Source organism: Pleurodeles waltl, chromosome 5 (genome assembly GCF_031143425.1).
Source record: "Pleurodeles waltl isolate 20211129_DDA chromosome 5, aPleWal1.hap1.20221129, whole genome shotgun sequence".
Taxonomy (NCBI): Eukaryota; Metazoa; Chordata; class Amphibia; order Caudata; family Salamandridae; genus Pleurodeles; species Pleurodeles waltl.
The window spans coordinates 136,247,415-136,319,503 of NC_090444.1; the positions used below are offsets into that span (position 1 = coordinate 136,247,415).

The window sequence follows — 72,089 nt, forward strand, 5'->3', positions numbered from 1 at the left end:
TGTGGGCACCACTGCGTGACCTCTGCTTTGTTTGCCCATGGACTACAGCTGTGTGACAGTGGTATGTTGTCATCACAATGTAACTGAACATTTTTGCACCGTTATGTCTAATACATTTGTTCAAAATACAAGCAGACTCCAGATTTTTTAAGTGCAATAAGTGATTTTATTAAAGTGCTACATTTAGGAACATGATTGTAAAACGGTGATGGGTGATGGTGGAGTAATGTCCATGGCAGAGTCCAGTTTTCAGTCTCACAGGTGCATTGTCCATATGCCTGTGGAAGGATGGAGCAGGGGCAGTTCAAGGTTGGACAGGGTGACAATGTGGGACAGTGGGATGACATCAGGGGGTATCCTTTGCTGGCGGGGGTCTTGGCATCCTACTCTGTCTTCTTGTGAGATCTCAGGGACCGCTTGCGGGGTGGTTCTTCTTCTGCAGGAGGTGGGGTTCTGGTGGCCTGTCGTTGTGTGGGGGCCTCCTGTCCACTAGCGCCGGCGGAGGTGGTAGGCTGTTCCTGGTCCATGCTAGTGACAGGGGCCCTTTGTGGTGCCACATGGTCCCGCAATGTGGTGACTATCTGGTTAAGGGCCACGACGATGGTCCCCATTGCGGAACTAATGTTTCTCAGTTCCTCTCTGAACCCCATGTACTGTTCCTCCTGCAGTACCTGGATCTCCTGGAACCTGGCCAGTACCGTAGCCATCGTCTCCTGGGAGCGGTGGTATGCTCCCATGATGGAGGAGAGGGCCTCTTGGAGAGTCGGTTCCCTGGGCCTGTCCCCCCCCTGTCGCACAGCAGCCCTCCCAGTTCCCCTGTTTCCCTGGGCCTCTGTCCCCTGGACGGTGTGCCCACTACCACTGCCCCCAGGTCCCTGTTGTTGTTGGGGTGGTGGGTCAACCTGGGTGCCCTGTAGTGGTGGACACACCGCTGATTGACGTGTCCTGGAGACAGAGGCATGGGCCCGCTGGGTGGGAGCTGTGCTGGTGTTCCCAGAGGGGGTTAGGTCTGGTGTAGCCTGTGGCTGTCTGTGGGGAACCGACTGTCCTGAGGTCCCCGATGGGCCGGGCTGGTCATCTGGGTCCAGGGAGACAGAGCTGCTGTCATCACTGGGGGCCTCTTCTGGGGGTGGGATGGACATCTCTGGACCCTCTGTGGCGGTGTGGTGGCGTTCGGGTCCTGCAGGGGTATAAGAGTATGGTTCTTGCTTCTGTGTGTGGCATTTCGTGTAATGGGTGGGTGGCCGTGTACCCCAGTGCTGGCATTCCCTTGTGGGGGCTTTTGTGACGGTGGCTTGTGGGAGTGATGGGTGTGTGCAGTGGGCATGCTTTGGTGATGGGTGTCCATGCTTTGGGGACGCATGCAGGGCTAGGTTTTGGGATGGGTGGGTTGTGATGGTGAGCCATTTGCAAGGAGTTGGTGTGATGGGGGTGGGGGTGAGGGTGAGGGTGGGGGTATGATTTGGCATGCAGGTGGGGTGGGGGGAATGAAGTAGTGGAGATTTGACTTACCAGAGTCCATTCCTCCGCCTACTCCTGCGAGGCCCTCAGGATGCAGGATGTGCAAGACTTCCTCCTCCCATGCTGTGAATTCTGGGGGAGTTTGTGGGGGTCCGCCGCAGGTCCGCTGTACCGCGATGTTGTGCCTTGATACCATGGAACGCACGTTCCCCCGTAGGTCGTTCCACCGCTTCCTGATGTCGTCCCGATTGCGTGGATGCTGTCCCACAGCGTTGACCCTGTCCATTATTCTGCTCCATAGCTCCATCTTCCTGGCAATGGTGGTGAGCTGCACCTGTGCCCCGAAGAGCTGGGGCTCTACACAAACTATTTCCTCCACCATGACCCTGAGTTCTGCGTCAGAGAACCTGGGGTGTCTTTGGGGTGCCATGGGGTGGTGTGGATGAGGTGAGGGGTGGTGTATGTGTTGTAGAGTGTGGTGAGTGTGGTGGTGTATGGTGTTTTGTGCGTGGAAATTGTGTGGGTGATGTTTTGATTTGCCTCTGTGTGATGGTCTACTCTATGCTGTGCTGTCTCTCTCTGTCCTTCAGTCGCAATTGCGGTCGTAAGTGTTTGTGAGTGATGTGGGTGGGTGTTTTATATTTAATTGGGTGTGTGGGAGTGGTGTGTGTATGTGTCTCAGATGTGTGTATTTTGATTTGTCCAATGTGGTAGTGTTTTGTAAAGGTGTGTGTATTTTGACAGCGGCGGTATGTACCGCCAATGGAATACCGCGGTTGAAAGACCGCTGCGGGGATTTGTGGGTCGGAATGGCATGGGCGTATTTCTGTTGGCGTGACGGTGGAGGTTTGGTCATCGCCAGTTTTGCGCTGGCCGTTGCTGTGGCGGACTTTTGTTGATGTCGGGTTTTTGGCAGTTTGCCAGTTGCGGGTCAGAATTACCGTGGCGGTTTACCGCGACCGCGGCGGTGTTATGGCAGTCTTCTGACCGGCGATAAGCGCCTTTTACCGCCGAGGTCAGAATGACCCCCTATATGTCCTACCTTAACCATACACTGCACCCTGCCCTTGGGGCTACCTAGGGCCTACCTTAGGGGTGTCTGACATGTAAGAAAAGGTAAGGTTTAGGCCTGGCAAATGGGTACACTTGCCAAGTCGAATCTGCAGTTAAACTGCACACACAGACACTACAGTGGCAGGTCTGAGACAAGATTACAGAGCTACTTATGTGGGTGGCAAAACCAGTGCTGCAGGCCCACTAGTAGCATTTGATTTCTAGGCCCTGGGCACCTCTAGTGCACTGTACTAGGGACTTACTAATAAATCAAATATGCCAATCATGGATAAGCCAATTACATAAAATTTTGTAAAGGAGCACTTGCACTTTAGCACTGGTTAGCAGTGGTAAAGTGCCCAGAGTAACAAAAACAGTAAAATCAGAGTCCAGCACACATCAACAACCTGGGGAACAGAGGCAAAAAGTTAAGGGAGACTACGCCAAGGATGAAAAGTCTAACAGTAACCAAAATATATATCTCAACTTTCCTGATACATATACAGGCCCTCATTACAACTCTGGAAGTTGGTGTTAAAGCGGCGATAATACCACCAACAGGCCGGCGGTAAAAAAAAAAGGGATTTCGACCATGGCGTTTACTGCCATCCAAAATTGCCACTTTAACACACCGACCACCAGGATGATAATGGCCGCTGGGCCCGGTGGCCACCACAATCCCACCCCCGGGATTACGACCCGGCCTACCGCCATGGTTTTCGTGCCAAACTTACTGTCATGAAAACCATGGCGGTAGGCACTATCAGATAGGGGTCTGCCCCGGCCCCCTCCCCCTCCCCAGATCCCTCACCCACCCACCCCTCCTGCCCCCGCACATATACACACCCACACGTGCAGCCATATACACACATGCACACACGCATACCCACCACCAATGCATGCACACATACATACCCACACACCGCAACACACACCAACATACCTTGTCACACACACATTCACAACACACAACACTCACAATCACTCATTCATGCATGCATCCTACGCGACTCACACCCACATGCATGCATACCAATACATACACCCCCCCCCCCACATACACACAACATCCCCCTACCCCCTCTCTGGTTGGAGAACCCGACTTACCTGCTTGCAGGGGGTCCTCGGCAGGAGACGGTCCGTGGCGCTGCTGTCAGCACCATCCGTCAGAAAAACACCGCCATGCCGTATCATTGCTCCTGACACGGTCGGCGGTGTTTTGCTGGAGTGGCGGTGCTGATGTCTGCAGCGCCGCCTTACCGCCGTTCTCCGCCATGACCGTCGGTGGTGTTCCGCCAGCATTCTGGTGGAATACCGTCACGGTCATGATACCGCGTTCCGCCAGCATTCTGGCGGAATACCGTCACGGTCATGATACCGGTAGACGCCTGGTAACCACAGCAGCGGTATGTTGGTGCCCGTCGCCGTGGTGGTAGGCGGTCAATACCACCAATATTGAAATGAGGGCCATTGTATTTCTTTGCTAAGCCCCTGTGCGGCACAGGGGTTACACTCGTAATAATGGAGCACACTGCTGAGCCATATCTACAAAGCAATGAAAAGCCAAACAAAGTGACTTTGCATGGCCTTGTAGCTATGGGTCTGTAGAGTACAATGCTGGTGCATCACAAACGGTGATGGAACAGCAGCACAAGCCACTTGTAAATAAGTGCCTAGAGCTCCAAATCCAACATATTATGAGCATTCCTGATGTTTCCCATTGACACGGGGCTGCACAGCATAATTGCTTGCAGCGCTGCCCTGCAACAAAAAAATTGCGTATACTCCTAAAGTCTACACATGTTTCGTACAAGCGTGCAGCTACTATATCAGGCAATTAATGAACTTACTGGTTCGATCCCCAGGTGATCAAGGAGACCCCCCTCTCGGATGATGATGCCTACCCAGCGATGTTTTAGTTGATGGATGCTCTGCTGTATGTTGAAGATCAAGGCTATCTGGAACTGGGCCTTGGTCCAATGCTGCTGCCTCTCCTGAGTTGGGTATCCTTTGCTGACCCAGCCTACAGTGCTTATCATGTTAGGCAAGTAGTGGACCGGTAACCACATCAGGCAACCAAACTCCTCCTCTGACATATTTTTGGCTCTGCCCCTTCCCAACATGTCCAAAAATATAAAACCCACCCTAAACCCAGAAGTAACTTAACCTTCCCCCTATTCCAACAAATACAAAACCCTAAATGGACAGACACCAACAATACAATGAACAATACTGGATAATATACAATTACAAGGCACAATTGTCAGTAGATGTAGACAACAAGGTCAGCAGAAAGCACAATTGGACCAAAAAACACCTTTTTCACAGAGCACACTCTACACACTTCAACAGCCAGCACAGAGGCAAAGACTGTAAAGTCAAAATTAAATGGACTTCATACTCTGGAAGTGTCACTATTACTGCTGAAGTGTCACGTTTTTTAAAGAATGGGCACTTTTTATTTTTATTGCAAGCATTGGAAGCGTCAGGCTTTAGTCACAAATGTCACTTTTCCTCCTTAAACATCAAGGGCATCATGTTTAATGCTAAAGCCTCACATTTCGTCATCTGGCATCAAAAGCATCACTTCCTAGCCGAATGTGTCACTTTTCCTACTAAAGCTTTGAATTTCAAATACATTGCTTGGAAATAGGCCTATGCATTAGTTACACTTTCCTTTTTTCTTTTTGCACTATATCTCTTTACTGACAAGTTTTTAGAATTGGCCTGTGCTGTATGCGTAGCTTGAGTTTGGGCATATGTGTGACTCCTTGCATTCGTGGGGCATTATTTACAAACATTTTGAGTAGGGCAGCTCCACAAGTCTTTTAGCTTCCTGGCCCTGTGCCTTATGGAAAGGGCAGATATGCACTGTATCTACAAGATACAATGCATTCCTGTCCTTTCAGCCGGCACCGGTGCAGAAATTGCATCCAAGCGCCAATGCTTGCACCCTTGCACCATGCTGCAAAGGTGTCTGTGTTGTTGGCAAAATTGTTTTCATGCAAGGAGGGGCACCTTCCTGCACAACAACAATAATGACAGGCATTTTCCAATTTCTATGAATGCTGCAGAAGGCAGCACACGTGGAAAGAGTGAAAAACAAGAAGAAATGAAAACATTTCTCCTTGTCATGCCTGCTAAGGGGAGGCATAGGTTTTTGCTGCTGTTCCAGATTTACACTGTCATAAATCTGTGACAGTGTCAAAAACAAGGGTATTGAGTGGGAACATCCAACGCAATGCCCCTGGCACACCTCCCCAATGCGGTGTGAGGCAACACAACACTTTGTGCTGCATTGCTTTACTCCATATATACAAGGCCACGTAAAGCCACGCATGGTGGCTTTACATGGCCATGGCCTTGTAAATAGGGGTCTGCATTGTGCACCACCAGAGTGTAACAATAAAATGACATACTAGTGGTGCAAAGCCCCTGTAAATAAGCCCCATGGTGCCGGCACTAGGACAAGCAATATATTGCTTTGACATACACAGATTTGATGTATTCTTAGCATATCATGACAATATATTGCATATTTTCTAGATGGATTATGCTTGCCTTGACGTGGTCTCTGCATCTAATGCATTTATTAGTTCACATATAGTCCACCTCTGAAAATGGTCTCCTTATTGTCATAATTGAATGCAGCCATATTAAGAGTTTCTACTTTCTGTCTGAATTACAGACAATGGACCACATTTACATGCTTTTTGCACAGATCACCACCAAAATGATTGTTACTGCACTGCAGCAAATGGTCTGAAATGCACCTATGCAGACACAATTTCACCATGGTGCAAGGCTGTCTGCATAGCAAGGATGCTATACAACACACATACTACTAGGCAACACAAAGATGAATCGGGGTATTCATCTGTGTTGCACCTCCCTTACACCTTACCTGGGCCAGCATAGGCCTTTGACACATTTCCAGGTTTGGAAATCTTGTATATCTGGGAATGTGTCAAATGTGTGCACACTCGCCGTAACCCTCATGCCTCATGGCACACCTCCCTATTGCAGTGTGAGGCAACACAGTGACTTGTGCTACGTTGCCTCAGTCCGTATCTACAAGGCCATGAATAGCCACACAGGGTGGCGTTATGTGGCCTTGTAGATATAGCCCTACAGTCTGTGCTGCCAGACCGTCACTAAAGGTGATGTTCAGGCAGTGCACAGGGGCTTTTACATAAGCCCCACTGTCTGTAAACAGCGCTGCCATGTCCATTTCATCTGGATTGTGATGGAGTAGAAAAGTCAGTGCACATTTACATGACACATACTCGGGACCTGTGCACAATATTGCACATTGTCACCTTTGTTTATTGTGTTTCTTCAACCAAAATGCATTTGGCACATGTTGCTGATAGGCACACATGTTGTGACCACATGACTTTGATCTGTTATGTGACATACACATGAGTACCTAAATTCATGATTGTCTAATTTCACCTAGGTGTGATATCGATGTATGGAATGTTTACAGTACCTTGCCATTCACATGTGTTCTCTATAATGTTTATTTACATATTTGCAAAGTAAGTTGCCTATGAATTTCGAAATCGTATATGTTTCCATCGCACATGACTAGTCTGAAAAGAAATTGTGGATTATGTTGTTCCTTCTCTGTGTTCCATCTACAGTTCTGACATTTTCAGCTCTGTCTTCTCATCTGTATCCTCCTCCTCCACTGGTTCATGCACATCCTGGCCTTGGTCCCAGGGGACATTTGTCCGAACACAAATATCACGCAGGTTACAGCACACCAGTATTATTTTACAAACTGTTTGTGGTGAGTAAAGCAGCCGCCCCAGGACATATCAAGGCACCTGAAACATAACTTCAGCAGGCCAAATGTCCTTTCAAACATGCCCCTGGTCTTGGTCAGCACTCAGTTGTATTTTTGACGTGCTTCAGTCAGTGGATTTGCAAAACGGGGTCATTAGCCACACCTGCAGACCATATCCTTGGTCACCTGAAAAGAAAGGGCAAACTGACACAGTGGCTTTGAATGTCTTGTGACATGAAAATTTGGTGGCACATTTAGAAATGGCTTGCGCCGCAGCTGTGTCACTTTTTGTGCCACACTGGTGGGGCGGGCCCATACCTTCAAGGCCATGCAAAGCCACTTTGCAAGGCTTTTGATGACCTTGTAGATATGGAGTAACGCAACACAGTGCAAGTTGATGTGTTGCCTTACTTTGTGTTTTAGAGGCGTTTTCTGGGTGTTGTGGTGGGTGTTCCATAGATGACCCATAGATTTTGAGGCATTTCCAGATTTACAGGATTTTGTTAACCTGGAAATGCAGAAAGGCCTATGCCTCCCCAGGGGAGGCATAAGTGAGGCGCTGCGAGGAGAAATACCTTTATTTCTCAATTTTTTTCCTTTTTATATATGCTGCATTCTGCAAAAGACATAGGAAGAAGCGGACATTACCATTAAATGCTTTTGTTCAGGAAGGTGCCCCTTCCTGCATGAAGACAATTGTGGCAAAAACACAGGCACCTTTGCACCATGGTGCACAGATGGCTGGGTTGGCACTAGGCACCAATTTGTGCATCATCACAGGCAGAAAGGGCAGGAATGTGCTGTATCTCATTGATGCAGCACATTCCTTCCCCTTGTTTTGCACCCAGGATAGTGCAACAAAAGGCCCTGCAGCGATGCCCTACTAAAAAATGTCAGAAATGAGGTGTGAGTTAGCACACACAGATGTGTCCATTGGGTTATTCAACCTTTGTTGTTGTTGGGTCAGTCCTGTAGTTCATATATACTCACCAACCAGTTGGCCATTCCCATATTGGCCATTCTGGAATCTCTCATTGATGAGGGAGTGGTGATAGATGCATTATTCATGCACACTTCCATGTGTAAAAAGACCACAATGATTCAGGATTGCGTATCTTGTTCCGATATATGTGTGCCGCAGCTGCTGGAGGAAAAGTTGCACATGTGTACAGTCCAATGCACCCAGCACATATGAGAAGCCAGCAATGGCTTAGAATCCTTGTTTTGTCTACAGCTGCATTTTTTGTGTTTTGGGGAAGAGGAGGTACTGCGGTTTTAAGGAGAAGATGGCATCCTGGACATTTTTGAGGAAAGTCAAGAATGATTGCTGGGCGATATCAGCCTGACTGTGGTGTTCTGAAATGACCCTGACACCAACATGTGGAGCACAGCCATGAGCTTCACCTGTGGCGGGATGTTGGTGACCCAGCCAGTTGTTGTTTTGAGCCTAAGTGCTATTTGATGCAGCAATTGGATGATTGATTGCCTCCGTAGCCAGTAGTGAGTGATTACCTCTTCCTCCCTTAGGTCAAGGAGGCTAACCCGCTGCCAATATACACACCACATTCTCCTTGGCGGCCTTTGGGGTGAGAGGGTGGGTAGTGGTGCTGGTGGTTGGGGTGGCAGGAGTTGTGGCCTTCTCTGTGTCACTCCCAGCTGCAGTATGAGGAGCTCCATGATGTTGTTGAGCTTACCAGACTGTTCTGTCTGTGTTCTCTTTATGTTACAATGCCAATGCATCATTTTCTACACCTGGGTTACCGTGCACAGGAATTTTGACGCATTTGTACACTTGCGATGAATGTCCATCCGATGTGTCACTTTTCATTTTCCTTGTGAATATCCATGTGTCAGTTTTGCAGTAAAACTTGCACAATAATGCCTACCTTGCATACATCAAAACTTACCTGATGCAGCAGGAACAGGCACAGGAAACTTTCGATGCAGGATGACTAAAAGTGACACACTGGTCTAGATGCGTCACCTTGTAAATATAGAGTACTGACTGCACCGCCTATGCCTCACAAATTTTGACGCATTGGCAGAACAAGCTTCTTGTAATTAGGACCCCCTGTTTCAGGATGTGTTAGGAGGAATATACTTTGACACTATCGGAGGGTCCAGGATCTGGGGGACATCACTTGAGGATCAAGACTCACATCAGCAGAGGGCAGGATAAGTGTCTAGGGCATGTCCAGTTGGAGATGGTCAGCAGAGAGTGCAAGGGAAAACCTCTGGAAGCTTGTTGTGTCCCTGTCACCCAAACAGGAGGGCAGCCTTATGGAACTTGGAGTCTGCTTCTTTGTCCTGGGTACAATAGGGAGAGTAGGTCCAGTCTTCTTGGCTTTTCTCTGGTAACTGACAGCAGATCCAGCCTCTTCTGCTCCCCCATGGGTCCAGAGAGTATTTTAAAGAGGGTACTGGGGATGTCTATTTGATGCCCAGTGTCAGCCTATGGGTGGAGGAAACTATAGACTTCTCTGTAGCCAAGGCTGTAATAGTTCAGTGAGGGAACTTTTATAGCATTCTCCCACTGGGATTGGTTCCAGACAGATTAGTAGGACAATAAAGGGTGCAGGTCCAGGTGTGAACCACATTTGCAAGTTTCAGGGGAGCCCTCTTAGAAACTATTCAAGGGACTGAGCACAGCCCCCAGCTATCCTGTCAATAAAGGGTGCAGGTCCAGGTGTGAACTACATTTGCAAGTTTCAGGGGAGCCCTCTTAGAAACTATTCAAGGGACTGAGCACAGCCCCCAGCTATCCTGTCAAGGGAAGGACAACACCTCCCCGCACCCAATATCCTTTGTCCTTGTTCTGTGAGTAATTCACACCTCACCACAGGAGAGCCACCAGCCCAATGGTGACAGTTGGAAGGCACAGAAAGGCTTTAGACACTTTAGGTAAATGTCTAAAATTATCTGTACTAAAATATGTATTACAAATCCAACTTTGCTAATAAATTGGGCTTGTAATAGACATGTTAACAAGTCCACAAATTAACTCTGGAGTTGCTTACTAGTTGGAGATACATTACTATTTTTTATATTGTATTTCAGTGCTTTCCTACAGGACAGTCAATCCTGTTACAGTGAAAATAGCTTTGAGGGCTTTTTCACTGTAAGGACATGTTTAACATTACAATTTTACATATCCTACTTTAAAAAAAAAAAACATGTGTCCTACATTTCTTGTCAGTAAGGCCTAGTTAGGGGTGACACATTCATATTAGAAATAAAGGTTTAGGTCTGTCAAAAGGGGTTATTTTTGATAGGTCGAATTTACAGTTAAAAACTGCACAGTGGTGCTACACCAGGCAGGCCTGCAGCCATGTTTGCATTGTGACTGCAGCCTACTGGTGGCATTTAACTCACAGGTCCTGGGTACACTTTGGGAACCATTTACTATGGACTTCTATGCATGTTAAATATGACAATTAGGTGAGTGCCAATCTCATCATGTTGCAATGGGGAGCACAGACACTTTACCAGTGTTTAGTTCTACTACCTGCAAAAACAATTAAGGCAAACTCTGGGGGTACACTTTGTAACATATGGTCATAGCCAACACAGGTATAACTGAAAGACCTGTCATGGCTCCACTCCTCTTCATTGCCCAACTCTGCCCATTACCAGGTCTTTTCAAATCCTTCAATTGGAAGAACTAGCCACCCATAAGAAATGTAGGCCCTGATTTGGAACTTGACAGACAAGTAAGTCCGTCACAACGATGACGGATTTCCCATCCACCAAAATATAAATCCAGTTATATCCATTGGGATTGATATTTTGGTGGATGGGATATCCATCACCATTGTGATGAAGTAACTTGTCCACCAAGTTCTAAAACAGGCCCTTAGTGTACTACAAAAGATCAACAGAAGCCTTCACAATATACCTAAAGTAAATCAAATGTCAAAAAGTGTCTTATACACCATACATGCCGACAACAAGTTTTCCCACAACTCCTTGCTTTGTGCCTTCCCCTGCATCGGTTCCTGGTTCCAGCACCGTAACCCACCACACCCTCATCAACAGGCTCAACAGCATCAGCATTGAGGGCAATGCCCTGAAGTGGATATCCTTCTTCCTTACAGGACAACCACAGAGGATCCACCTACCACTCTTTACCTCAGAACCAAGGAGCATCATCTGCGGAGTACTCCAAGAATCTTCCTTCAGCTCTACACTATTCAACACATACAGGACCCCCCCATGTGGACATCATCAGATCCCATGACTCACCATAATATCTCACTCGCAAAAGACTCCTCAACTACCGTAACAAACTTCTGCAACAACCGAAGTCCCCGATTGGATGTTAACAAACTGCCTAAAGCTCAACTCGGAGAAAACACAAGTGCTGATCTTTGGGAAAAAACACCTCCATATGGGACAACAGCTGCTGGCCTTCCGAACTCAGCCCTATACCCACTTCCACAGACCACGCACACAACCTCAGCATCATTTTCAACAGTAAACTTAAGATAAAACACCAAATAAATGCTGTTGCCTTGTTTCCACACCCTCTACATGCTCTGCCGAATCTTCTGATGTATCCTCGTCGACACCAGGAAGACCGTCACCCAGGCCCTAACTAGGAGCCGACCAACCGACTACGGCAATGCACTCTACGATGGCATCTCTGACCAACTCCTCAAGAGGCTCCAGACCATTTAGAACGCAGCAGCCAGAATCATCCTGGACCTCCCCAAATGTGTCCACATCTCCCCTCACCTCAGGAACATCCACGGGCTCCCCATTCAGAACAGATGCCAGTTCAACATTCTCACAAATGCCTACAAAGCTCTACACACCCGGGCACCGGACTACATCAAACACTGAGTGAACTTCCAAAAACCCACTAGAAATCTACACTCCAACGCCCTGGCCCTTGCACACATTCCGTGCATCTGAGTCAACCACAGAAGAAGATGCTCTTTTTCCCACTGAGCCTCCAAGACCTGGAACAACCTGCCCTCTATCTATGGACATCTCCCTCCTTAGCCAACTTCACACAAAAACTCAAGACCTGGCTCTTCGACTAAGACCCGGATACCCCCAGGGTTGAGAGAGCTGCGCTTTACAAATACTGATTGATTGATTGATTGCAGGGAAGGCTTGGGCAGGTAGCAGACACGCCACTGTGTGGATAAGGGAAATGTCAGGTTATACGCTTACCTCATGCTGGTAGACTCCAGTTGTTCAGAGTTTACACATGGGAGAGGAAGATTTAAATGTGTGCGCACACATGCGCTTGCAGAAAATTTTTCTCAAACGTAATTTCACCTCAGGCAATGTCAATAATTAGCTTCATAACAGCCTTAGCGCGCATTTCGTCCAAACAGGTTAAAAACACTTTTGCCAGTCTCTCGATATGTTTACTATACATTTTATTGTGAATGGAATATTTATCCCTAACCCAACAAAGCACTTTCTGACTGTCCGCAGGCATTGAGTCGAGTGTTCTTTAAAGCCACAGAGGGGTTGCGTGGCGGAATGAGGAATGAGGAATCAATACTAGACGAGATCTCTCTCGACCAGAGCAGAGCAATGTCAGCAACACAAATACAAGGAGAATTTCTTAGAAATGGAAGAGTGTTTGGTATCAGGAAGGACATGCGGTCTTGCATGGCTGAGCTAGAACAAGCTGATAGTTTAGTAGCTGACACTTTTCACTATTAAACAACACAATCTATGGACAGACATTTAACAGAACAAGAAGAGTTTTTAACAGACGCCCAAATGAACAAAACCGTGATTGATTTTTTTGCAGCCTGAAAATGCATTCACTTGGCAGCTGGCCTGCTCCTCCTGCATAACTGCTCTCAAATGCAAGCAGCATTTGACATCATATGAATCCACGGCGGTTTCCCCAAGCATCAAATGAAAAATAAAGAGAATTATGGAAATTGCGTGTAAACCATTTATTGAACAATACTAATTACACTATCCCATTTGTACAGGCCTTTTATCCCTACTTCGTAGTACAGTCTGAAGAAATAATTACATCACACAGTTGCAAGACCTCCGCAGCCGCTGCAAACTATTAGTTGATGAGAATACAGACTACAGTTCATAATACCCATAATTTGTAGCACACTCTGCCCTAAAGAGGATGCTGCCAAAATGCCTCTGAGTCAAACACCCGCTGCTGACATCTGTGTGTGACCAGATAGTTTCAACTTCTAACACCACCAATATCAATTCAGCATTTCATGCTTTCAATATTGATTTACTGTGTAACTAGTCAATAATAGGTTTTCAAATAATATTACATTTCCCTCTTACATTCCTAGTAGCATAAATCAACATTTACATTGCTAGTGTTGTCCATATTCTCCTTGACCACTTATTAATTGAGGCAGGGAAGTTTCTTTTTTTTCCAATCGGCATCTATTACTTTCTTTGCAAACAAAACCATATTAGAAGCAATTGTCCAATTAGTTTTAGTCAAATACTTGAAAGTTTTCTGGTGTACTCCACAAACGATCGCTGAGGTCTCATCTTCAAGTAATGGGTAGTCCAGGGTCCCTTTAGCATGATTTAAACCGTCTTTGCAAAACATCCTTAACCCTGGGCAAAAACACCAAGGCCCTCATTACGAGGCTGGCGGTCTTACTGCCGCGGACACGGTGGTAAAGACCTCCGCATTACAAGTTGTGGGGTTTGGCCTTAGCCAAACCATCACAAAGCCGTCTGGCCCGCCGGTGGCGTTGCACAAGGCAGCATACAACCAGGCTTTTTGCGGTAGTCGCCCCACCACAAAAAGCATGGCGGTCACGCACCTGGCAATAGGAGTCCCCATTCCTGTCACCAGCACACACACATACACATGACCACACCCCCCATGCGCCCCCCACTCATCAGCATACATGCACACAACCCACCCCTCCAAATTTACACTTATGCACATCCCCTTCATCCATACACATACACACACACCCCCACCCACTTCATCCACACTCATCCACACCCCACCTTCATCCACACTCATCCACACCCCCCTTCATCCACATACATGCACACACACGCCCTCCACACACGCAGATATGCACTCACAAACACCCATTCAGGCCCACATACATGCACACACCACACACATGCACCCAACACCCACCACTCCCCCCCTTTCAGACGATCAACTTACCTTGTCCGGTGAGGTGGTCGTCCGGGAAGGAATGGGTCCTGGCGTTTTCCACAGCCAGCACCGCACCGCTGTACAGGACTCTGCCACACAGTATTACGTATTGTAATACGACGGGCAGTGTCTTGTTGCTGTGGAGGTGCTGGTGGTGGAACCGCCTCTTCAACTCCATCGACCAGGGCGACAGAGTCGGATTTCCACCTGTAAATGGGCAAAAGTCCTTTCCGGACTTGTGATATGGCAGTCAGCAGACTGAATGAAAATGCATTCTTGCCACTACAGTCAAGAGGTGCTTTGGAGTCATATTCAGTTGAATAGGCATGGCTTGTGTTTCACAGTAGGCTCTTATGGAGTTTTAGTTGTATGAAAAGATTCCATCTTAAGGTGGGTGCTTTCCCCAGTCATGTTACAAAAGGAGTTACTCTTCCCAAGTGAATAAAAATATGTGCACATACTGGAGAGTGGGTGGCTCTACATTCATACCAACAGCTGGAAGCACCAACAGCGCCATCCTAAGGATTGCTAAGGCGCCAGGCAAAATATATTTTAGGGCAAGATATATTTTGGGGCACCGTGTTCAGAATAACCTTATATGTATGACCCATTATCTGATAAATTCTTCTTGTTGTCAACACAAATTGAAATATTGAAAAATATTGAATCATACATTAAAGTTTCAGAAATAAAACAAGACAAGAGATAGCCAGAGAGAGGTGAAGAGAGAAGGTAAAAGCAGAGACATGTAGAGATGGCCAGGCACAAGTAAAGAGAGGGTGGGATAGGTATACAACTACGGTAATAAGCAAGCGCTCAAGAGAGAGAAAATAATTTTTTTATGTATTAGCTATAACTCTCTGAGCTTACAAGGGTTAAAGATGACCAGGTCGAAAACACAATGCACTAGAGGCAGACCAAAGGAACTTCGTCTGCGCCCCTGCGCACCCGGATCGTGAACATCGTCAGACTCCCTGTTTTTTCTCTCCGGACTCAAGGTATTCTTATACAATGGAAAAACTGCAAACTTTAGATAACTTTAACAAACACTGTCGCCAACTTACTTTAAGAAACAGGAGAAGGACAACATCCCTCTGTAAAAAAATTGGGTTATTGATTGAGGGGGGGGGCGGGTTAAACCCTTTTTAAGCAACAACCACAATCCTTGTCAAGGTTGGTGCCTCATTTTATTTCATTATAGGCATCAAAATGCCCGTTTTGGAGCTGCCTGGCTCCGTGTAGGATTGCCGCCTTCTCTTGAATAGGGGCTTTTTTTTAGTATCTGATGTTATTCTGTTTATGAGATTCGGTTACTCCAGTTTTTGTCATCTTTGTTTTTGTTACCAGTAATCATTGGCTCACTGAGGAGCCTGTGCCAATCTATAGAGGTTGCTGGACCTCAGTTAGCATTCTTTCTTTCTCCGAGTGTGGTGCTTGCCATGCCCCCTGACACGCCCCTCTCATGATGGGCTTCTTAACCCAGCTGACAGTGCCTTCTGCTGCAGTGGGCACACGTGCAGCAGGCGCGCCTAAGGCAAATCCGTCTGCTCCTGTCTGTGCCTAGACCATGCCCAGAGCACGTTCTCCTGGTCATTTGAAATCGGACCAGGATTGTTTTTTGAGCTACTCGAGAGAAACACTATTAGCTTTGAGACCTAATGGTAAGTCTGATGCATGTGCTTCTATGAACCCTTATTCTGTGCCTGAGTGCTCTCATCTAACTTTTCCGGATTGTAAAGTGAGTATTATCAATTATAGCCCTCCGGTAATTACAGACAGAGTGGTCCTCCCACCCGATGGTAACAGTTGCTTGAGGGAAAAGGGGCGGGGTGGCGTTGTGGGGTGCGCGACCAAAAAAAAAAAAAACAGTAACAAAAAAGCTTACCTGTTTGACCACGATGCGCCACCTCCGGATCGCTCCTCATCTGCAGGGACAGGCTCAGACTCCCAGCCTGCCCTCTGTCCAATCCTACTGCTGCTTTCATGCTGCTGGCAGCATCAAAGCAGTGGTAGGACTGGAAGCAGCGCCCTGGCTAGGCGCTCTGAGGTAGAGTGGGAGCCTCCGCCTGGTCTGTCCAATCCGACACTGCATTGCTGGGTTGGACAGAGCCGCACTGCACCGAGACGGACGGCCAAACATACATGCGCACTGACCCGTAACCCCGTCTCTTTTGCAGTAAAAACATAATAATCATTGTTTATTATGTGTTCACTGTAAGAGTTTTGCAGCTGCTGCTGCACGCAGGCAGTGGATGGGGGGGCAACACTTCTCAGCCTTAGAGGAGGAGCCGCTCCTGGATGGTAAGAAGATTGATGAACCAGTTGACTGTCTGATTGTTAGGAGTGTGCTGCTGAATGCCAGATCTTTGGTCAAATATCATTTTGAATTCTTGGAGTTTCTGGTGGATCATGAAGCTGATTTGGCTTTATTATGGAAACCTGGGCCGATGACAACTCAGGCTCTGAATTGATTTCAGCACGTCCCTCTGGTTTCTCTCTTTTACGACTTGATAGATTTAAGAAAAGGGGGGCAGACTAGCAATTGTTTACCGATATCACCTATCAGACATTTTTTCCTCGGTCTCGGCAGATGGGCTGGAAGCTATGCCATTCAAGTATGAACAGGTAAAACACAGTTGTTTTCTGGTATGCCTGTTTATTATCCCCCATGTCCTAGAGCAGCTTTTGTTGACAAGGTTAGCTTACTTCTTGAAGCATTCATTGTGGAATTGGACTTTACTGTAATGGGGGATTTTAACTTTCATTTGGAGTACATGCAGGACTCCAATGTGGATCAGCTTTTATAGATGTTCTCCTGCTTAGGGCTCTCCCAGATAGTTAAGGGCCCTACTCATCGAGCAAGACATACCCTAGATGGGAGCTTTACTAATAATCCGGCCTTGGGCATTCTGTTCCTTCTCCCATTGACATGGACTGATCACCTAGTAGTGACTTGGGGGAAAACGTTGCAGATTAGGCTCTGCCTCGTTTGAGGTAATAAGACGATGTAGGAAGTTAGCTCTGTATACACTATCTCAAAGTGAGAGATAGTGTGCACAGAGTCCAAGGGTTCCCCTTAGAGGTTGATAGTGGAAAAATTAGATAATACTAATGCTTTATTTTGTGGTAGTTTGGTCGAGCAGTAGGCTTATCAGAGGGTAGTGTTAAGCATTTGTTGTGCATACACAGGCAATAAATGAGGAACACACACTCAAAGACTTAACTCCAGGCCAATAGGTTTAATATAGAAAAATATATTTTTCTTAATTTATTTCAGAACCACAAGATTCAAGATTTGAGGTAAGTACATAGAAATGCAAGGTACTTCACACACGTAAGTATAGAACTTTGATTTAAAACAGTAGTACACACAGTTTTGGTTAAAATGGCAATAAGCTATTTTAAAAGTGTACACTGCAAAAATCAACAGTTCCTGGGGGAGGTAAGTTTGGTTAGGTTTCTCAGGTAAGTAAAGCACTTACACAGTCAGTCTCCTGGGCATAGGCAGCCCACCGTTGGGGGTTCAAGGCAACCCCAAAGCCACAGCACCAGCAACACAGGGCTGGTCAGGTGCAGATGTCAAAGGAGGGCCCAAACACATAGGCGTCTATGAAGAACAGGGGTGCTCCGATCCTAGTCTACTTACAGGTAATTACCTGCTTCCTCGGGGAGGGGACAAGGGGGGTTTTGTAGAGCACTGGGGGACACACACACACAAGCCCACAAAACACACCCTCAGCGGCACAGGGGTGGCCGGGTGCAGTAGGCAAAGTAGGTGTCGGGTTTGCTATTGAAAGCAATGGAGGGGCCCGGTGGTCACTTAGGCGATGCAGGTAGGGCACAGGGGGGCTTCTTGGGCCAGCCACAAACTGGGCTAGGATGAGGGCAGCCTGCTGGTCACTCTTACACTGGTAGGTGGTTCCTCTCGGTCCTGGGGGCTGCGGGTGCAGTGCTTGGTCCAGGCGTTCGGTTCCTTTGTTACCAGGCAGTCACGGTCAGGGGGAGCCTCTGGATCCTCTATGAAGGCGTCACTGTGGGGGTGCAGGGAGGTCGACTCAGGGTGTCGATGTCATTGGAGTCACCTGAGAGTCCTCTCTGCGGTGTATGTTGTCCTTGGTTCGAGCTGGGGGCGTCGGGTGTAGAGTGTGAAGTCTCACGCTTCCAGCGGGAAGGGAGCGTCTCTTTAAAAGTTGCTTCAAAGTTGCAAAGTTGTTGCAGTTTCGGAACAGTGGCGCTGTTCTCGGGAGTTTCTTAGTCCTTAGGTGCAGGGCAGTCCTCTGAGTCCTCAGAGGTCACTGGTCCCTTCGGATGCATTGCTGTGCAGGTTCTTTCAGTCTGGAGACAGGCCGGTAGGGCTGGGGCAAAGTCAGTTGGTGTCTATCTCATCTCTGCGGGGCTTTCAGGTCAGCAGTCCTTCTTCTTTCTTCAGGTTGCAGGAATCTGATTCCCTGGGTTCAGGGTCACCCTTAAATACTAAATGTAGGGATGTGTTTAGGTCTGGGGAGCAGTAGCCAATTGCTACTGTCCTTGAGGGTGGCTACACCCTCTTTGTGCCTCCTCCCTGAGGGGAGAGGGGCACATCCCTATTCCTATTGGGGGAATCCTCCAAACTCAAGATGGAGGATTTCTAAAGGCAGGGGTCACCTCAGCTCAGGCCACCTTAAGGGCTGTCCTGACTGGTAGGTGACCCCTCCTTGTTTTTCTAATTATCTCCTCCGGACTTGCCGCCAAAAGTGGGGGCTGTGTCCGGAGGGGCGGGCATCTCCACTAGCTGGGATGTCCTGGGGTGCTGGAACAACAGGCAGGAGCCTTTGAGGCGCACCACTAGGTGTTACAGTTCCTGCAGGGGGAGGTGAGAAGCACCTCCAACCAGTACAGGCTTTGTTCCTGGCCACAGAGTGACAAAGGCACTCACCCCATGTGGCCAGAAACTCGTCTGGTTGCGGCAGGCTGGCAGAAACTGGTCAGCCTAGCACTAGGAGTTGGACTGGTATTCAGGGGGCATCTCTAAGATGCCCTCTGGGTGTATTTTCAATAAATCCCACACTGGCATCAGTGTGCATTTATTGTGCTGATAAGTTCGATACCAAACTTCCCAGATTTCAGTGTAGCCGTTATGGAACTGTGGAGTTCGTGTTTGACTCCCAGATCATATACTCTTTATGGCTACCCTGCACTTATAATGTCTAAGGTTTGGCTTAGACATTGTAGGGGCATAGTGCTCATGCAACTATGCCCTCACCTGTGGTATAGTGCACCCTGCCTTAGGGCTGTAAGGCCTGCTAGAAGGGTGACTTACCTATGCCATAGGCAGTGGGTTGTGGGCATGGCACCCTGAGGGGAGTGCCATGTCGACTTAGTCATTTTCTCCCCACCAGCACACACAAGCTGTGAGGCAGTGTGCATGTGCTGAGTGAGGGGTCCCCAGGGTGGCATAATACATACTGCAGCCCTTAGAGACCTTCCCTGGCCACAGGGCCGTTGGTACCAGGGGTACCATTTACAAGGGACTTATCTGTGTGCCAGGGATGTGCCAATTGTGGGAACAAAGGTACAGTTTAGGGAAAGAACACTGGTGCTGGGGCCTGGTTAGAAGGGTCCCAGCACACTTTCAATCATAACTGGCATCAACAAAAGGCAAAATGTTAGGGGGTAAACATGCCAAGGAAGGCATTTCCTTACAGATGTCTGGTAGCAAAGCCTGGCATAACATTCAGTCCACTGATTAAAGACCCTACTAACTACCTTTGCTCCTGAAACCTTAGAGAATTCAGATCAGATGGTGGAGAATTTTTCTAAATGGATCACCTCTGCCCTTGATTTATGGCCTCTGTAAAAACCATGGCCACCAATTTAAAAAGATGTCTCACCCAGGGTTCAATGAATCTCTTAGGGCACTGAAACAAGGGCGTAGAAGGCAGGAACACAAATGGCAAAAAGGTTATGCCCTTAAAGAAAGAGAAAAATATAAAGAGTGTCTTGCTGACAAAAGTTATATTTTGTGGCCAGTTCAACATACTATGCTGATCTAACTAGATCAGCAAGTGACTCAAATAGAACTCTCTTTCAGACTATAAAAAAATTAACGGTTCCCATGCTGGACAAAGCGGTAGTAAATAGCCAAGATTCAGGCCTTAGCCCTTTTACAGTTGTTCCTTTTAGATTGACTGCAATCTGTGACTTTAAGTGATTTAATCTCAGAATCATATTCTCAGCTGTGCGGAGTACAGCAGGGGTAAACCCTTGAAAATGCGGCTGCATGGTTTCTTCTGTTAATTCCCAAACATCAATCTGCAAAAATGGCCATTAGCAATTTGCATTGGCTGCCGTTAGTCAATGTGTCATCTTTAAGGCACTATGGCCTGAATTTTAGAAAAGAGGCGCTGCATCCAATGCAGCGTCACTTTTGTTGTGCCCCTAAGCGTCCCCCCACACCACTACCATTGTGTTTGCCATATTTAATATATGGCACACCATGACGCAGGGTATAGGCAATAGTGTTAACATTTTGATGCTACTGATGTACTGTGCAGGATTTGTGCCAAAATGTTGCCACTACTCCTGCAGAGTACATCGGGCCCATTGAAAGCAATGGTATGCCCCCTTTTAATGCCTACTCTGTGCAGGCATTAGAAATAGCCACTAAAAATGGCACAGCTGAATCTCTTGGATTCCACCATGCCATTATTGCGGTCCCCCTAATGGGGGAAAGCCGCCTTGCATACATTATGCCTGTTGCAGGCATAATGTTGTGCAAGGGGTAACAAAGTAGCACAATGCAAAATATGGTGTGGCGAATTTGGCCTCGTTGGGTCACATTAGCTTCATAAAAATGATGCTAATGTGGCACAAGGAGGCGCTAGGCCCTCATAAATCTGGGGCTATGTACGGCCTATAAGACCCTTAGTTGGCTGGGCCCCAATACTTTAAGTCAAAGCTGAGAAGGTATATAATGGGCAGAACTTTGCATTTTGACTCTGCCATTAATTTGGTGATGCTATCTTTGAAATGGTCTTCTTGGGTGGTAAAAGGCTTTTTTAGGTCTATGACGTTGCATTGGAACCATCTTCCTTAGAGCCTAAAATCAGCTGCTTCATTTTCGATCGTTAGAATGTCCTTTAAGATGTGGCTCTTTACCCAAGAAAGTGGATAGTTGAGTTGTAATCTTCCTTGTTCTCCTGCAGGGCCAAGAAATCTTTGGGTATTCCCCGCGCTTCATGAACTCTCCATTCATTCATTCTGGGTGAACCACAACAAAATCACTAAATTAACCTGTGTTTAACCCTAAGGTAGCCTGGCACCAAAGCAGTCAGGCTTAGCTTAGAGGCATTGCTTAACATTTTTATGCAGGGCAACAACAGTAATAAAGTGATAACACAAAACAAGAAAACTCTTAAAAGAATTTAGATAAATAAAGAAAATATTAATAAATAAAATTATACCAGAATTACAAAGATCAAATAGGTAGAAGCAAAGATATGCAATTTCAAAGTTGTAGGTAAATATAGGGCCTGATTCTAACTTTGGAGGACGGTGTTAAACCGTCCCAAAAGTGGCGGATATACCACCTACCGTATTACGAGTTCCATAGGATATAATGGACTCGTAATACGGTAGGTGGTATATCCGCCACTTTTGGGACGGTTTAACACTGTCCTCCAAAGTTAGAATCAGGCCCATAGTGTCTAAAAGCCCAAAGCACCACTCGTAGTCACCTGGTCATGCTAGACCAGGGGAAAGTCACAAGTTTAAGCTGACTGCAATGGAGTGCAGGCCAGATACAGGGACAGGGTTTGTCCAGCTGAAAAAGTTACCTTTTCAAAATCATGAGCAAAGAGTCCCATTCACGGTGGAGGAGGCCCCGAGGAGCAGGCAGAGAATCAGGGATGGTTGTCGCTTTAGCACAAAGATCCAGTCAGGCATTGCAGAGGGACACTGTTGGAGCTTTGAATCAGCTGTGACCATGGTCTGTCATTGCTGTAGCGTGGAGTGCATACCTCACGTTGCTGGCCATCACTGGTGGTCGATGTAGCACGGAGAGTTGGGTTCACTGGAGCTTCGCATTGGCGGTCATCGCGGGCAGCAGAGTCTTGGCACAAACTGGCCTGCTCTCAATTGCAAAGAGCCCAAAACTTCATGATTACTTCCTGTTTTTCCAGAGGACTGCACTCTGATGCCATCCAAGGGTCCAGGACAACATTAAGCACTCCTTGGGGATCAGGGACTCACACTAGCCAAGGTTGGTGGGGCTTGGGCAGGTCCAGTTACAGCAGATCAACTGGGAAGTTGCAAGTAGGCCTCTGGAGCTTGTTGTGCCCCCGTAACTCAGAACAGGAGGCCACCCATCTGACCCTTAAAGTCAGTCAGGTAGCCTGGGATGAAGGTCTAGTCTTCCTTCTCAGAGAAAAGGGTAGGCCTCAAGAAGCAGGGAAGTCATCCTGACAGCAAGACAGGCCTCAAGCAACAGGACAGTCCTCTGGTAGCAGCAGGGCAGTCCTCTAAAGAACAATCCAGGTCTCAAGCAGCAGGGCAGTCCTCTGGGGAACATAGTCCAAGAGTGTAATAAAGAGTTTGTTTAGGAGGTCCAATATTTCTACCTGATTCCAGCTTGTTAAGTGGGGGTGACATCCTGGCTACTCCCACATTTGGCTGCGGAAAGCTCTTCCCTTCGCCTGTCAAAGCTCCAAGTAATCTGGGGTAATGTAAGACTGATGTCAGGTCCCTTTTTGTGTGTTCTGGTGGCAGCACTTTGAAATGTAAGTGGAACAGGGAACAGGTCATCCCACCCATCCTGGCAGGATGGCCCACCCTGCCAAAACCTAGTCCCCCTTTGTCTCATTGTCTGAGAGGAACACACAAAGTTACTACTACTGAAATACACTGTTCCTAGGTCACAAGGGAAGACAGGACGAGTACTCTGGAGTCCTATTTAATAGGAGCAAGAGTCCTCACACACCCAAATGGGTGTCATGCTTCATCATCGGACAAGCTCCTCGTCAGACCGGCGCTGCAATGTCTGACGGGCACCACCCTTCCGGGGGGCTCTTTGCCGGAGATCTTTTCTCGATGATGCCACTCTATCCCGCAAATGAGTAGGGAGAAAAAAAATGGGGAGAGTTCAAAGAAAGAAAAATAAAATTGGCTGAGGACCCTTAATGAGTACTTAACTTTATTCTATCTATGTGGGGTGAAGGCCAAGGTTAAAATATAGATCAGGAGAGTGAGATAGAGATAATGCTCTGTCACTCTCTAACTGTATATCTAATAGCGGTGGGTCAGACAATTATGGGACCTACCTCAAAATCGGGTCGACATGTTTCGCGTCTTCGTGGACCAAACACAATGCAGTATAAGCAAGCCGCATTGCTGATGGATACATCTACCTGTGGATTCCTCACCATTTGAATATCCCAATGCACCAGCATCCCACGGAAATTTTTCTTTTCAGCTCTCCCAGGTCGAGGAGGACGTCCTAAGTCCACGCTCTGCATGCGACTCCGCGTGATGTCCTCAGAACCTTAAGAAGCCCTCATTGGCATGTTGACATCAGTCCTTTTTTCCCACGTCTTTGATGTGTAATGTTTTTTTCTAAGCTCTCCATAGTGTTAGGAGTCTTTCAACATTTTTTCCACGAAACAATGTTTCCTCAGAGGAAGTCGGGGTTCAAGCTCTGCAGGGAATTTGAGGGTCAGATGTCTATCAGCGATTCTCACAACGACTTTTTGTGTCTGAGCAGGGATCCGAACGCCTGTTCTTCATGCTAGAAGTTGAATCCCAAAACATTAAAGGAGATAGAGCAAAGCTCTTCATGGCTAAGGCAAGGAAAGAGAAAAGAGGACGCTGGAAGTCTCATCTTCAATCAAAGTTGCCATCTTGCCACTTTTCGAAGTCGTCAAGAAGGAGCGACGTCATGGTTCCTGGCGTCGTTCTTCAAGGGATCACTCACTGAGGTAAGTGTTCCCAGATACGAAGACTCATGAAGACACAGGTGAGGTGTCTCCGACTCTGTCTCCAGGAGACACTCTGGCATCACCCTCGACCCAGGGGCCTTGACTCCACATGTCGACCCGATTTTGAGGTAGGTCCCATAATTGTCTGACCCACCGCTATTAGATATACAGTTAGAGAGTGACAGAGCATTATCTCTATCTCACTCTCCTGATCTATATTTTAACCTTGGCCTTCACCCCACATAGATAGAATAAAGTTAAGTACTCATTAAGGGTCCTGAGCCAATTTTATTTTTCTTTCTTTGAACTCTCCCCATTTTCTTTCTCCCTACTCATTTGCGGGATAGAGTGGCATCATCGAGAAAAGATCTCCGGCAAAGAGCCCCCCGGAAGGGTGGTGCCCGTCAGACATTGCAGCGCCGGTCTGACGAGGAGCTTGTCCGATGATGAAGCATGACACCCATTTGGGTGTGTGAGGACTCTTGCTCCTATTAAATAGGACTCCAGAGTACTCGTCCTGTCTTCCCTTGTGACCTAGGAACAGTGTATTTCAGTAGTAGTAACTGTCATTGGAGGGTATACACTGGACCTTTAATCCTCCATATCCCCTTTATTTTTGATGTGTTCAGTACAGCAGCTTTGCTGTGGGATTATACATTAGTCTACTCTAGACTCCCCCAAGATGGATAATTTCCAGGGGTTAAGCTTTGACGATGATATCGTATCAGCAATTTTACAGACCCCTTCCATTCTGGGAAATGAGGGTGCTGGACCTTCGGGTCCCACAAAAGCAGAATGGGATAAATTGTCCTCGCTGAAGCGAGATTTGATCAAGACAGTACTTCATGGTACTATCATGACAGAATACTTGAGAGCTAATATAGCCCCTAATGGACTACTGGTGTCCAACATGCCGCGGATTTTCCTACAGGACTTGGCCTTTAGGAAAGACTGGGCTCAAATCGCCTGGAAATGCACCCGCGACTGGCTGGTACTTATCATCAATACCTCCAGGCGGATAGCAGATTCCATGGCTGTACAGATCACCTTTATGGAGAACACACTGAAAACCACAGTTTCTATCGAAGCATTCAAGAGTCGATTAGCGGAAATCAATTTAGAACTGAATGAGTCAAAGGAATTCTTGACACAACAAAAAATTACTAAATTGCAGAAAGACATCAGCAAATTTAGCAGAGAAAAAGTCTATCCCTATATCAAGGAAGACTACTCTGCGGACACTCAATCAGTCTCGTCAGATGAGTCTTCCACGTCGCTTAGAAGACCACGTAAATACAGTCACAGTTCTTCATCTGACGGGTGGAGCACCGATGACGAGAGACCACAACCATATTACAATTTTCCTCAATATCATCCTGGTCAGCCCTTGGGTTGGCAACAACCCTTCCCCTTCTACCAACCCCGCCACATGTTACCATACATGCCTTTTTTAGGCAACGGCAGGGGCAGGGGACGAGGCAGAAGGCGAGGAAGAGGCAGAAGAGTCCATTGGGCCCAAGAGGAACCACAAATGATCACGCGGAGCCAGGGCAGAGTCCAACAACCAAAGACTTAGTCGTCAACCTGTCTGCAAGACCCCTCTCCCCTGAAGAAACCATGGTTCTTAATAGGGGTTTGGGATTTGTACCAACCCCGAAAGAAGACTTCTTTCGCCTTCAATGTGAACTTGCACAATTTTTTAGGAAAATCCGATTACAGGCCTTTTTCAAAGACAAACCCATTGGTTCTGTCCCTCCGGACTCGGGCCTCAGAAAACCGTCCAAATTTATGCCCCCTTCCACCTCAATATCGTGTGAGATCTTGGCATTTGAGAAGGCGGTTAATACCGATCTTAGTAAACTTCAACCCAAACAGAACTTCATAAATATACCTAAAAATTAGAATGATGCTCTCAAGAGACTGGCAGCTGACAATAGCATTACCATCAAATCAGCAGATAAAGGGGGCGCTATAGTCATAATGAACTCTGAAGACTACAGACAGGAATGTCTCCGCCTCTTGAGTGACTCCACGTACTATGCACGAATCAACAATGACCCTACAACTAGAATCCAGGCAGAGATAAGAGGAATGATAAATGAGGCTTCCAGTAATGCTTGGATCTCACAAAAAGAAGCAGAATTTCTGGATACTGCGAACCCGAGAATCCCGTACTTTTATTGTCTCCCCAAGATTCACAAAGGGAAGACTCCCCCTCCGGGTCGCCCAATAGTCTCAGGTATAGGATCTATCCTAGAACCTCTTTCTATATATTGTGACCATTTTTTGCAACCTCTCGTGCAGCAATCTTCTACATATTTACGAGACACTAAAGATGTCCTAAACCTTATAGAATCTATCAATGCCACAGACAATGTCCAAGCTATGATCACCCTAGATGTCGAGGCATTATACACCAACATTCCACAACAAGCCACCTTAACAGTAGTTGAAACAGCCCTCCTCTCTGCAACACTCGACACGGCGACTCCTGTGCATTTCATCATGCACTGTGCTAATCTAGCCATGACAGAGAATTTTTTTCAGTTCGAAGACCTACTATTTCATCAGATTCGAGGTACTTCGATGGGCAGCACTTTTGCCCCCAGCCTAGCATGTCTCTACATGTATGATTTCGAAAAACGATTCATACTACCGGACTCGAACCCCTTCTCTGACAACATCAGAATGTGGCGTCGTTATATAGACGACATTCTGGTCATCTGGCAGGGCCCCATCGACAAGGTAACAGCCTTTACGACTTGGGTCAACAGTTTGGACCCTTTTTTGCATTTCACCTCCTCGGTCTCAACCACTATGATCCCTTTCCTGGATCTGGAGCTCAGCATTGATAGAGGCAAACTGAAGACTTGCAATTATCAGAAAACTACAGATCGTAATAGCTTATTACTATACGATAGCTACCACCCTAAAACACTCAGAGACAATTTGCCTTTTGGCCAGTTCCTGCGGTTACGCCGCAATTGCAGCAACATCTGCTCGTTTGACACACAAGCTCAAGAATTGAAGCATAAATTATGTGACCGTCATTACCCAACTAAAGTGGTTAATACTGCCTACAAGCGAGCTAAGTACAGTGACAGAGATTCACTACTGCATACGGCCACCAGAGACACAGCAAATAAACTTACGTGTGTTACCACCTTTACACCATTGTCCAATACCATCAAGAAAATCATTAACAAAAGATGGGATATCCTCTGTAGTGGTGGTGAGAATGTCTCAAAACCGTTATTTGCCTTCAAAAGGACCACTAATTTAAAGGATATTCTGATCCACACGCGACCTAAACCCCAGGCTGCGCCTAGTAAACAAGGGACCCTCTGGGAGTTACCACCAGTTAGGGGCCACTACCCCTGTGGAAATTGCAACGTATGCCCACTTACAAAACAAATAGACACACTAGATTTAGCACCCATTGGAAACTGGCGGCTACTCAAACATACCAACTGCAATACTAGAAACTGTGTATATTTGATCACTTGCCCTTGTGGCCTACAATATGTAGGGATGACCACGAGAGCAGTTAAACTAAGAATCAATGAACACCGCAGCAACATCCGTTGCGGTCGAATTTCGACAAAGCTTAGCATGCATTACATTGAGTTACAACATAGCCCTGATGACATGTGGTGGGTTGTATTACAGACAAGTACCCAGCAGGGGACAGGGTCTCTTTTTGAATTAGAACAACGATGGGTTTTTAAACTTGGAACCCACCGCAAGGGACTGAATGATGATATCCCTTGGACTAGTCTCTCCTCCTGATCTAGGTATCAGGACCCAGAATAGCCATGGTGCCCCTCCAGACATGTGAGTTGTTTATAGACTAATTGATTGTTTGCTTTATACAAAATATGACCTCCGATAACATCTTATTTAATATAACAGACAAATGCCACATGATGAGATTCGACGAGTCAGTCTTTGATCCCTCCCTCCATTTCCATCACAGTGTATGGAGATAGATGCCATAGTTGGCTGTTTGCAAGTTCCTTAACTTTAAGATGGCCGCCGTCTTTGCATGTACGAATGAACCTCGTCGTAAGCCCGTCATTTATTTCCATTACCAATTATTTTCGGGCGCGAGACGCACTGCCGTCACTTAGCAACGGACGCGCCAGACGCCCCCATCGATTTCCGGGCTCGATGGGATTTCTACCCCCGGGTTCGCGCTTCCCTTTTACTTCCGGGAGCGCGTCCAGGGGTAGGTGTAGCCGCCCACTGCCAGGCTCTTTACAGTAAGTGTTCCGTCGCGTTGACTTGTTTGAACACTCTCACGGCACTGGGTTACGCTCGCTTATCGATCGAACTGGTGACATTTTGACTACCTAAAACGCCACGTAGCTGCTCTGGAGATTTTACCTCCGTCCCTGTTTGATAAATTAAGTGATTTCGGCTTTTTTCTATTGTAATACTAAGTTAAGTCATAATACACTCACTTTTGTTGACCTGTTTGCTGCGTGGATCATTTTCTAACTAGAGATATCATAAGCAGGTACATAGTAAAGGTTTTTTTGCCATAGAAATCCCACATATCCTGCATTGACTACCTGATGGGCCAGATACTAGGCTTTTAACATTTTTTAAACGCCTGATAAGCATCGATGGACTGCCCCCACCATCCATAAAAGTGGAGTTTGTTACCTTGTTTGTAAGGGTAGAATTCCTGACACTTCTGTGCTAATTTACATATGCTCCCTGACTCACTCATTTATCTATTTTTTCCTTACCGCTAGCAGTGTGTTAACTGAACCTGACCAATGGCCCGCGTGAACCCATAAAGCCCTAACTCAATGTGGGAGGGTAAGCATATCTCTGTTTATTTGGCATGAGTGTGTCACCATCAGCACGATCACCGTGTGCCACACAATTTATCGTACATTCTGCTACAATTGAATCAAGAATATTTTTGAGATACAATTCACGCTTTAATCTTTTCTAGGGTGACGAATAGGAATTACACTAAGGGTCACAATAGACTTAAGTAAGTGACTGACGATAATTTTTTGTTTGACTGTCAGCTCTGATATATGATAGCCAATTTAGCTTGTAGTTGGAGAAGTCTTTTATACTAGGTCCTGAAGAAGCGTCATTGGATCCACATGGACCACGAAGACGCGAAACATGTCGACCCGATTTTGAGGTAGGTCCCATAATTGTCTGACCCACCGCTATTAGATATACAGTTAGAGAGTGACAGAGCATTATCTCTATCTCACTCTCCTGATCTATATTTTAACCTTGGCCTTCACCCCACATAGATAGAATAAAGTTAAGTACTCATTAAGGGTCCTGAGCCAATTTTATTTTTCTTTCTTTGAACTCTCCCCATTTTCTTTCTCCCTACTCATTTGCGGGATAGAGTGGCATCATCGAGAAAAGATCTCCGGCAAAGAGCCCCCCGGAAGGGTGGTGCCCGTCAGACATTGCAGCGCCGGTCTGACGAGGAGCTTGTCCGATGATGAAGCATGACACCCATTTGGGTGTGTGAGGACTCTTGCTCCTATTAAATAGGACTCCAGAGTACTCGTCCTGTCTTCCCTTGTGACCTAGGAACAGTGTATTTCAGTAGTAGTAACTGTCATTGGAGGGTATACACTGGACCTTTAATCCTCCATATCCCCTTTATTTTTGATAGGAACACACAAAGGCCAACTGCCGAGCTATTCACAGTGATCTGACCAAGGACACAGACAGCAGGCACCAAACCTTAGCAAGTTTTAAATTCATTAAGGTAGCTCAGTGTTATTCAGTGGGAGAGATAGGCCCTGTATTAGTGAAAAAACAAATTACGAGTTTTTCACTGGCAGGACATGTAAAACGTAAAAACAAATATCCTACTTTTTAACTACACTGCTCTCTGCCCTATAGGCTGTTGAGGGCCTACCTTAGGGGTGACTTCTATGTATTATACAAGAAGGTGCATATTAATGGGGATTTTGTGAAGGACAGCACAGCAAGTCACCTTGCAGTGCTGCCTGCCTCAAAGTGAAAGGGCAGGAATGGGCCGTATCTATAGCGTATGGCGCATTTGCTAGCGCAGGTATTTTAATAAAAATTATTAATGAGTGTTCATGTATTCTAAATAATGGATTGGCATAGAAAATGTAATAACAATAGAAAAATAATGCACGCCTTTGAAAATGTGATCACAATGAGTGGTCACCAATGCTCACAAACTGTACTTAATAATAGTCTATTACTATGAAATTTTGAGTATATGTTTGGCTAATGTAGTAATGTGTAATATAAAGGGATATGTATTATGTATTATCTTTATTAATTATAAGCCTTAACTTAGCGGAGGTCTTGGATTAGTTGCCAGGCCTCATGTGAAGTTGTATTTCTCAGCGTATAATAAATGGCTGTTCTAGAGAGTTAAACTGTGATTTTCCATTGTTCTGTGTTGATGTGCTCCTTGCCAAAGATTTTTCTCATGAGAACCGACTGCTAGAAGATCCTGTTCTTGCTAAATGTAACAATATGTATGAAATGTGTGTAAGACTGACTTTTTCAGGAAAAGAACACTGGAGGCACTGACTGGAGTAGAAGCTACAACAATATTGTTACCTGACAAGCCGCATAATGAGGACATTACAGAAGAGACCACTCAGCAACATGTGAACAGAGTAGTGGTAGAATTCCAAGATTTAAAGTTTTTAGTTTTATTGGACAAAGTGTGAACATGCGATCCCTTGACCAATAGGGACTTGGGAAGTAGTTTTCGGAAATCTAACTTAGCCGAACTGCACGGAAGAGAAATTGGCATTGTGCTTTTGCCTTGGGCCATTCTCTCAATTCTTTTGAGTTGCTTAAAGACTTTGCGTTTTCTGAACTTTGATGCTAAATACTGAAGCCTTGCTGACTAAACTGATGTCCTGATGACGAAGATTATCGTAGCTTGCCGATCCAATTGAGGAGAGGGATTATTGTACAAATGTGTTTGTTATGCCTATTTGCTCTTTATTTCTAGGTACCAACCACACTGTTTTGATAGAGCCATAGTTAGACGTTTCCAAATTTGTGTTACTAAATGTTTTGCATGAAGCCCAACATGCTGATACTAATCTGATGATAGTTAAGGATTCTCACTAATGAAAATCTTCCAATAGGGAATAATGTTTGATGAATTTCTCTGCTGAATCCATATGAATGTGATATCGTTTGCACAATTGTTCTTGTTATTAATTTGCACCGTCACCTTAGAATGTGTAATAGTTCAAGCTTTGATTAGATTGCGATTGTTAGAAATGGGGTATTTGGTTGGCAGTCAGATTACCCCCTGTCCAAGCAAGGACCCTCACCCTAGTCAGGGCAAGTCACACACAATCCAAATTATCCTGTGCCCACCCTCTGTTACCTTGGCACTGAGCAGTCAGGCTTAACTTAGAAGGTAATGTGTAAAGTATTTGTGCAATAAATCATGCAATAGCACAGTATAGCACCACAAAAATACATCACACAGTGTTAATAAATGCAAGTCAAAATGATTAAGATGCAATAAGTATATGTTTAAAATATCACTGTAGAAATTTGATAAAGTGTCTTTAGTCTCTTAAAAGCAACAAATGTAACTTGCAAGCACAAAGTACCTGGTTTACATTCAAAATCTCCGCAAGGAACTGCAGAGGAGGAGATGCATGGAAAACAGGGAGGTGTGCGTTGATTTCTCGGGCCGCACACGGCAACGCGTTGCTTATTTTCTACGCAGGGAAAGCTTTGCGTTGATTTCTGGCACTCGGTCTTGGATACTCTTTGGGTTGCGGGGTTTTCAGATGCCCCAGGGACGATGCATTGGAATCCCGCGCTTGCAGGACGAAGTCACAGGGGCTGCGTCGATACGGAGGGCGGTGCGTGGAAATTTCTAACGCACAGCAAGCGCTGCGTCAATTCCTCTCAGGAAGTCGGGCTGCGTCGTTCCGGTTCAATTTTGCGTTGATTTACTGGGCCATGCGTCGAATTTCCGGGCGCTACGCTAGTGCTGCGTCGATCTTCTCCTTGCGAAGATGGGCTGCGTTGTTCCGGTTTGGCGTGCGGTGAATTTTTCACTGCAATGCAGGCTGCGCGTCATTTTCTGCAGGCTGTGCGTCGATTTCCGCTGCACAGGGATTTTTTCTTGTAGGAATGAAGTCTTTTTGGTCCTGAGACTTCAGGGAGCAGGAGGCATGCTCTATCCAAGCCCTTGGAGAGCACTTCTTCAGCACAGCCAGAGAGCAGAAAGGCAGCAGTCCTTCTCAGAAAGCAGTCAGGTGAATCCTTTGGGCAGCCAGGCAGTTCTTGGCAGGTTGCAGGTTCTGGTTCAGGTTCTTCTCCAGGAAAAGTCTGAGTTCGTAGGGGGCAGAGGCACTGTTTAAATACACAAATGTGCCTTTGAAGTGGGGGAGACTTCAAAGATTGGCTTAGAAGTGCACAAGGTCCCCTTTTAGTTCAATCCTGTCTGCCAGGGTCCCAGTACGGGGTGTGGCCGTCCTTTGTGTGAGGGCAGGCTACTGTCCTTTGACATGTAAGTGTCAGGCCCTCCACCCTCCCAGCCCAGGAAGACTCACTCAATATGCAGATGTATGCAAGTGAGGCTGAGCATCCTGTGTTTGTGGTTTGTCTGAGTGACTGCACAAGGGAGCTGTCAACTTAACCTAGCCAGACGTGGATTGTAAGGCACAGAAGGATTTAAGTGTAGAAAAATGCTCACTTTCTGAAACTGGCATTTCTAAAATAGTAATATTAAATTCAACTTCACCAGTCAGCAGGATTTTGTATTATCATTCTGGCCATACTAAATATGACCTTCCTACACCTTTCAGATCAGCAGATGCCACTCAAACAGTATATAAGGGCAGCCCTAATGTTAGCTCGTGAAAGGAGCAGGCCTCACAGCAGTGCAAAATGAATTTAGGAGTTTTACACTACAGTGGACGTGTAAACTACACAGGTACATGTCCTGCCTTTTGTCTACACAGCACCCTGCCCTGGGGGTTACCTAGGGCCTACCCTAGGGGTGACTTATAGGTAGAAAAGGGGGAGTTTTAGGCTTGGCAAGTACTTTTAAATGCCAAGTTGCATTGGCAGTGAAACTGCACACACAGGCTTTGCAATGGCAGGCCTGAGACATGGTTAAGGGGCTACTTAAGTGGGAGGCGCAATCAGTGCTGCAGGCCCACTAGTAGCATTTTATCTATAGGCCCTGGGCACGTATAGTGCACTTGACTAGGGATTTACAAGTAAAGTAAATAATCCAATTGGGTATGATCCAATGTCATCATGGTTAAAGGGAGAGAGCATATGCACTTTAGCACTGGTTAGCAGTGGTAAAGTGCGCAAAGTCATAAAACCAGCAAAAACAGTGTCCATAAAGTGGAGGGAGACAGGCAAAAAGTTAGGGGTGACCACCCTAAGGCTGTTAGGTCTAACAGCGGTTATTCCGCAGATTTGGACAGCCAGTGTTGTTTCTATATGTGTATCATCTGATTTTGAGATTAATTTACATGACATTAGCATTGTTAATATAGGGAAATAAACATTCTAACTTTTACTAAAAAGTGTGGTTACTCATGACTGAAAGTTCATGGTGTGTGACAATTACTGACTCCAATGAATATCAATGTCATTGATTATAGTTGATTATTGATATTGTCGATTGGTTATTGATTATTGATCTGCATGTACTGGTTCTATGATGGGAACATCTTAATTGCTAGTCAAAAGGTTCATCAACCTATTTGCGTCCCCTGTAAGTTTACTTATTAAGGTCAGACGCGCTAACACATTCCTGTCCTTTCCCCCTGCGCTGACGCCCTATTGGCTGCCTAGAGCCAACGTAGACTCCATTGCCCCATGATGCAAGGATGCCTGCATAGCATGATGCAAGGATGCCTGCATTGTTTTTGTGCAGGAAGGGACACGAAATGGCACAAAAACAATCCTGGGAGGCATTTTCCTCTTTCCATGTGTGCTGCAATGTTCTGCACACATGGAAAGAGGAAAGGAAAAAAAGAGGAAAACTAAAGATATTTCTCCTTGTTGCGCCTCCCCTTGGAAGGGATAAGGTTTTGGCTCATCCCCAGGATTACAAGTTCTTGTAAATCAGGTGATGAGTCAAAATCTATGGGTGTTGCATGGGAACACCTACCGCAAGGCCCATGGAATGCCTTCCTAACACAGATTATGGCAACACAGTGAATGCACTGCCTTGCCTTACTCCATGTTTTTTAAGTCATTCAAATCTATGCAAAGTGGTTTTGCATGGCCTCTTAGATATGAGTTGGAGGTCTGCGCCTCCGTTGTGTCACAAAAAATGATGCAATGGTGACACAAGGAGCTCATAAATATGCCCGCCATTTTTCGGCCTGGCAAATGGTTAATTTTGCCAGGCTAAATTTCCAGTTTAAAACTGCACTTCAGTTTACAGTAGCAAGCTTGAGACATGTTTGAAAGAGCTTCTTAAGTGGGTGGCACAGTGTGTGCTGCTGACCTACTGGTAGCATTATGTTTAGAGGCCTTGGGTACATGTAGTACCAAATATTTTGGACTTATAAGTAAATTAAATGTCTCAATGCACACAGGTGTAAGCCAATTGCACCATGTTTTAGGGAAAGAGCACAAGCACTTTGGAACTGTTTAGCTGTGGTACAGAGTCTAATGCTAACAATACAAAAATTCTGAAAACAGGAAGGGTGAAGGCAAAATGCTTGGTGGAAAGGCACACCAAAGATGACAGGACTAGCACCCTCTATGTAATTTCTCGATGAGACACATTTGGCAACCAGGGATTCGATCCTGCATGCTAAGATTGTTTCATGTACCAACGCACACTCTGAAGCAAGACAGAATTTGCCTTAGAGCCTCCACTTTTTAAATAATTGTCAGATCTTTGGTAAAACATTATGCTGATGTGTGGGGTATTCTATATGAGCAGAAATAAATATACTGCTTCTACCTGAAACATGGTTAAACCAGTCTGCTGAGGGCTATTGCCTGAAAATCAGGTATTGAATCAATAAATGCGGGGGAGTGGTAGCCATTATTCATAAGGCCCTCTTACAGTGTACTCCTATTACGGTTTCTCTGTTCCTAATTGTGAATGTCCTGTGTTTTCCTTCAAGATTGACAATTTATTCACCCTATCCGGTTCCTTGATATACAGTTCACCTGAAGTTAGATCTACTTTTGTCACCAAACTGGTAGAATTTCTCACAACTCTCATCCTTAAATATTCTAGCTTTATGCTTCTGGCGAAGCTTAACTTTCATTTAGACAATAAGAACTACAGGGAGACTGATGAGCTTATAAACGATCTTGAGGTGTTGCGCCTAAAACTGGTTTGTTTTATCCCTACTTATCATGCAAGGCATACCCTTGATGTGATTTTTACATCCCTATATGCACATTGTACTAGTCCTCCGAAGCTAATGAGCTGGATGCACCTTTGTGACCTAACAATCAAGCTCTCAGACTACCAGACACCTCAAAGACAACAAGAAAGATACTCACTATCCTGAAACCTTTATGCCATTTCTTTCCAGCAGATAGCAGTCATGAACAGGCCTGCACAGGCTGCACATCTTGGTAGGAGTCAACAGGGAGTGAATAGTTGGCCTGTGCTCCTTGAACTATCTTAATTATCCACTACACTCCCCATTTATCAATAGCATTCAATGACACCATTAGGCCTCATGTGATGTTGTAGCTAACAAATTTACTGATAGATATGGTATTTATAATTTCAGGGACATGAATACTAATGAATACTGAAGTGGTGTTCCCAGCCATTTTATAAGGGGGTCCAAAGTACTCAGGGCCAGATGTAGCAAACTTTTGCGAGTCGCAAATGGCCCGATTCACTATTTGCTACCCCGCAAAATCGGAAATGGGATGCAAAAATCCCATTTCCTACTCGCAAAATGCGTTGCGAGCCGGTACCGACTCGCAAAATTTGCGACTCCATTTTCTGACCCGCAAATAGGAAGTCGCAATTTGCGAGTCGCAAACCATATGCAATAGCAACTCGCAAATTGCGACTAGTCGCAAAAAGCCCATTTTGCACTTCCCATTTACCACTAACTCAGAGCAGGTGGTAACCATTACCAAAGTATAAAAGGAGACCCAGAAGGCATCTGGGTTACTCAAAATGGCGGAGATATACCTGATAGCAGTGAGGAGGAGAGCCCACGCCGCACAGCAGAGGAGGAGGAGGAGCCAGAGACAGGAGAAGATTTACAGAACAAGGCAGACACTCTTCCAGCAAACTGAGGAGGAAATTTATGACAAATATAGACTTAGCAGCGCAGCTATACTAGATTTAATAGATTTACTCAAACCACAGCTAGAACGCCAGACTGTGCGCGGCTGCGCCTTCCCTACGCATGTGCAAGTGCTATGCTCACTGCACCTCTTAGCCTCAGGTAGCTATCAGGGGGTCATTGCTGTGGCAGGTGGGGTATCCCAAAGTGCACTATCAAGGTTCTTCAGGGCATTCCTAGACGCCTTACTCACACACATGTCCCAATACATATACCTACCCAGGAATGAGGCAGAAATCAACAGCACCAAGTTGGACTTTTACCGGATTGCCAACTTTCCCCATGTCGTAGGGTGTGTAGACGGGACACATATTCAAATATGCCCTCCTGCAAACGTGGAATATCTGTTCCGCAATAGGAAGTGTACCCACTCACTCAATATTCAGGTGGTATGTGACGCCCATTGTGTCATCACTGACATGGTTGCTAAGTTTCCAGGCAGTACTCATCACTCCTACATTTTTAGGCACAGTGGGATACACCAACGCCTGGAACGTGGGGAATTTGGAGACGGATACCTCCTAGGTAGAGCTGAATACACCTTGCAGACATGCACACAGGTCAATGTGCAAACTACCCATGCATTGCTAACAGTGTACGTTTTGTGCCCAACAGGTGACAGTGCATATGCACTACATCCATGGATACTGACTCCATACTTAACACCCAGCAATGATTGCGAGAGGCGATACAACAGTGCACATAAGCGGACCAGGAACCTGATAGAACGAACCTTTGGACTGCTGAAAGCAAGGTTCAGATGCCTCCACCAAAGTGGAGGTGCCCTCCAGTATACCCCAATAACGGCATTCAAAATAGTTGTTGCATGCGCTAACCTGCACAACATTGCCACCCGACGTGGGCTACCTCTCACCCCTGAAGACCCAGATTCGGAGGATGAAGAGCAAGACCAACCACATTGCCATCATGGGGATAGGAGCATCGCAAATTAAGGCCGACTGAGACCGGAACACATTGCAAACCAATACTTTGGAAGGTACGTGCCAACTTCTACCATACTCACCAATAGAACAAAGAGTCCATGTGTGAAGTGGAATGAACAAATGATTTAATAAGTGCAAAAAACCAAACTATGTACATGAAAAAACAGTTCAGGGGCTTCAATAGTCCACCTGACATGGGACACATTGCCATCATGTGCCCCAACCCCGGGGACAGTGTGGAGCTCACACCCTACGGCGGGCTCGGCCAGCCTGGCTGGTACTAGGTGGGTCAGCAGTGCTCTGCCTTGTGCTCCCACTCTGTAGCACCCTGGTGTCACTGGCAGAGACACTGCTGACAGTGGAGCCCTCCTCACTGTCTTGTGGGGTGTCGCCTGTGCCCCTGGCCACCTGCTGTGCCTCCATTAGGTCTATTGCATGGTTGATTCTGCCCAGTCCCCGTGCCACATCACCCGCAAAGTGGCCCATGTCAACCTGGAGGCTGACTGTTCGCCTAGACAGTCCAGTTGTGTTAACTGCCAGCCTAACGATAGAGGAGGCCATCCTGTCCAGGGGTTGCAGCAGCTGGCGGTCCCTGCGCTGTGCACTGTCACTCTGCGTTAGCAGTCCTGCCACCAGTTCACGCATAGACAGGGCAAGGTCACCCGTGTTGTTCCCAATGACCTGCAGTTCTGAATGCACCTGCTGCATGCTGATGGCATGGTTTCTCTCAAAGCGCTGCAATACCCCATTAATCCTCCTTAACTGTTGGTTTTGCAGGCGCTGACCCCGTAGCAGTTGGGCCTCTGTTGGTGTTGTGGAGGCAAGCCCTGACTCTACCTGCTGCTCTGCTGTTGTCATCCTACGTCGCCTGCGCAGCGGAGGAGGCCCTATAATGTCTGACGTGGCACTCTGGCTTGTACCTGGTGCAGGCTCCAACACCACTGTTTCAACAGGTGTTTCCAGAGAGGGCAGAGTGTTGGTGGTGCTAGTGGAAGTGGTGGCAGGTCCTGTTGTCTCCTCTCTGTGCTGGCTGACCATTGGCCCCTGGCTGCTTGGGCTGGTGGGGGTGTCTTGTGGGAGACCTGTGGGACATAGGGAACACACTGTCAGTGTCTACTGTCTGTTAAAAACTTCATAATAAACAATTGCCTATAAACTGCCTACTTGACTACATTGCCCATAATGCACCATTCTGGTGTTTGCTACTCTGAAATGGAGCTAACTTGGTTGTGCATGCCCCTGTGTACAAGGTGGGTAGGGGTATGGCATTGATGGGGGTACATGCATATCACATGGTACTCACCGGTTGATGGTCCTGGCTCTGAGGTGTCCAGTTCTCCCATTACACTGACAGCCTCAGGCTCAAGGGTCTCCTCAACCCTTTCCTCCAGGGGTGTGGGTGGTGGTATGGTAGATGGTCCCCCTCCTGTGCCTCTCATCTCCCGGAGCCGCTCTGCCACCCTCTCCTTGGTCCGGGAGCGCAGGTCATACCACCTCTTCTTAAGTTCTTCCACACCCTGGTGGCTGACCCCCAGGGAGTTTACCTTGTCCTGGATATCCTGCCAAATTCGTTTTTTTTCTGTGTCTGGCACAGTGAGGACTGCCCTGCCAAATAGATTGTCATGGTGCTGACAGCACTCATCTGTTAGCACCTCCAACTCCTTCTCAGCAAACTTGAGCTTCCTTTTCCTGGGAGTGTTAGCCATGGTTGCTGGAGCTCTGTTAGCTGTGCTGCAGTTAAAAAGGGTGTGGTCCTCCCTCCTCCCAGGTGTATTTGTAAACTTCCTGGCTGTGATGTCATCATCATGTGCCAGGAAGTGTTTTCCTTAGTCTTCTGAAGTGATATCCGGAAGGTTCTGCAGCACCTGCTTTCAATTTTCAGCACAGTCGCAATTTGCGACACCCACTCGCAAATTGCGAGTCCGTTTTTTGCGCGGTCGCAAAAAGCGACCTCGCAAACAGCGGACTCGCTATCTGCGGTGTGACTCCGTGTGCGAGTCGCAAATTGTCCGCGCACTTTCTACCTGCATTGCAGTTAGCGACTCGCTATTTGCGAGTCCAATTTTTTGCCTTCCTACATCTGGCCCTCAATTACCAAGATCCCATCTATCTATATACTAACATTGTATGATTCTGTGCCTGGGTGAGGGGAATTCATTCTCTGCAGAGGCATATGCAGCATAGGAGAATCTGTTTCAGAGGGTCAGAAGTGTACTGTCTAGCAGTACGGCCGTGCTTGTAGATAGGCGCGGTAAATTATCACTCGGACGCCAGTTTTAGTTTCATACACCGCGTGGTTGGGTGCGGCCTCAGAGCACTCGCTCGCAGCCTCACAGTGTGGGCTTGTCTGCGGTGCTGAGCACCTCTGCCCCCGACCACGCCCTTTATTTTACCTATAGTTCTACCTCTGACCTTGCGGCAGACCAACTAACATTTCGCCATGAGGGGTACTTCAACAGGGGGCGCGTGCGAGGATATCTCCACTGGCCGCGCCCCCCACACATTGGTGGTGTCCAGTGACCAGTTGCGTCACTGGTCCGTGACACCACATTCTTCCTAAAACCAAAACAAAGAATACAAACATCATGCATTTTCACATCATTCATCTATAAAATGGTTGCGCAGTCTTGATGATGGTACGGGGTTATTGTGCAGATTGTACCAGGTAGCTTCCGACCTCCCTCGCACAGAACCTTGACCAGAATTACAACAGGGGAATGCTTCCTTGGCTGGACTGGGTGTGACTCCAGGTAACTCATCGGGGTATGGTTCACAGTCAAAATCATCATCAGGTAAAGACACTGATTCACCATCGGCGGGTGGGGTGCATCGCCTTGAGGACTATCATCCGATGGACGAAATCTCTTGCATAGTGAGATATTGTGGGTGATCGTATCCACTCCACGCCGAGCTATCACAGCCAACCCGTTTCAACGGACAATGGTCCATGGGGCTGTGCCAAATGGCATGCAGAACTTGCTTACTGGCACTACCTCCTTTAACAGCACCTGGTCCCCAACCGCAAGGTCTGACGGTACTGCTCGCCTCTTTCGACTGGCACATCTGTTGGTGGCTGACCTTCATTCTTGGACTTGGTTTGGGTTTAAAAACGGAGGCTTTCATGAGTGGTGGTGTGGGATCGAGTCAATTGCAGCGCACCCAAATGCAATGTGTCCTGGCGCTCGGTTGGTTGTTGAATGGGGGGTCTGGCGATAGTTTCGCAAAAATTAGTAAACAGCATAGTCACTCGTTTGACCACTGGCATGGGCGATTCGAATTACTTTGTTCAGTGTTCTCATAAACCTCTCGACCTCTCCGTTAGCCTGAGGCCATCGTGGTGTGATTCGACAATGTCGGGTCCCTGTGCTGTTCAAATAATCAGCTAATTCTCGACTCTGGAATGGTGGGCCATTGTCGGTTTTGATATCTGATATCAGGCCATGGGTGGCCATCGATTTCTCCGGACATGAGATGACCAAGTCTGCCGTAAGAGCTAGAATGATTTCTACCTTTGGATATTTGGAGAAGTTGTCGATTAGGACCATGGTGTGGCGACCATCTGGGAGATTCCCAAAGTCGAGGTTTGCAGATTCCCAGGGTTTCTCGGGGCTGGGCTCGTTCTCTATTGGGACTGGTCAGCTGGGCTTCCCAGAGGCTTGGCACCACACACATGGCTATACCAGGTTTTCTACTAGTTTGTCGATGAGAGGAAACCGTACTTTCGATCTCAGTCGGCTTTTGGTCTTGACCATGCCTTGATGACCATTGTGAGCCAATTGCACCACTCTGGTGGTGAGGGACGATGGTATGACTAGCCTACACCCTCACAATACACACCCATCCGTATCTACAGTGAGTTCATCCCGCACATTGTATAGGCTCCCCTGAGTGCATTACAACTCCGGTTCCAGCATGGGTAATTGTTTCTTCACAACGTGCCATTGGTTGGTTCGTATGGCGGTCAGCACTTTCTGCAGACACTCATCACGCTTCGTAGCCTGAACAACCTCGCTCACGGACAAAGGCAGTGGTCTGGCATGATCGGAGACGTACCGGACGTACTCTTCCGTCTCCTGTGCGTCATGCACTTCTTCATCAGAGGCCGCTCGTGGGTGTCGGGATAGATAGTCTGCAGGGATCTCAGATCCAGGGCGGTACTCCAGTTGACACCTGTAGTCTTGTAACTGAAGCATCCGCTTCTCTATTCTAGGAGGAGGCTTTGAGGCATGGCCATTGAACAAAGGTAGCAAAGGCTTATGGTCTGTAGTCACTGTGAACGGGCGCCCGTAGACGTAGATGTGAAAATGTTTACAGCCCCAATGCACGGCAATTGCCTCCTTCTCTATTTCAGAGTATCTTTGTTCTGTCTCAGTGAGGGACAGACTGGCATAGGCTACCGGGGAACATATCCCTTCATCCTGTTCTTGTAACATCACAGCTCCGAGTCCCTTTGGTCCTGTATCCACAGCTACTGTGGTATTCTTTCTTGGGTCAAAGTACCTCAGTGTGGTTTCACTGGATAGTGCCGTCTTTATGGCCTCAAACGCAGATTGTTCAGCAGAGCCCCAGACCCACGCTTCCGAGGTCTTGGTCAATTTTTGTAGAGGCTGGGTGAGAGTGGATAGGTCTCTTATAAATCTGCCACAGTAATTGACCATCCCCAAGAAGCTTCGGACCTCGGTCATGCACGTAGGGGGAGGCGCACTTTTGACATCGCTGACTTTGGCAGGATCTGGCGCAACACCTTCGCCGAGAATACATATCCGAAAAATAGTATTTTGTCTTGTATCAATTCACACTTCCTGCGGTGCAGTGTCAGGCCAGAGTCTTGGATTCTTTGGAGTACGTTTTGGAGGCAGGAGTGGTGCTCTGCAATGGTGGGTGCATGGATGAGGATATCGTCACTGACATTTATCGTCCCAGGCAGGTCGGCCAGTAGTTCCTGTATGACGTTTTGGAAACCTCTGCAGCACTGGAAATTCCCAAGTTTAGATGCCGATATCTTCTCAGTCCCACATGTGTGGAGAACGTTGTGATGTACAGCAACTCTTATGCCAACACCAGCTGATGGTAGCCTGGACGGAGTTCTAACTTCGAAAACCAACAGGAGCCACTGAGTTCTCCTAGAATGTCGCCGACCGTGGGTGTCAAATGTCTCTCACGCTTGATGGCCGCGTTTGGGAGGCGCATGTCCACACAGATGCGAACTTCCCCAGGTTGTTTAGGTTTGCGTGCCACTACGATGGGTGAGACCTACGGTGTAGGTCCTGACACTCTCTCGGTTATGCCAGCCTTCTCATGATTGTCTAATTCTTTCTCTACCTGGGGTTGGAGATGAAACGCAATGTGTTGGTGGCGAAGAGCAACTGATTGCACTGTCTTGTCAATGTGCAACTTCACTACTTTGTTCTTCAGGCATCCGATTCCCTCGAACACTCCTCGTTACCTTGCCAGTAATTCCGTTATTGATTCCTGGTGGATGCTGAAGGCGAAAGTGACCACACTCAGGTCTTCTCCGGCCTTGCAGCCTAGCAGCATGCCGCGTCCTTCTTCGGTCACGTAGACTTTGGCTGGAATTGTTTGTGACCCATGGGTGATCGTGGTTTGGAACATGCCTTTCAGGGTGAGTGGTGTGCTCTGTCCACAGGCGTAGACCTTCACTTTGGCTCTGGTCAGTGTCGGAATTGGCATCATCCTTCGATGTTCCTCTGCGGCTAGGATGTTGATTGACGCTCCTGTGTCGACCACTGCCACGGTCTCATGTGTGCCTATGTGAACCTGGCACTTTGGTAGTTTTGTCTGGAGTGGGTGGTTTCAACTGTGAACAGGGAGTGAATCACATGCACTTCGGCTTCATCGTCGTCCATGTCAGTTCCCGGCTCTGACTTGGTTGACACCCTGTTGATGGGAACATTTCCCGTTCATGTTCTCCGTGATCTGCACACTTTTGCGAAGTGATATAGTTTTCCACAGTTGGAACACGTTTTTCCTCTTCCTGGGCAATCAGATGATCTGTGTGAGGGTCCGCCGCAGTACCCACACTGTCTTGTCGGTGGTTTGTTCGGGCGGTATTTCGTTTTGGTTCCGGCCGCTGTTATTGTGTTGGCGGCTTCCTCTTTTATGGGTCTCTGTAGGGCAGCTTCTATGTGAGACGCATGGGCCTTGGATAACTCTTTTGTGCGCCCCATTTGTAATATGTCGGGTAGAGACTTTCCTGATTCTTCTAAAATGCGTTCTCTGAGTCTTAGTGACACACATCCTTGTATGATTTGCCCTCTTATTTCCTCTGCTTCATCCATAAATCTGCAAGTGCTGGCTAGATCTCTCAGTCTTAAGTGGAATGAGTCTAGCAACTCTCCTGCCTGTTGCCTGGCCTGCCGAAAGATGAAAAGTTTGTAATCGGTATTGGCCATTGGCTCGAAATGCCTGTTCAAAGCTGCGATGAGAGTCATGTGTGCCTTGGGAGCGTCCTTGACGAGGTTCTTAGAGATCTTGTAGATGTCCTTCCCCCCTAAATGGAGGAGCATGGTGTGCTTTTGAGCGTCCTCTACCTTGGTAGCTTCAAAATACAATAGGAGTCTTTCCACCCACTCTCTTTCCACTTTGGGGCTTACGCAGAGGGGGCTCCCTCGACGAGGAACGGCTCCACCAGAGGTATGGCCAACATGGTGGCGAGCTGGGGCAGGAGCAGGTCAGGGTAGATGGGGAGCGCACTCACCAGGTTGTCCGAGCAGGCGTCACAAGTATGTCAACGGAGCGCCGTAGTGCCGGAGGCTGATGGCTCTTCCTTCTGTGGGGCTGGTAGAATGGGCACACAGGGGGTGTAGGGACTGCAAGACTGTAGATGCCAGCTCCAGACCACTGGCAGTAGCAGCAGCAGATCACAGCTCAGCAGCCAAGAATGTGGGGGTGGGGCTGCCAGCACAGGCCAAAGCTTAAGGGCAACATGTGCGTCTCCCCTTTTCCAGGGCAACGCGCGGATGCTCCGGGGGATCCAATTGATGAGGCTGAACTCACGCGGCACGAGCACCGCGTATGAAGCGGCCGCAGCAGAGCATGGAGGCATGGTGAGTCGCTCCTTCCCCTTGTCGCCAAAATGTACTGTCTAGCAATACGGCCGCACTTCCAGATAGGCGCGGTAAATAATCACTCGGACGCCGGTTTTATTTTCATACACCGCGTGGTTGGGTGCGGCCTCAGAGCACTCAATCGCAGCGTCATGGTGTGGGCCCCCGACCACGCCCTTTATTTTACTCATAGGTCTACCCCTGACCTCGGGGCAGACCAACTAACATTTGGCCATGAGGGGTACTTCAACTGGGGGCGCGTGCAAGGACATCTCCTCTGGCCACGTCCCTCACACATTGGTGGTGTCCGGTGACCAGTTGCGTCACTGGCCCGCGACACACAAGAAGTAGTGCTCAAGAGACTGTCTCTGCAGTTCTTCAATTTGAATTACCTGAGCCCTGAACTTGTTACACTCATGCTAGTTTATCGGGTAATACTTGGCTCTAGTTGTTCCATTCAGGATACAGGATATATTCACTTTCATGAGGCATCACCCTGGCCCAAATTTCAAATGATCCACTGTACTGTGCAAGTTGAAAGCCATTCCTGATGAGTGTTTTTTAGGGTGGAAGAAGTTATTTCATTCCAGGTTAATGTGGGCTGTTCAGGATTATACTCCTATCGAACTATTTCTGAATACAAAAATAACACCCTAATCCTGATCTCTGAAATGTCATTGTCCCCCGCATTGATACTATTCCCTGTTTTGGGTTATAGATGATGCCTGTCCTAAACCACCCTATCCCAGTGAGGGAGGCGGATAATCAAACCCTTACCACCTAATAAATGATCATGTGCAGTTGTTTGCCTCCTACCTCAAAACCTCACTTTTCCTGCATACCTTACAATTGATCTCTATCTCTGACATCCTAACTTTTGGTCAGCAGGCCCCTTCCCTACATGCTTACTACTAATGGAGTCACCATCCCTTCAATTATCCTACCATTCACTGACACCCTCCCCAGAAGGAGTTTCTCATATGTTCCCAACTATCTTCTGATGGTAAGACTTAAAAAAATATCAAATGGAACTGCTCTTTCCCTGTGCCTGTTTCTCATAATAAGTAATCTTGAAATATACTTCAAAAAGTGAACCAAACAAATGTTTGCAAACAAATCAAGAGACGCTAACAGATTTAAATTGAAGCCAATCTATAAAATTAGAGACATAGCTAATATGGCATCAAACCAGAACGTAAAAAGCAAAGCTACAAACATATTATCCGTAAAACATACTTTCTAAACCTTTACATGTCAGAATTTGTCTACCCTCCCCCCACCGTCCCACCTTCTGCAGACTAACTAAACTGAAAAATATAGCAGGTATTTATAAACTTGCATATTCATGTACTTTATCTGGCCTTGCTGGAGTATCTCCTGTAGAGACTCCAGATGGTGCAAAATGCAGCAGCTCGCCTCCTTCTCAACCAGTTGGTGAGACTGCACATTTATCCTTACCTGCGGGAGTTGCACTGGCTGCCGATTAGAAAAAGAATCATGTTCAAAGCGCTGGTGCTAACACATGGGGTCCTCTATCTATCTGGGGCCAAATATCTGAGATCTAGATTCAGCTTTCACTGCCCCTCACACAACTTGAGATCAGCTAATAAATCGCAGACAGTAATTACAAAAGTGCCGAAGACCACTGGCGGCAGATCTGCTTCCTTTCTAGGGTCAATGGCCTTGAATAAGCTGCCGATGGAGCTGCGGGCTGTGTTTTGTCAATCAGTTTAAAAAAAAAACATTTGAAAATGTGGCCGTTCAATCAGTGTTAACTGTCTGTGTCAGTGCTTAATTTGTAAATAAAAAGGTGTCGGTGCTCAAAGCTCTCCTCTTAAACACACAGGCCCATATTTATACTTTTTGACGCAAAACTGCGCTAACGCAGTTTTGCGTCAAAAAAATTAGCGCCGGCTAACGCCATTCTGAAGCACCATGCGGGCGCCGTATTTATTGAATGACGTTAGCCGGCGTTAGCCGCCGGCGCCGTCTGGTGTGCGTTAAAAAAAACGACGTACACCAGGCAGCGCCGGCGTAGGGAGATATGGGGCTTGGGCGTCAAGAAATGGGGCAAGTCAGGTTGAGGCAATTTTTTCGCCTCAACCCGATTTGCGCCATTTTTTTTTCACTCCCAACCCCCATAGAAATGACTCCTGTCTTAGCAAAGACAGAAGTCATGCCCCCTTGCCCAATGGCCATGCCCAGGGGACTTGTGTCCCCTGGGCATGGCCATTGGGCATAGTGGCATGTAGGGGGGCACAAATCAGGCCCCCCTATGCCACAATTTTTTTTTTTAAAAACACTTACCTGAACTTACCTTAATGTCCCTGGGATGGGTCCCTCCAGCCTTGGGTGTCCTCTTGGGGTGAGCAAGGGTGACAGGGGGTGTCCCTGGGGGCATGGGAGGGCACCTCTGGGCTCCTTCCGAGCCCACAGGTCCCTTAACGCCTGCCTTTTGCAGGCGCTAAAAAACGGCGCAAAAGCGGCCGTACGTCATTTTTTTTGACCCGCCCTCTCCCGGGCGTGAATTTTGCCCGGGAGTATAAATCCGACGCACATGCCTCGGAGTCGATTTTTTAGACGGGAACGCCTACCTTGCTTATAATTAAAGCAAAAGTAGGTGTCCACGCTAAAAAATGACGCCAACTCCATGGACTTTGGCGCTAGACGCGTCTAACGCCAAACTATAAATATGGAGTTAGTTTTGCGTCGGAATTGCGTAAAAAAAAACGACGCAATTCCGACGCAAATGGAGTATAAATATGCCCCACAGCTGCTGCAATTAAAAGCGCAAGCACTTAATACTGAGGCAGCGTAATCCTGAAGCCACCTCGGGCCTCTTCAGTCCGTTCATAGCCACTCCATGCCCCTTTAGCTCACTCTTGTAGCTTCCTGCTGTTCCCTTTTCTGGCGCTTTTTCTTTTTTCTCTTCCTCCGTCTTTCCCACATGTCTTTTCTTCGCAGTAAATGCTTGAGACAGAAAACTAAGCACCGGCCCTCAGAAATAAGTGCCAGTTCTCAGCACCGGAAACAACAAGCACAAATTAAGCACTGGTCTGTGTTTTTTTCTCCTAACCTGTTAGCTTCTGCGTCAGGACACTCTATTGAGTAGCTGTGTGCAAAATATGTCCAAAACAAAAAAGAAAAATATTCATGTAAGGTAGAATCTCCACTTCGAATCCCCAGTTCTCATCACAGTGATTTAGATATTCTGATTTGCTCCCAATTTCCATCCCATATTTAAAGTTTCACATTGGTTGCTGATCTTTCCATTCTCTTCAGCAGAGCGAGTGAGCCAGAATGAGGGTGAAATGTCACATTCGATGCCATAAACTGAAGCATTGGTTTTCAATTCAGGAACAGATGTTCAATTTGTGCTTGTTTTGCTCATTTATGTTTTTACAACTCTCCTAATGTGATTCCTTAATTTCATTGGCTGATTCTCATTAGAGCAGACAAATAACATCATAGAGGTAGTGAGTTCAACACAGTTTGAGATTTCCCATTTCGGCAGTATGCAATGACCGGGTCCAGATGGTGCGAGCACTGGAGCTGTGAATCTGCTGTTAGTTGGAGTTTCTGAGCCAGTTTGCCCTTGAACAGCAGTTATCAATGTCACGGGCTTCTAATGGTAGGGATCATCTTTTTCCAGTATTATTCATTATTCCCAAGAATTCCCAAGTTCAATAACGATAAAGAGTGCTTTTCCCAACTCACTGCCTGCTAATTTTGTGTTAATACAAACTATAAAAACGTGTACTTGGCAATCTACCTTAAATTGAATAAGTAGTAGTTTGGTTGTGTTGCTAAGTAGAGGAAAAAGTCGCAGGTGGCAATGGGCATCTACTGGTGCTGCAGAGCCATCGTGTGACTGCACAACATAGTTACAAAAGGGGGCGACGCTCCCTCCTGCTTCTCTGACCCGGTGCAAAACGGGATCTTGATGCGGCCTTGCGACGCTTCCAGATACAAGCTTCTTGTCATGTCAGTCTCTTCTACCTAAAGTGTGTGCAGAAGCAAAGATTTACACGAGGGATGCAAGACTACTAATTCCTTCACATAGCTCTGCTGGGACTGAGCAGACGCGTGCGGGCTGCACATCTGGGCCGGAGTTTCCATATGTGGCCTGGCAGTCTTTGTAGACTTAGGGGTTGTCTCAAGTGTAGTTCCGATCCAGCTATGAGTCAAAGCAAAACAAGCTGCAGAGGTTATCTGCAAAGGGAAGAATGTCTGGAGAGGCAGTATTGTAGAGGAAGGAAGAGGTCAGGGCAGGAGATGGAGAAGGGTTGAGCAAAGGTTTAAAGCGCAGACATGAGATCACAGCTCAGTAAGTGCTGCATTTAATTGGTGACTCACACTGTTCCCGGTAAGATAGTTCTATGAGTTGAGACACCTGCTGCAGATACCTGTGTTGAGCTATTAACTTGTATTATAAAAATGTGAGCAAATCAGAGCTCTGCAAGTCACATGATCCTATCCCAGTAATAATGTGTAGTGGCATATATGCTACACTGTGCAGATTTCTGTGCCAGTAATAAGCTGCAATCACTGGAAGATAGTTCAAGGGGGTTGGTCCCCAGCGACAGGGACCCATGTGTAACATGCTGGTCACTGATTGAAGCGTTATTAAGATCATTTATTGAGTTTAGAGCCTGGTGCAAAAATATTTCTGCAACCGATAAGTCGCGAGATACAATGGCCTTGAAAGAGCTCTGTGGATTTATACATCTGCTGCAGATGTCTGTGGGTGAACCGCAAGCCAATTGAGAAGGGTGATGTTCATGCTATTATTTAACTCAGTTTTCCATCAAAAATTCAAGCTGTGAACCTGACAGATGGCAAGTGATGGATGTCAGATGACAATATGGATCTGGATCAGCTGCTAAATTAAAATAACTCTAACATCAATGAGGACACATCATAATCGTTGTGAGGAAAATTATATTTGAAACCAGGCTTTCTCTGTTTATGTCAGGGATCTTCTTAAATTTGCCTCAGAGCGTGACTGGTTACACAAGTTACATTGATAAGACTCTTGTAGAGTCACCAGTGTCCTACTTCGGTATACCTCCCACAGCCTCTCTCTCATAGAGCTTAATGGGGCTGCCAAAATCTCATGGTGGTGCTGGAGATCAAGAGACTCTAAGGTTATATGCCCTCACTCAGCTGCTGAAAGTGCAAGTAGTAATAGACAAGGTGAAGATTGTTAAGCTTCTGTAGCCTTCATGATCCATGGAATATGCAGAGAAGGTGACGAGCCAGGCTCGTGATATAATTATCATAAGCAAATTGACATTATCAGAAAAACAGGGGCACTGAATACTGACTCTGCTCCTCATCAAAGTGGCAAAGAAAATGAGGAATTGGAAGAAATTCAATTCCCGCCTAGAGGAGGATGTATACTAAAATCAAAACAAGCCAATCATCAGAACTAAATCAAGTGAAATTATTGAATTCAGCTTAATGTGTAGGTCTGGAAGAAAGGAAGTAAAAAGAGAAAACGTATCTTGATCTTTGGTCAATTTGACATGACAAGATATCTGGGCCAATGTCCATATGCAAATATGTAGACTTTTTGGCATATAAGGTTTAATGTCACGAGGAAAACATGATTAAAACACATAGTTCTATTTACAATTAAAGGAAAACTATGATATGTAACGCTAGAATACAAATTATGTGTGAACGGAAAGTTTAGATATTGCAGAATCCTAAAATGAAGGATAAACCAAAAATATTTTAAATCTTCACCAAGCGAAACGTGAAACGAGAAGTGATGTAAATAGTTTTAGAGAAATGAAAAAACAATGTAAAAGAGATAAAAACTGAAAGCAAGTGATTCCAGGGTCAATCAACAAAAAACACATTTTAAAAATGTCAAAATTGATATCAGAAGATAAAGAAAGGTTTTACTCATTTACAGGAAAGGTTTACTAAGGATATATTTTTCAGTGACAATAGGATTAACCTTCCCTCCTTCGAAATAGTAGCGTTAACCATTTTATGAAGTTTTAAGCAGTTTTTGATAGTAGACAAAGGGAATAACGAACATGTACAGCGGAGAGAGGAACTGTGAAATGATCTAAATCACAAAGAAGGCAATAGAGAATATTAAGAGAAAGGGATAGTCATCAGTTAGGACTACTCCCCTCCCCCAGGGTGTGGTATATATTCTACACATTCTTCAGAATTCTTTCAGTCACGTTAAGCATCCATGAAACAAATAGGCCTGTACTTCTCACATGGCCTTCTTGGGAATAGACTCTATTGTAAAAGCAAAACAAGAATTGACAATTATGTAATCTGTCTTAATAGTACAACAGATACACTATACACCATTGTCATGTGTTTTAATTTCTGTTAAAACATTTATTTGGCACCCATTGCCCAGGAAGAGGTGTCTTGGAACTGGTTAGGGAATCTTTTAAAACAGGTATGTTTTGAAGGGGAGTATGAAGCTGTTTAAAGAGAATGCATCCCTCATTTAGTGGGCCTTGAGTCTAAATGCTAGATCGGTTCCAACATGTTTGGATTCTTATATACTTTATGATTTGGTGTTTTGTTCTGAGCCAACCCTAATGATATTCAGACTTTGCAGTGTACGTTATTTGCTCTGCTACTCCAGTAGGCAGATAAAAGGCCCAATAGCACAAAAGGCCCATTCAAAGAGGATTAAACAGCTTGTGCTGGAGGAAGAGAACAGGGTTGGCATCTCCATAGCCATCAACCTACACTAACCTGGGGATAGGATGTTCCAGGCTTAACACTAGGAGGGTCCAGACCCGGGTCTCTGCTTCTAAGCAGTGGGCATCTTTGAAGTGTTGAGAATGGAAAATGTAAATCACAGTGGGAAAAGGCTGGCTAAAATTGAGAGGTGATTCATGTTTGTAGAGACCTTAGCAGGCATGATGAAGTTGTAAGACAATGCATATGTGCAGGAGGAACTGTCCTGCCTATGATGATCTTCTAATAGAATATAACAACAAACAAGCCTCTATGTATTTAAAGAGGAGCTCTAAGCTAGTTTTGAGCATCGGCTAGCCATGAGATAAGAACTCAATGAGAAGATGAACATTCAAAAAATAGAAGCACCCTCTGTATTATGGGCTTGTTCCCTAATGTCCATATTTTAAGGACCTCGTCCTTGAGGAGAAGAGAGAACTAACTTGAGGCTCATACAAGTCCTGACGATGTTCATACAAAATAAATGCACAAACTGTTTTACATGAGGTTGAAACATGTTGATGTAGTCCTGGAGATTGCATAAAAATAGATTTGGCCTGACCAGTGAACACTGTACGTGCCACAATGGACAATTAATGGGCATTGAGAGGGTTTCTCCTTAACCTTCACAAAGAGAGATTGATTCTAAACAGAAGGAGTCTATGAAGAAGGGGAATCCACTCACTTTTCTAAACCTCTAAGCAACAGTAAACAATTAATTTACTGATTTTAAGTCCAGTAGAAAAAGATACTGTACTTATTGTTTTGTATACATTATGAAATCTTTTGCTTTATCGGTTATGTGGTTACATAACACACAGCCATTTGAAACAATAAAAGTTCCTTTTTTATTCAATTGCTTGTTCATATCTTACAGTGTTGCTATGTGTGTGATAGATAAAGGAGCGTGAAAATATTTGGCTAAATACCATCTAGTATAAGAAAAAGGTCCTAACAACAGTATTACAATTTTTGTTCCAATTTATGGTTGATTGTGGCACTTACACATTTGATTTTGTTAAAATGCCCCAACCCAACAGTCCTTATAGGTCATTACCTGATTTTGTTAATAGTTACTTTTGGGGAGGGCTGACATATTTAAACCTTCCTGGAATGCAGCACAGGAGTGGGACAGGCTGTAGACTAGTAACACTAAGCAATGAGAAGATGATCACCAACCACTGGAAACTCTGCTTCCCTCTTTAAGGTCCGACAGATGCTCCAAAAGCTGAGAAGGTGCTAGCAAGAATAGAGGACTGGTACCCCTGAGGGTCTGGCGAATCCATGAGGCATCAGAAGCTTGTTAGAGAGCCATCAGGAGAGAGACTCAACCCCACAGAGCATCCTCAAGCAGGAAGAGATTTGATAACTGTAGAGGTGATTGCCTAGTAAAAGTAGTGCTTCTACGCAATCAAGCCTCTGAGCCATATTATATTTGGAAGGCTCTATGGAAGGTGACTCTTGCTACCTGGGGTAAGGACTGTTTGAGTGGTTGCAATGCAACCAGATTCAAGAAAGAAATTTAGATGCTAAAGAATGTTTGCCTTAATTTTCATGTAAAAAGCTTTTCAAGGACAATAGGCTTGATTGGTATATAGTGAAAAAATATATTATGAGTAAAGCTAGACTTTTGGTGTAAGTTTATACTTTTGGTCTACATTTAGACCAACAGTCTAAACTTAGACCACAAGTCTAACCTTAGTAGCAGTAAATTTAGACTTTAAGACTTTTGTTTTAAACTTAGACTTTTGATCTAAGTTTACCTTTGTGAATCAGGCCCACAGAATGAAAAGGTAAAATTCAGACTTGAAGACTTAGGCCAATATTTATGTTTTTTGCTACAAAACTGCACTAAACCAGTTTTGCGGCAAAAAGTTTAGCGCTGGCTTGCATCATTGAACAATGCCAGCTGGGCGCCATATTTATTGAATGGCGCTAAACTTGGGATAGCGTCTTAGAAGAAGACGCTAGACGGGTGGGGGTGGCGGTAGGGAAGGAGGGGGTTGTGCATCTGAAAATGACGCTAGCCTGGTTAGAGGCAAAAAAAATGCCTCTAACCAGACTAGCACATGTCCTGGCACACAACCACTGAAAACATGACTCCTGTCTTAGAAAAGACAGGAGTCAGGCCCACCACCCCAATGGCCAGCACAGTGGACAAGTGTCCCCTGAGCATGGCCATTGCACCCTGTGCCATGCAGGGGGCACCAAGTTAGGGCCCCTGATGGCAAAAACTAAAAAATAAAAAAAAACGTACTCAGATTTACCTGGGATGGGGTCCCCCATCCTCTGGTGTACCTGATCATGGGGCTTGGGGAGGGCACCTGTGGACCCATTCCATGGTGTTTAGCTATGGAAATGGGTCCACAGGTCCCTCCTCCCACCTGTGCGTCAATTTAGCAGCATAATTTAGGGATTAATATGGGGCGATAGTGATAGCACCATTTTTTAGATGGGAATGCCTACCTTGCACCTCATTGACGCAAGGTAGGTGCACGCACCCAAAAAAATGTGCAAACTCCTATTTGTTTACATCAGACGTGTCTAGTGTCAAAATATAAATATGGAGTTAGGTTTGCGCTGAATTTGCGTAAAAAAAAGGATGCAAATTTGGAGCAAACAAAGCAGAAATATGCTCCTTAGTGTCTCATTATGAGTTTGGCGGTCAGACCCCTGGGCCGCCATGGTGATGGTCTTTCCAAAAGCGCCAGCCTGATGGTCCCAAGACCACAGGATAACGAGTTCTCCACGGGGCTGGTGTGACTGGTGGGGAGGCAGGGGGCAGTATTATGGAGCTACTGCCTGCCATGCATCCGTACTTGTTGGAACAACCAGCGGACTTTGCCCATGCACCACATTGTGCACTGGACACAGTGCACCCCCGAACCCCAAAGTTTTGGTGGGGGACCATATGGGCCACTGCCTCACCATCCATGGAGCAGTATGCCCTAGAGCCCCCCATTTTGGGCCCCTTACCTGCCTGACCGCCAAGCTTTCCATGGCAGTGGTATCGCCATTGAAAGTTTGGCAGCCCTGCAGGTCGTAATGGCCATGGCGGTCCCAATGCTGGGATCTTCAACGTTGGCCGCTGCAGTCAGGACCACCACGGTCACCGCCAAACTGACTATGGCTGTGCCGGCAGTCTGATGACAGTCTTCTGGCGGTCTGACCGCCAAACTCGTAATCTGGCGGTCCGACCGTCACCGCTACCATGGTGGTCCACGATCTGCCAAACTCGTAATGAGGCCCTTACACTGGAAAATCATCCTCAAGAATGTAAATGGGTTTATTTGTGGCTGTAAATGTAAAAGGGATTATTGCAGCTGCTGTTGATCCTATTGTCTCCCAGGAGAGAGGAACAAAGAGGAACCAAGTGTGATCAGTTTTAGGAGCAGGTCGGTGACGTGAAGATTTTTATATGAAAAAACTATGGATCTCCTGGCACTTCAAGCTACAAATGAGCAAAGAAATCCCGCTCTATTATCCAGATTTCCAAAATCCAAGTTTAGGGAACACAAATAATAAACTACAAAATAAGGGATTAGATTCCACAAATAATTGAAGATCTGTGACTTATCAGCATTTTGAACATTAAAACAGAAGGTACTGACAATACAAATGATACTCCTTAAACATAAATACCTCTCATGTACTAACTTTAAGAAGAAAATCACCAATGTAGTATATAATTAAAGTGGAAAATATAACATGTGACTAGATTGAAATCAGGTCTCTGTCATACCGTGTTTAAGCTTTTGACACCAGGTACATTTTAGATAAACAACCAACAAAATATTTTATTATTAGAAAAGAATTGACGAAATTGTGTGAAATTACTTTCAGATCAGTGCCAGGTTTTTTCCAGGTCCTGGGTCAGTGAATGGCTTCTGGTTACTTTAAAAAAAAAGTAACTCACCTTATAGGGTCTTGGGTTGTATCCTGTGGAATAATGCCAACATCTTCCGTTTTGATTATATAAATAATCAGATGCAAATGACTAAACCATATAAACGTCAAAGGTCAATGTCTATCCATAGCTTTGGTTTAGAAAATCTATAGATCCTTATTTACATTACTGGTACTATCCCACTTAATTACTTAGTTTTGTTGCTTCTAGGCACTATCAACTGTAAACAATGATCTTTATGGCCCAACTGTTGTTGCCCAAGGGGCACAGGATGGTTCTAAGGTTTAGTGAAATAGTTTCTAACAAGTACCCGTTCACTTTTTGACCGTGGGCATTCTCCTAGACTTTTGCAAGTGATTTAAAAAATCATTGTTTCCATGAGTCAAATTTTAGCTATCGTGTTGCTGCCGCCCAGCCTGATGTGGCTTCCGGAGCTGCCTCTGGCGGGCAGGTCACGCAATGGCACAAGTGCAAACTAGAGTGATAAGGGGAAGTGACCCACCTCACTCTCTGCCTAAACGTGCCTGGAGGCAGACAGCCCATAGGTATGAAATCCCACGTCGCCATTCTTCCTTCTTGGGGGTGCCTTGTTGGGGTAAAAACACATGCACTTTCTCATTCTTGGGGAATTCTAGATCCCAGAATTCCCTCTACAACATAATATCTTGCCAATCTAAGATGGCCACTCTGGCTTTTTCCACCTACCAGTTCTTCCAAATCTAAAATGGTGACGCCTGTTTTTGATGTAATTTCCTGTTTTCTAAAGTATATAAGGGAGCCTGTCCTTCCTCCTCTGTGTCACAAGGCTTCCTTGTGATATTTATGTTTACTATCCAGAGGTCTCAGTTTTTCCTGCAGTTTAGATTCCAACACGTCCTGTCTTTACTTCTGCTTCTTTCATTCTGCTCCATGCTGTTGCCCATGGTTTTTCCCACCTCTGGATTCTTGCTATCTTCTGGAGGTTTTTTTGTCCTTGGGATTTTTCCTCTGTCTGAGGTGCCTTCCTGAAGCTGCTACCTAGTGACAGCAGGATCGTGGATACTTGATGGGGTCACCCTTATCTCTGGCAGACAAGATCGGCCGGGGCCTACCAGTCCCCTCGTCATCAACATTCTTCAGATTGGTGTCTGGATTCTGATATTAGATACATGGATAAGAAGCTGGTGTCAATGTAGTCACCAGTTGCATGTGTGAGATGTCCCCTACATCAGAAACTGCTATTTGAACAGAGACCACACACTGTTCTGTATGATTGTATGCCTTTACCATGCATGCTTTCACCATGTCTATGTCTTTAACATGCAACACTTTACCACACATTTACAATTCATAACATTATAGCTACTTTTACCACATATACCTTTACCACGCAAACTGTGAGAAATTGGGTTGCTGGTTGAGGAAAGTGTAAGCCCTTCTCAGGCAACAGCCACAATCCTTGACAGGGTGAATCACAAAAAGTAATTAATTTAACCTAACATCATGGTAGCTTGGTACAAATGTAGTCAGGTTTAACTTAAAGGCAATGTGTAAAGTATTTATGCAGCACTCAAACAGCAATAAATTGAAAACACAACACAAGAAAAATTCCACACCATTTTAGAAAAATAGAACAAAGTTTAATACATTATTTGACACTAGAAATCCGATCAGTGGAAGAAGAGATATGAAATTTCTAAGATTTAAGGTGTGTATAGTTACTCAAAACACAAGGCGCCACTCATGATTACCTAGTCATGTGAGACCGAGTAAAAGTCACAAGTTCAGGCTGACCGCAATGGATCATAGGCTAATTCAGGAACCAGGTTAGTCCAGCTGACAAAAGTTACCTTTTAAAGTCCATTGTAAAGAGTTCGCTGTGGATTAGGCCATGAAGAACAGGGAGAATATTGTGGATGGTCGTTGGTGAAGCCAAAAACAGACTGGACATTACAGAAGGTTGTCGTTGTAGCTTGAAGATTCTGTTGGGCATCGAGGACAGACGTAGGGGACAGTTGTTGCACAAGCTGGGTATCCTGTAGCATGAACTGAAGATCTTGGGTTGCCGGTCTTCACAGGTGCAAAGAGTCAGGTTCACTGAAGCTTCATTTTGGCGGTCAGAGTGGGAAGAAAGAACTTGGCGTGAACTGGCCCGTTCACGGTCATTAAGAGCCTGAAAGTACAGGATTTCTCCTTTTTGAGTCAGAGGAGTGCACAGGGATTCATTCAAGGGTCCAGTACCTCAAGAGGCACATCTCGGTGATCACAGACTCACTCTTGCAGAATCCAGTATTGCTCAGGCAACAGGCCTACTTCAAAGAGAAGTCTCTGTTGTTTTCAAAATCCTGCCTTTCCCAGGCCAGGCCCCAGACACACACCAGGGGGTTGGAGACTGCATTGTGTGATGGCAGGCACAGCCCTTTCAGCTGTAAGTGACCACTCCTCCCCTCCCCTCAGCCCAGATGGCTCATCAGGCTATGCAGGCTACGCCTCAACTCCCTTTGTGCCACTGTCTAGAGGAGAGGTGGAAACTGCCGAAGTGTCAAACTGACCCATACAGGGAATTCACAAACAAGCAGAGTCACAGAATGGTTTAAATAAGAAAATGCCTACTTTCTAAAAGTGGCATTTTCAAACACACGGTCTAAAAACAAAATACTAAAAGATGTATTTTTAAATTGTGAGTTCAGAGACCCAAACTTCATATGTCTATCTGCTCCCAAAGAGAATCTGTGCTTTGATAATATTGAAAGGCATCTCCCATGTTAACCTGTGAGATGGATAGGCCTTGCAACAGTGAAAACTGAATTTGGCGGTATTTCACTGTCAGGATATAAAAAAAACACATACGTACATGTCCCACTTTTAACATACACTGCATCCTGCACCTGGGGATATCTAGAGCCTACCTTAGGGGTGCCTTACATGTATAAAAAGAGAAGGTTTAGGCATGCCAAGTGGATACACTTGCCAAGTCGAAATGGCAGTTTAACATTTACACACACAGACACTGAAGAGGCAAGTCTTAGCCATGTTTACAGGGCTACTTAGGTGGGTGGCACAACCAGTGACAAAGGCCCACTAACAGCAATTGATTTACAGGTCCTGGGCACCTCTAGTGCACTGTACTAGGGACTTAGTGGCAAATCAAATATGTAAATCATGGAAAGCCAATTACACATACATTTCATATAGGAGCACTTGCACTTTAGCACTGGGTAGCATTGGTAAAGTGCCCAGATTAACAAAAACAGCAAAAACAGAGTCCAGCATACATCAACAGCCTGGGAAAACAGAGGCAAAAAGTTAGGGGAGCAAAGTCTAACAAGGACACACATCAGCTTCCTTTGTGTCACTGTCTAGAGAGAATTCACAAACAGCCCAACTATCACTCCGACACAGAAGTGTATTCAGCAGCCAGGCAGAGGTACAGAATGGTTAAGCAAGAAAATGCCATTTTCAATCTTACATTCTAAAAAACAAATACCAAAAGATGTATTTTTAAGTTGTGAGTTCAGAGAGACCAAACTCAACATCTCAATCAGCTCTCAATGGGAAACTTCACTTAACAAATATTCCAAGGCAACTCCTATGTTAACCTCTGGGATAGGCCTTAGAATAGTGAAAAATAAATTAAGCAATATTTCACTATCAGGGCATGTAAACCACACCAGTACATTTCCTACCCTTTAAATGCACTGCACCCTGCCCATGGGGCTACCTAGGGCCTACCTTATGGGTGACCTACATGTAGCAAAAGGGAAGGTTTGGGCCTTGCAAGTGGGTATACTTGCCAGGTCAGATTGGTAGTGCAAGACTCCACACACAGACACTGCAATGGCAGGTCTGAGACACATTTACAGGGCTACCCATGTAGGTGGCACTTTACTAGGGACTTACTGGTAAATCAAATATGTCAATCATGGCTGATAACAAATCCAATCTAGACAGAGAGCACTTGCACTTTAGCACTGGTCAGCAGTGGTACAGAGGTATATGTATAGGACCACGCATGCTGCCTTGTCATGGATGTACTCATTTGGGGTGTATGATAGAGAGTGCCTCAGTTCTCCAGTTGACCGCAGGGAAATCATAAATGAGGCCTCTCCTGTGTATGGATAATGGGAATATCCAATTTTGTTCCATCAGAAGGAGGCTTCTTTGTTCATATTACGATGTGATTCAAAGATGGTCAAGCATACATCGTCCGGTGTGTGGTTGTGGATGAGAAAGTGAGGGCCCATTTTGGTGATAGTTTTCTTCTGCATCAGATACCACTCTGATGTTCAGTAATCCTCACCGTGACAGGTCTTGTGGTTATGCCAATATATGTTTTGGAGCAGGGGCAAGTGATCATGTATACACAGTTCATGGTGTTACAATTTGTAGTTGCCAACTATACCTTAGTCATGGGACCCAGGAGCAGGCTTCAAGAACCAAATGGCTATGTCAAGAAAATGTCAACTTTCTAAAAGTGGATTTTCAGAATTGTGACAAATCCAACTTTACTATAAAAGAGGATTTTAAATTACAATTCCTCATACATTAAACATGACTTGCCTACCGTGACCCAATCAAAAGTTAGCACTTAATAAATGCAATAAGGTAAACTAACTTATCAAGTGGTAGATGTAGGCCTTAGGAATTTTTCACTACCAGGACGTGTAAAACTTAAAAATACATGTCCAACTTTTTAAATACAATGCAGCTTGCCTTTAGGGTTGCTTAAGGCTTACTAGGTGTGACTGATATGCATTGAAAAAGAAAGAGGATTTTAAATTACAATTCCTCATACATTAAACATGACTTTCCTACCGTGACCCAATCAAAAGTTAGCACTTAATAAATGCAATAAGGTAAACTAATTTATCAAGTGGTAGATGTAGGCCTTAGGAATTTTTCACTACCAGGACGTGTAAAACTTAAAAATACATGTCCAACTTTTTAAATACAATGCAGCTTGCCTTAAGGGTTGCTTAAGGCTTACTAGGTGTGACTGATATGCATTGAAAAAGAAAGTTTATGCCTGGCAATTGGTTTATTTTGCCAGATCAAAATGGCAGGCCCGAGACACATGTGAAAAGGCTACTTAATTAGATGGCACAATAGGTGCTGTCGGCCCACAGTAGCATGTAGTTTACAGACCTTGGTACATGTAGAAGCACTTTAATGGGTACTTACAAGTCAATTTTATGTGCCAATTGCGAGTAAGCCAATTGTACCATGTTTAAAGGAGAGAGCACAATCATTTAATAGGAGTTAGCAGTTGTAAAGTGTGCTGAGTCCCAAAGCCAACATATACCTGTTCAGAAAACAGGAAATGTCAAGGAAAAAGGTTTAGTGGTGACTTTGCAGGGAGGGCCAAGTCCAACATATACTTTTATCACAAACGCTTTTATTGCACAATTATATCTTTATTGCTTTATTGAAAAAGAAACTGCACTTTTCTTTTCTACCTGTGTTGTCCGGACTGCCATTAATAACTTACAACTGCATTGCGCAACACAATGAAAAAATATACAAAGCCACACTACGCTCAATTTTTTACTCCATTTGACTTGGTAGAAAAACCTTACTAAACCTGTACCTTTGACTATGACCTCGGTGGTGGACACACAAAGTGAAGAAGTTCTAGAAACAAAATATACAAATCACTTAGAGTAAAACTAATAGTTTAGTCATACATTTCTTCACATGAAAATAAGTATTACAAAGGTCCTTTTGTTTTAAATGAAAGAAAACCCTCCCAAAAGATGTAAAAATGGATGACCACTGTTTAGTGTTCAGTAGTACACTGATCTCTGAGGTCAACACACTTCAAGAGGCTAGTGAGAAACAGCCAAATCTGAAAATGGTGCCACCCACAGTCCAAAGTAATGCTTAAATAGAAAAAATATGTATGAAAGTATTACATATTGATGATTATATTTTTGAGAAGCCTAATCTACATCTGTAAAGAAAGACACATTTCACACCACGGTGTTTATTTTTATTAGCGTATATATTTTCTATACTACTTTTTCAACTAAAATCACCTTGTTATACCTAATTAGTTTTGTATTTAAAAAAATAAGTTGTGATCTAATATAATCTTTACAAACAAAAATTGTTTAAAAAGATGGTAGATGTCATTGAACATAGCACATTTTTCAATGCTAACTACATTCACAGTCAAATCAGTGAAGGTTCTGGTCAGCAAAGGGGGCAGATTTACTACTCCTATCTCAAGTCAGGGCCAGCTCAGTAAAGGTGCTGGTCAGCAAAGGGGCTATATTTACCATGCCAAGCTTGTAAGTGCCAACTCAAGGAAGGTGCTGGTTAGTGAAAGGGGAAAATTTACTATTCCTAGTTCAGTCTGTGTAAACTCCGGGGCAGTGAAGGGGCATATTTATATTCCTAACTCTAGTCTGGGCCAACCCAGGGGAGGTTCTGGTCAGCAATGAGGACAGATTTACTGTTCCTAACTACAGTCAGGGCCAACTTATGGAAGGTGCTGGCCAGTGAAGGGGGAGGATTTACTGCTCCTAACTCCAGTCTGAACCAATTTGGAAAAAGTGCTGGTCCTAATTCCATTCAGGGGCCAATTTAGGGAGGGTGCTGGTCAATGAGAGGGAGGATTTACTGTTCCTAATGCCAGTCTCAGCCAACTTGGGGAAGATGGGCTGACGGTGGCAGAGGTCGGAATCAGCCAGGCCAGTGCTGAAGTCAGTGCCACACTGTTGATTATGACCTGATTCTCCACCAGACATTTCATGGCGGTTTCACCACCATGAAAAGTCTGGCGGAGAACAGGTGCAGTGGGGCACAGGGGTGGCCCTGCACTGCCCATGCACTTGGCATGGGCAGTGGAGGGGTCCCCCTGCCCAGCAGCCTCACAATGCTCACTGTCTGGTGCACCCTGTGGGTGGCAGCATTGCTGTCGGCTCGATTACAAGTCGGCGACAATACTGCCACCGCTATCCTGCTTGGCTGATTTCTGCCCATCAGCCCAGCGGGAAAGTCATAATGGGCACAGTTGAGAACTAGCTAGTTTTGCAGCAGCCTCCCCATCTGAAGTTCAGTGGATGGGTCATCCCGTTTGCCAAACTCGAAATCAGGCCCATACTACCTTTACCATTAACTTACCATTTCCAAGTCAATAAATGAATACCTAATGATTTAATACAAGCAGAAATTTTAACAGGTACTATTTTTTCAAACAAAACAGAAGCTAGCCCAGCAAGAAATATTGTTTCTCATAAACATGGTTCATAATATTTAACATTTCCTTTCTTTCGCCAGGATCACACCAAAAGAAAAAACATCCTAAAACGTGACAATAACCAGGCAAATGTTTTCTAAAATTAAGATACATGAAAAAAAAATCAAAAAATTATTTTTAAACAGGAAATTAGCATCCATATTTCTTCCTGGTAGAACATAACGAAACAGCAGGGCTTTTTAAATCTTTTCTTTACATAAATATAATAATATTTTTCTCTTTTCTTTCAGTTCTTGAAATAATGCAAAATCAATGTCAAGTTGAATATCTATTATATGAAAGAGGTAACTGTCTTTTAAAATATTGTGGGTACATTTACTCTAAGGAGATATTAACTGAGCCAACAAGACTTTGGAGGTGTGTTGATTATCTTTCAACCCATTGCAAAGACAGAGTGGTTACTTGAGGTAATGATGCAGAGAGAGTCATGGGGCATAACTGGGATGAAAAACTGGTTGAGAAAACAGGGGGGATTGCAGAGGCCCCCCCAACGTTTTGCCCCCATTTTTCACTTTTTACTGGTGTTTTCCTGACTCTGATGGTGCCCTTGTTACTGCAAACTAGTCCCAGGGCCTGTGCTCTGTATAACATGAGTATGCAAATAGGCTAATTATAATTGGTAGTCAACCTAACTATAAGTCCCTAGTATATGGTAGGGCACGTAGGTTTAGGGACTTCAGCATAGGTGGTGCCCCCATAGGTGCACTACTCAGGTACTCAGTGTCATTTTAAAGGCAGGCCTGACTTACTGGCTGCTTTTAAATTACAGGGAGTGCAGAATTATTAGGCAAGTTGTATTTTTGAGGATTAATTTTATTATTGAACAACAACCATGTTCTCAATGAACCCAAAAAACTCATTAATATCAAAGCTGAATATTTTTGGAAGTAGTTTTTAGTTTGTTTTTAGTTTTAGCTATGGTAGGGGGATATCTGTGTGTGCAGGTGACTATTACTGTGCATAATTATTAGGCAACTTAACAAAAAAAAATATATACCCATTTCAATTATTTATTATTACCAGTAAAACCAATATAACATCTCAACATTCACAAATATACATTTCTGACATTCAAAAACAAAACAAAAACAAATCAGTGACCAATATAGCCACCTTTCTTTGCAAGGACACTCAAAAGCCTGCCATCCATGGATTCTGTCAGTGTCAGACATTGCGTGCAGCAGCAACCACAGCCTCCCAGACACTGTTCAGAGAGGTGTACTGTTTTCCCTCCTTGTAAATCTCACATTTGATGATGGACCACAGGTTCTCAATGGGGTTCAGATCAGGTGAACAAGGAGGCCATGTCATTAGATTTCCTTCTTTTATACCCTTTCTTGCCAGCCACGCTGTGGAGTACTTGGACGCGTGTGATGGAGCATTGTCCTGCATGAAAATCATGTTTTTCTTGAAGGATGCAGACTTCTTCCTGTACCACTGCTTGAAGAAGGTGTCTTCCAGGAACTGGCAGTAGGACTGGGAGTTGAGCTTGACTCCATCCTCAACCCGAAAAAGCCCCACAAGCTCATCTTTGATGATACCAGCCCAAACCAGTACTCCACCTCCACCTTGCTGGCGTCTGAGTCGGACGGGAGCTCTCTGCCCTTTACCAATCCAGCCACGGGCCCATCCATCTGGCCCATCAAGACTCACTCTCATTTCATCAGTCCATAAAACCTTAGAAAAATCAGTCTTGAGATATTTCTTGGCCCAGTCTTGACGTTTCAGCTTGTGTGTCTTGTTCAGTGGTGGTCGTCTTTCAGCCTTTCTTACCTTGGCCATGTCTCTGAGTATTGCACACCTTGTGCTTTTGGGCACTCCAGTGATGTTGCAGCTCTGAAATATGGCCAAACTGGTGGCAAGTGGCATCGTGGCAGCTGCACGCTTGACTTTTCTCAGTTCATGGGCAGTTATTTTGCGCCTTGGTTTTTCCACACGCTTCTTGCAACCCTGTTGACTATTTTGAATGAAACGCTTGATTGTTTGATGATCACGCTTCAGAAGCTTTGCAATTTTAAGAGTGCTGCATCCCTCTGCAAGATATCTCACTATTTTTGACTTTTCTGAGCCTGTCAAGTCCTTCTTTTGACCAATTTTGCCAAAGGAAAGGAAGTTGCCTAATAATTATGCACACCTGATATAGGGTGTTGATGTCATTAGACCACACCCCTTCTCATTACAGAGATGCACATCACCCAATATGCTTAATTGGTAGTAGGCTTTCGAGCCTATACAGCTTGGAGTAAGACAACATGCATAAAGAGGATGATGTGGTCAAAATACTCATTTGCCTAATAATTCTGCACTCCCTGTAAAGTTACATGCAAATTCGACTTTGGAATCAAAAGTAGTTCCAAAGTCTTAAACTACCTTATATTTACATATAAGTCACCCCTAAGGTGGGCCCTATGTGCCCCTAGGGTTGGCTGCCATGTAACTATAAGCAGGGACCTTATAAAAATAGTTTTATAAGCCCTGGTGAGGTAAAACAGCCAAATTAATGTTCCCTCATTGTAGTGAATAGCTCCATAGGCTAGAATGGGGAGACTTTATTTTAATTTACAAAGTCCCCTTAAATGTCAGATACCTCAGGTTTGGTATCAAATTAATTGTTATACTAAATCCTACAACTTACAATTGTTGGATTTAAGATAACTTGTTTAGGTAAAGAGTTTTAAACTCTACCTAAAAAGTTGCCAACTTCAGCCCTGTAGTGCTCTGCTCTGATTGGCCAGCCGCTGGCAGCCTGGCCAGGCTGCTTGATGAGGTGTGAAGTAGCCTGGGCTGAACAAACAAGAATGTGCCAGTGGGAGGAGAACTTCCCTCAGCAGATGAAGATGCAGGAAGGGGGAGGGCTGCCAAACTGGTCTTCAAAGACAGGGAAAGACATTTGGAGTATCCCAGCACCTCCCTCACATCCTGCAACCCCAGACAGTTAGGTGCCCTCTTGATTAGGTTAGGAGAAGGCAGGAGAGGGGTGTGTTTAAGATTTTTAGCCACACCAGTGGGTGGACTCAGCCAGGTGTAACCTCCAAAAATAATTTTCAGCCATGATGGATTTTTGAAGAATGTTGCTCCCTGGGATTGGTTTTTGCCACATTCCCAGAAAGTTGTCATCACAGGGGGAAAGACCCTGCGTCTGATTGGAGAACCAGGACCCCCCTGTTTTTCTCCTAGGAGCAAGGATACAACTTGCAGAGCTGCACCCACACCTCAGATCCCTACCCAATCCCTACAAGGAAGAACAACAGGAGAAGAAGGACTGCCCTGCTGGACCGCTGACCTGCACCAGGACACTGCACTCTCGAGGACTGCACCAGCTGCACACTTGGGCTTCACCACAAGAAGGACTTTGCCGGGCTTCAACTGGTTCAAGGAGGAACTCCCTGTTTGCCACAGGTGAACAATTGCTAACCATAGTCCCCTGCACCAACTCCTGAAGAAACTGACCAGCTGAATAGCGTCCAGTGGGCAATTTGGAGTTTGTGCCAGGTGCATTCTGGGAGTTGTATTCTGCACTCTCAAGGAGCATCTCAGAGCTTCTGGAACCTTGGGGTGAGCTGTTGACCTCAAATGAACCTTAAAAGAACATCTGGGAGAAGGCCCAGAAGTTTGGAGAACTTTAGGAAAAAAGCTCCATAAAGGGACCGACCCGCTGCGGCAACTCTAACCGGCTTGCCTCAACACGACCCAGCCTGACTTGCAGGTTCGTCCCCGTGAAGAAAATCTCTGAAAAAGTGACCAAGTCCGAATGTAGAAAGTTGACCAGGACGTCCCAGGCAGTGTATCCGAAGAGGGCTCCAAGGACATCAGATCAAGTTTGCCCCGGTTGAAGGATTTTCATCTCCAAAAAGCAACTAAATCTCCACTGAGGGCTCCCGCGACGCGTGTCTGAGGAAGAGTTCCAGGAGGTCGGACTGGACTGGCGACTTGGTCCCGCTGAAGAAAATCTTCAAGAAAACAACTAAGTCCTAAACGTAAACTTTTGACCAAGGTCTCCCACTTGCTGAAGCCGAGCAGGACTCCATCGTGGTCGGCCTTAAACTTTGATTTTGCCCAAGTCGAGGTGCGACCAGATGACCAGATTGGAGCTTTTCATTTCTATGCACTCGAAAACAGTAATTCTTTAAAAATTCATATCTCTGGTTCCCTTATCCAATATTAATTGTTTTGGTGTAATTTTAAAGATAAAAATACAATCTATTTTTATCAATTAGTGTTGGATTTTTATTTTGTTTTGTTTTTTACCTCTTTACTGTTTTGTGATTTTAAATGCTTTACACACTAGTCTCCTAAGTTAAGCCTTGTCGGTCGTTGCCAAGCTACCAAACTACCTAACTGGACCTAAGTGAAGGTTAGTGGCCTATTACTAACTACTCACACATATATTTTTATTTTCCTTAGATAACAAAACTGAATTCATCAGCTTAGTCATTAGAAACTAGTGATGTTACAAAGACAGGGCTTTGATGTACGATCAGGGCCTCGTTTCTAGTTGCCAAATATTTGGTGCAGGAACTCTGGGCAGTTTGACTACAACAAATTATTTGCATTACATATTATTTCACCCAGAAAGAGGAATGACACAGGGGCCCACTTATAATAGAGTTTCTTCTGCATGAAAGTCCCCTTTGCCAGCTGAATATTGGGCTTTTTATCACTGCTACTTGAAATGTTCTTTACTAAGGCCATAAATATGTGGTGTAGGACGTGGGTCTATGATGTTTGGAGGAGAAGGGCAGGAAGCAGGTTTTTGGGTTTTGCCAGGCTTTGCCCTGACTTGTGGGAGCATAGTTTGTTCTCCCATTTTACTGGAGGGGCCAGGGGCTGGGATATGTCTCAGCATGCAGCCTATTTCCCTATCTAGACAGGTTTAACCACCACTGGTCCAGACCAGGGAACAGAAGAAAGTGTCTTCCCGGCATTAGTACTGGAACAACCTGTCTCGGATGCTTTTGACAACCTATTATAGTCCTAATCATCCCAGCAGAGTGAGAAAAAGGTGTAGCATTCTAACAAGCTCTGCATGACGATCACAAGCATGATTGTTCGCCCTGGGTGAACAAAAATTCCACACATGCGTTTAGAAATCTTGAGTGTCCTCTAGATCAGGTATACAGCAACACCAAAGAGACATTGACTTTTAAGCTAGCTAAACACATTTTAGTGGGGCTTTTAACGATAAGTGCAACCTGTGTACAAGAACTGTATAGTAAAAAGATTATGTACTACCTTACTGGTCACAGCATGCAGGAAAACAACTCCACGTCTTCACAGTGAGCCTGCACCAGAGCTTGAATTTAAGGCTTTCTCTTTCTCTGTGTAGTCAACCCCTTAAATCTGTAGTGTGCATCCTACTACCTTTTCTCTATGTACCACATTATGTTTTGGAGTGATTAAGGGCTTGATTTGGAGTTTGGCGAAGTGGGTTACTCTGTCACAAACGTGATGAATATCGCGTCTGCCGTATTACAATTCCATTACAGCCAATGGAGATTGTAATAAAGCGATGGGAAATTAATCACATTTGTGATGGATTAACCCATCCGCCAAACTCTTGATTAGGCCCTACTGTTCTTTTGCTCAATAAAAAACACTTGGCTAGAAATTCCCTTATTGAGCCTACTAATGATAGCTTGAGTTCTGAGTGTCTATACCCACACAATCCCCCTGATCTGCACTAAACTGCTCGCCTTCACTATCCTGAGAATCTAGTGCAAAGAAGTTCACATGGCACAGTTTGCAGTGGCATAGTAGGATGGACACGAGTTGTAAAACTCCCCAGCCACCACGATCTGCACTCCTTCTTCATGCTCAAGTTAAACCCTAGCATTTTACATCACTTATACCATGAGAAATCAGAGAATTCCTAACAACACATATTACGTGTCATATGACATAACTTGTCAAATCACAATGCATGGTAGAGTGGAGAGTTATAGTTAATGTAGTGTGGTGAGTGAGGTGACAACACTGCGTACTGAGGTGCGCTAGTTATAGTAATTAGAAGGTTGTGTGTAAATTCTAAATTTAAGTTAGAACTGTAACTTAAAAATGTCTATTGTTTGTGTAGTTTAAGTTTGGTTTGTATAGGAAAAATAAATAAAGTTGTCCTAACTATAACTTACCCTTAACCTTTGTTTTTTTCATTTAATTTTAATGGTGTTTATTTTGTAATAAAAATGTATTTGAAACTGTTGTGTTGAGTGGTATTGTCGCAATAGCTTCTCATTATGCTAATGTGGCTAATGGATTTTGGAAACAGGATCACATGGATTGTGGCTACTAAGTAGAATTCCACACCACATGACGCCTGTCTGCTGAATCTAGGTTCTCCGGCTAACTAGCAGCGCCTCATCTCGAGTCGAGATGATTTTGGCAACTGGGCGCAAGACAAGATGACTCCTCAGTGGAATCATGGTCGATCAGATCCCACTCCTTTCTCTCAGTTACCAAAAGTCTCATACAGGCAAAGACGACAGAAGCATAGTTTAGTTCAATAAGGATTTATTGAAGTAACTGCATCTTAGATGAAAGGGTGTGTATTGCAATAACTATGATGATGAAACACAGTAAAAGAAAACAGGTAACTAACAGAGTAAAATATAAGAATAATCCTACCATACCGTCACTAGAAGTGATGCATATATTTCTCCTAGCTACACTGAGTCTCAGCACAGCATAATAAGCCTAATCTGCCCTTTGGGTTTCCCCCCTGGGGGTACACCATCCCTCATTCCTGGAGTAAGACGCCTGTGGTCTAGAGAGACACTGTCCCCATGTGGATCAGGGGTCTGGCCATCTAGGCAAGTAGCTGTAGCGAAGCAATCAGAAATCAGTATACTGTAGTGGTCATCTGGCTGGAATCTCCCTTTACCATGTCCGGTACAAGGGGTGCTTTTATAATAAAACAGCTGACATTCTAAGAAAAGATCCCCACATATGAGTGTGTGTTTTCTGTGAATGTTGGAGACACAGTATACCACGTTTGTCTGCAACCCTATTTGACTGTAGCCTTGGAGAAAGCACAAAGTGAAATAAATGTCCTACTAAGAATGTAATGCTTTCCTAGGCAAAAGTACAATGAGATAAAGAAAATAAAACAGCACCGCAAATGTTGCTATCACTAGAAAAATAAAGCAATGCTGAATAACATGTAACAGGGCTAAAGTGCACAGCGGCAGGTATAGTTAGCTTAAAACCATTGTGTCTAAAAAAATGGCTAAAATAGCTATACCACAGTATTAAGTGGAGTGACGTTAAGTGGAGTGGCATACAGAACAGTAGAGAGGAGTGTCCTAAAGTCTAGTATTATGAAGTGGACTATTGTGTGAAATAGAGGGGAGGAGAGTAGAGTGGAGAAGCATAGCATACAGCAGAGTAAAGCATTATACAGTGGAGTTGCATAATGTTCCATATAGTGGAGTATCGTATAGTTGCAGTGGTGTGTTGTACAGTGGAGTGGCGTGTAGCACAGTATAGTTGAGTGTTGTACAGTGGGGTCTTGTCGACTGGAGTGTCATGGTGTGGAGTTTTGTGAAGTGGAACGTCAGTAAGTAGAGTGCTATAAAGTGGAATAATGTGTAGTAGAGTGTTGTAGAGTGTAGTGGCAGAGATTGGACTTCAGTGGACTAGAGTGTTGTACAGTAGAGTGGCAGAAAGTCTTGTATAATGTAGTGTTGTAGAGGGACGTTTCATAAAGTAGACTGTAGTACACAGGAGCGGCTCTTGGGGCACGGAAGGGGCGGCGTAGGGTTGGGAATGTTCCTCTGCTGCAGGAGGGCACAGGCTCCCAGCCTGTCCTGTGGCCAATCCTGACACTACTCAGAGCAGAATCAGGATTGGCTAGGAGCTGGGTGCTGCCAGGCAGACTGGGAGCCTGTGCAGTTTCTGTGGTACTGGGCTGGAGACAGCCTACTGCGCATGTGTGTTTGGCCGGCCCGAGACACACATGCACTCTGAGGGGGAGTGCTGTGCACTCCCCCTCACTGCTCGTCACCCCGTGGTCCCGCTCCTTTAAAAGAGAACGATAATAACCAAAGCTTATTGTCATTTTCTTTTAAAGGTTTTGCAGCTGCTGCTGATACCGGGAGGTAACGCTTCTCAGCCGTAACAGAGGAGCCACCCCTGGCGGTACAGTGTTGTATAGTGGAGTAGAGTAAAATAGAGTGGCGTGGAGTGGCATACAGTGGAGTAAGTTGGTGTGTCGTACAGTAAAGGTACAGCATCATGCAGTGGAGTGCAGCATCGTACACTGGAGTAGAGTGACGTAGAGTGGAGGGTCATACAGTGGAGTACAGTCTTTCAGAGTGTCGAGGTGGTCAATAAACTAGAGAGTCATACAATACAGTATCATACAGTGGAGTGGAGTGGAGTTTCATGTACTGGAGTAGAGTGGTGTAGAGTGGAGTGGCGTACAGTAAAGTGGTGTGTCACACAGTACAAAGAAGTAGCATATAGAGGAGTGAAATGTCATAGACTGGAGTAGGGTATCACAGAGTGGGTGGGCATACAGTGAAGTACCGTCTTCTAGAGTGGAGTGGCATACAGTGAAGTGGCATGTCATAGTGCACAGTGGAGTATCATAGAGTGAAGTAGATTGGTGTTGATTGGAATGTTGTACAGTGTAGAGTCATACAGAGTTATGTCACACAGGCTCTCATTATGTCCCTGGCGGTCCTCTACCGCCAGGGTTAATGTGGCGCTGGTACTGCCAACAGGCTGGCGGTACATACCACCACATCATGAGTTTGTCGGGTTGGCTGCAGTCAACCTGCTAATTTACCATTCATACTGCCATGGCAGTATGAGCCCCCGGGCTGGGGATGTGAATTCCCAGCATGGCGGCCGACACAGTACTGCCTCTGCCATTCTGTGCCAGCCTACCGCCATGTTTTCCGTGGCGTTATCAACACCACGTAAATAATGGTGGTAGGCCCTGCCGGTGACAGGGAATTCCTTCCCTGTCACTGGTAGGGGGCTCCGCCCACACTCACCTGACACCCCCAACCCCTCCACCCCCCAACATTCAGGTACACCCCCACACTAAGCCCTTCACCCCCTCTGATTCATCCACACAGCCCCCCACCCCATACACGTACACAGTCATGCACCACGCATACACCCATTAATTTACACTCATCCACACACACATTCATACACACATTCTTCCAGAAATACACACACACGCAAAACATGACCCCCACCCTCCCAACCGCCCTCTCCTGTCGGACGATCACCTTACCTGCTCCAGGGAGGTCATCCGGCAGGGAACGGGAAAGGGCGCTGCTACCACCAGCAGCGCCCCACCAGCTGAACACCGCCAGGCTGTATCACAGGTCATGATACAGCTGGCGGCGTTCAACTGATGTGGCAGTGCTAGTGGTAGCAGGACTAGCTTACCACGTCCATCTGATCACTGCCAGATATCCGCCCTTCTTGTGGCGGAAGTTGGCAGTGCTCGTAGTTTGGCGGATGGAAGGTAGCCTCAGTGG

At 45.6% G+C, this 72,089-nt stretch overlaps 1 long non-coding RNA gene across 1 annotated transcript; it reads left to right on the forward strand.

Annotated features, from left to right (window-relative positions):
- The first annotated feature begins 28,630 nt into the window (after positions 1 to 28,630).
- Positions 28,631 to 29,454, forward strand: LOC138297224 (uncharacterized). The gene is made up of 3 exons (XR_011203944.1): positions 28,631 to 28,656; positions 29,155 to 29,221; positions 29,361 to 29,454. It is a non-coding gene; the product is annotated as an uncharacterized lncRNA (long non-coding RNA).
- Positions 29,455 to 72,089: the final 42,635 nt, after the last annotated feature.